General features: G+C 50.1%; 14 protein-coding genes across 14 annotated transcripts; 6 read left to right on the top strand and 8 right to left on the bottom strand.

Moving 5' to 3' along the window:
* Positions 1-3109: 3109 nt before the first annotated feature.
* Positions 3110-5013, bottom strand: VC83_08271 (uncharacterized protein). The gene is made up of 2 exons (XM_024471826.1): positions 3957-5013; positions 3110-3908 (listed from the first exon to the last, which is right to left on the bottom strand). Exons 1-2 carry the CDS (start codon positions 4546-4548, stop codon positions 3358-3360), a joined length of 1143 nt encoding a protein of 380 aa, XP_024320733.1. The 5' UTR covers positions 4549-5013; the 3' UTR covers positions 3110-3357.
* A 15263-nt stretch (positions 5014-20276) lies between these two features.
* On the top strand, positions 20277-21076 carry VC83_08270 (uncharacterized protein; the record flags this gene model as incomplete). Its single annotated transcript, XM_024471825.1, has 3 exons — positions 20277-20316; positions 20395-20531; positions 20585-21076. 3 exons carry the CDS (start codon positions 20277-20279, stop codon positions 21074-21076), a joined length of 669 nt encoding a protein of 222 aa, XP_024320732.1.
* A 10621-nt stretch (positions 21077-31697) lies between these two features.
* VC83_08269 (uncharacterized protein) lies at positions 31698-32622 on the top strand (the record flags this gene model as incomplete). Its single annotated transcript, XM_024471824.1, has 3 exons — positions 31698-32076; positions 32253-32365; positions 32590-32622. 3 exons carry the CDS (start codon positions 31698-31700, stop codon positions 32620-32622), a joined length of 525 nt encoding a protein of 174 aa, XP_024320755.1.
* Positions 32623-34759: 2137 nt separating this feature from the next.
* On the bottom strand, positions 34760-35668 carry VC83_08268 (uncharacterized protein; the record flags this gene model as incomplete). Its single annotated transcript, XM_024471823.1, has 2 exons — positions 34760-35161; positions 35576-35668. The coding sequence occupies 2 exons, from the start codon at positions 35666-35668 to the stop codon at positions 34760-34762; spliced, it is 495 nt and encodes a 164-aa protein (XP_024320756.1).
* A 3010-nt stretch (positions 35669-38678) lies between these two features.
* Positions 38679-41199, bottom strand: VC83_08267 (uncharacterized protein). Its single transcript, XM_024471822.1, has 2 exons — positions 40768-41199; positions 38679-40711 (listed from the first exon to the last, which is right to left on the bottom strand). Exons 1-2 carry the CDS (start codon positions 40987-40989, stop codon positions 39080-39082), a joined length of 1854 nt encoding a protein of 617 aa, XP_024320759.1. The 5' UTR covers positions 40990-41199; the 3' UTR covers positions 38679-39079.
* Positions 41200-45100: 3901 nt separating this feature from the next.
* Positions 45101-45888, bottom strand: VC83_08266 (uncharacterized protein; the record flags this gene model as incomplete). Its single annotated transcript, XM_024471821.1, has 2 exons — positions 45101-45111; positions 45165-45888. The coding sequence occupies 2 exons, from the start codon at positions 45886-45888 to the stop codon at positions 45101-45103; spliced, it is 735 nt and encodes a 244-aa protein (XP_024320760.1).
* Positions 45889-45928: 40 nt separating this feature from the next.
* On the top strand, positions 45929-46497 carry VC83_08265 (uncharacterized protein; the record flags this gene model as incomplete). The annotated part of the gene is made up of 2 exons (XM_024471820.1): positions 45929-45990; positions 46107-46497. The coding sequence occupies 2 exons, from the start codon at positions 45929-45931 to the stop codon at positions 46495-46497; spliced, it is 453 nt and encodes a 150-aa protein (XP_024320757.1).
* Positions 46498-47815: 1318 nt separating this feature from the next.
* VC83_09673 (uncharacterized protein) lies at positions 47816-48814 on the bottom strand. The gene is made up of 2 exons (XM_024473086.1): positions 48259-48814; positions 47816-48209 (listed from the first exon to the last, which is right to left on the bottom strand). The coding sequence occupies exons 1-2, from the start codon at positions 48604-48606 to the stop codon at positions 48024-48026; spliced, it is 534 nt and encodes a 177-aa protein (XP_024328854.1). The 5' UTR covers positions 48607-48814; the 3' UTR covers positions 47816-48023.
* Positions 48815-54188: 5374 nt separating this feature from the next.
* Positions 54189-55417, top strand: VC83_08264 (uncharacterized protein). Its single transcript, XM_024471819.1, has 2 exons — positions 54189-54479; positions 54535-55417. Exons 1-2 carry the CDS (start codon positions 54201-54203, stop codon positions 54775-54777), a joined length of 522 nt encoding a protein of 173 aa, XP_024320758.1. The 5' UTR covers positions 54189-54200; the 3' UTR covers positions 54778-55417.
* A 655-nt stretch (positions 55418-56072) lies between these two features.
* On the top strand, positions 56073-56921 carry VC83_08263 (uncharacterized protein; the record flags this gene model as incomplete). Its single annotated transcript, XM_024471818.1, has 1 exon — positions 56073-56921. The coding sequence occupies one exon, from the start codon at positions 56073-56075 to the stop codon at positions 56919-56921; it is 849 nt and encodes a 282-aa protein (XP_024320763.1).
* Positions 56922-58280: 1359 nt separating this feature from the next.
* On the bottom strand, positions 58281-59170 carry VC83_08262 (uncharacterized protein). Its single transcript, XM_024471817.1, has 4 exons — positions 58847-59170; positions 58525-58799; positions 58393-58471; positions 58281-58343 (listed from the first exon to the last, which is right to left on the bottom strand). The coding sequence occupies exons 1-2, from the start codon at positions 59032-59034 to the stop codon at positions 58625-58627; spliced, it is 363 nt and encodes a 120-aa protein (XP_024320734.1). The 5' UTR covers positions 59035-59170; the 3' UTR covers positions 58281-58343; positions 58393-58471; positions 58525-58624.
* A 195-nt stretch (positions 59171-59365) lies between these two features.
* Positions 59366-60667, top strand: VC83_08261 (uncharacterized protein). The gene has a single exon (XM_024471816.1). The coding sequence runs from the start codon at positions 59556-59558 to the stop codon at positions 60558-60560; it is 1005 nt and encodes a 334-aa protein (XP_024320761.1). The 5' UTR covers positions 59366-59555; the 3' UTR covers positions 60561-60667.
* Positions 60668-60879: 212 nt separating this feature from the next.
* Positions 60880-62358, bottom strand: VC83_08260 (uncharacterized protein; the record flags this gene model as incomplete). The annotated part of the gene is made up of 2 exons (XM_024471815.1): positions 60880-61492; positions 61787-62358. 2 exons carry the CDS (start codon positions 62356-62358, stop codon positions 60880-60882), a joined length of 1185 nt encoding a protein of 394 aa, XP_024320762.1.
* On the bottom strand, positions 62359-63067 carry VC83_08259 (uncharacterized protein; the record flags this gene model as incomplete). The annotated part of the gene is made up of 1 exon (XM_024471814.1): positions 62359-63067. One exon carries the CDS (start codon positions 63065-63067, stop codon positions 62711-62713), a length of 357 nt encoding a protein of 118 aa, XP_024320778.1. The 3' UTR covers positions 62359-62710.
* Between the last annotated feature and the right edge of the window lie 5074 nt (positions 63068-68141).

Raw genomic sequence — 68141 nt, 5'->3', positions numbered from 1 at the left:
AGCCTAGCACTTGACTTCCCACGTGATTGGAACTAATAGTTTGGACTGAACTGAACTGATATAAATTTTGCTAAACTGAACTGAACTGAACTGTTGAAACCTTAAACTGGACTGAACTGGACTGAACTGGACTGAACTGGACTGAACTGGACTGGACTGGACTGGTTAAACTGATAAACTGATAAACTATTGGCCACACTGATCATGGTCTCGGGCGTAGGTCATCTCGTCGAGGTAGGTTACGTTACGTTGGTGGTTGTGGACTGTGTTCCATCTACGAAGCTGAAGTGCGTCGAGTAAGATGCATTGTGCAGCTTGCACACGTGGTGATCCTCACTCTGGTATTCACCATGCTTAACCCAGATTTCGGGAACCTAGTAAATGGCCTTGTTGCTGTTGTGAATCTGTGCGTAGGTTATGGGGAGCTTAGAAAATTCAGTTGCGATTAGAGACGAGCCGGGGCTGTCGCCGGCACGAAGGCAAATAGCCGAAGATTGGTACGCTAGACCTATAGACATCTGTAGTCAGTAATTGCCTTTAATGAAACGAAAAATCCCTAAATTAATTGGCTTTTTCTGCATTAAGTATTGCTGCTATTTTGCGGTATAGAGGAAAGGGCCGTTAAATACATACTATTAACAGTGAAGGTTATTAACTGTGTCTTAAATACCATGGTGTATGGGGATCAACCATTCCACGTCTTCCCATCTCAAACCTTTATCTCGATTTGCGGCGGTTGCTATTGTTGGCATTCCATGGTCTGCGACGGCATTAACTCACGAACGTTCCTGGTACAGTATGGAGTTTGATGACCGGCGAGAAGTTTGCCGCGGATGGGTTGGAGATAATCTGAGGGGTAAAAGTGGAGCGTGAGAATAAAGTGGGGTGCATGGGGAAGCGGGGAAGCGGTAAACCTCTTTTGGGTTGCCGGTGTCAGTTTCCCCGCTCGCCGATCCTAGCGCCGATCTTTTTGATAATCCTTGAGTCCTTCTGTGACCCCCTAGTCTTCCGGATATCAACAACCGCAACCCGAGTAACGTAGTTTGTGTTCCGCAAAGTCCGAGGAGCGTCTGTTATCTAGTTCGGGGAGCGAATATCTGGACTTTCTACTGCATTAAGATTCAAAAGAATTACCAAACAATTACCATTACATCCCTACTTCGAAGAAAACACGTGAGAATATAGATTCACTCTCGACAGTAATACTAGAATTTTCTTACCCTATTACATAAGTCATCCTATAACACTCGTATGTAGAACTATAACATCTATGGGCAACTATAAGGTTAGTAGGAGATGTTAGTGGGAGGGAGATCGGCAAGAGGGTTAATACTGTATAATTTATTTGATGTAACGTGCATGTATAACGAAAGTGCCAAACAAGCGAAAGTGCCAAAATATCGCGACTACCCCATAAGAATTGCGATAAATCCACCACAACAATATAAATTAATTAAAACTACTCAGAGTCCTCTTCCTCAGACCTGTCTATTACAATCTGACAAGTGCGCGCATTGTGTCCAGTCTCACCACACTTGCCACAGCGACGTGCATGGGTTTCTTCCCTTGGCTTCCGACCACTACTTGCCCTTATTTCTTGCTCTACTTGCTGCACAACGTCCCTCTCGTCCTGTAGCTCCTGTGCTACCTGTTGACTAAGTGATCCTCCTTGCTGTAGTCGTGTTTTTTTAGCTCTCCGGCGCTTGCTTAGCACTTCATTTGCCTGTCACAGGTTTTGGTTCTCTGCTTTTAACAATGCTAATTGATGCATTATTTGCGATGCATCCTTTGTAAACTGGTCAACAGCTGCATAGATTGAGGTTGGAGAGCTATTTTGATGATGCGCAATTCGGTTTTTAATGAAAGTAGACTGTGATACAGCTTCAGTTGGGTTATTTGGTGTCTGAGAAACCCATGGTTGAGCGGTGTTTGGGTGAGAGGTTGGAGGTGTTGGCGTCTTAAACCTAAGGTCAAGTGTAGATATTACACTCTCAGGGCTAAATGGAAGAAGCCCAGCACCTCGGAACCCTCCCTGAATATTGCTTTCTGTCATTGCAATGTTAAATGCAGCGTGGAAGGTAGGAAAGAAGTCATCCTTAGTAATGTGAATAATATGAGCCCGCATCATATCTTCAATTTGCCGACCGTAAGCTCTCTTTAATGGGCCAAAACAGCCAACATCAAGTGGTTGGAGTATATGGGAAGAGTGAGCAGGCATACAAAGTGTAATAATGTTGTGTTCTTTGCAGTACTCCTCAAACTTGTCTGAGTGGTGGCTCTCATGACCATCAAGGACTAACAAGCGATAACCACCAACACTCCGGGGCTTTGTGTGCTTCTCAAAATGCTGAATCCAATCCATACCTCTCTCGTTTGTAGTCCAGCCATTTGCAGTAACAGCGATTACCCAATCTGCTGGAAATCCACTATTCTCATACCAAGATGCAAGGTGGTTTTTACCTGCCACAATGACAAATGGCGGCACTGCCCAACCTTGAGAACTAACGCCTTGGATTACTGTAACCCATTCCCGATTGCCAGGCTGCACCTTTTTTGCCTTTGCCCGCCCATCTGAGCTCGTTACTACCGTTGCGCTTGAGATGACGCCCATCATAAACCCAGTCTCATCAAAGTTGTAGATATCTGCATTGTTGATGCCATACTTTAGAATTGTGTTCCATACAAGCTCAAACCAGCCACGAATGACTTCTGGATCTTCGCACTTAGCCTCTGGTAGTCGTATTTTCGCTGGAAGCGTGTCCGGAGCTCTACATGGCGCTTAACAAAGTTTGAAGCCCAACATGACCCGATGCGTGGTGCGTCGCGTGTTGCAAGTAGTCGATTTGCCATATCTTCAACAATAGACAACTGAGGAGGGAACCCTTTAGCAGCTAAGTCAAGTATATACTGAACAAGAACTGATTCCTCTAGGTTACTTAATTTCCGTAAGTTGGCTTGGATATCGCGTCGTGAAGGTACACCTTGTAAACGGTGACGTAGCTTGCGGTGGTCTACGGAATAGATCCTAGCTGCAACTTGAAGGCGCAAATTTGGGTCGCTTTGCATAGCTTGGATAGCTAGCACTAATTTGCTTTCATCATTTTTATGGCGCATGTTTTGTTGTGGAGGAATTTAACATTTAGTTGGGGGGGTTGGTCACCGCATGATTTTGGCACTTTCGCTTGTTTGGCACTTTCGTTATACATGCACGTTACCTTTACATACAATTTATGTCATAATACCTCTAAATTATAGTCACCGCGAAATGCACTATACTAACACCCACATAGGCCAAGCAACAGTGGGTTCCTAGCCTTATTAACAATACTGAAATGGAGCCCCTAATGAAAGCTTTAATTAGGATATCCGGATCGTCCTCGTAACGTGGACTCCGTCCACGTCCCGCGCAGCCCCGATAATGCTCTCCTGGGAGCTATTGTCCACAACGTCCTCCATCCGCCTCACGCCCCCCACGCTCACATTTGCCACATACCTCCCCGCTCTATGCGCGTCCCCCGGCGCGCCCTGCTCGCCCCGCCCCATCGGCGTCATCAAGACCCCGCCGTCGTCGCCATCGGCCTTGGGCCGCGAGCCCGACCCCATCTGACCATATTCCGCCAAGTTGTTGTTAGCAGCCTTTCGGTCGCGCGAGTGGTGGATCTTGTTGCGCACGAGGAAGGCAAAGGCCGGGATGCAGTTCACGCAGATGGCGATGCAGCCCTCGATGGTGGCCCAGAAGGCTAGCCACGAGATGTTGATCTGCGAGCTCTTGTTGGCGTGCAGCGTGAAGGCGCGGATGAAGGCCACGATGATGGTGGTAAAGCCGGCGCAGAAGGAAATGCCAGTGCCGATTTTTTGGAGGAGGTTCATCTGTAGGTTCCAGATAAGGGAGATGGGGATCGACATGACTAGGGATGAGGGTTAGTGGGTGCGGACTGAAGAGGGTGAAGGCATACTTAGGAGGTCGGTGGTCACGTCGCTGGCCATGCAAAAGTAGAGAGACCACGATCGCAGCTGCGCAAACTCTTTGGTGGCACACTTCCCCACGATGTTGTAGTTATGCATTGGCCCGCAGGAAACAAGCCCCGAGACGACGGCAATGATATATACGACCACGGTGAATATGAGAACCCCGTACCAAAACCTTGCGTAGATCGACCTCACGCGCTCTATCAGCCTCCTGAACATGAGCAGCAGGCTGATCTTGACGCACCACAGCGTCGTCAAAAACATGATGTTGGTGGCGAGGACGCTCCGCAGCATCTTCGTGTACTGCTGCGCGAAGTCTGGCGGCCGCTGCATCTTGCCATCCATGATGCCCTGGAACATGTAGATCTTGGGGAAAATGGAGAAGTTGAGGCCCGAGTAGGCGAGGTAGAAGATGAGCGCCGCCCAGCAGAAGTAGTCGTCGAGGCCAAAGCCGTGGCCAGCCTTCCAGCGCACGAGGATGCGGGTGAGGACAAAGGCGATGGCAACGACCATGCACGCGATGATGGCGCTCGTGTTCGTCGCGCGAGTGATATAGCCGCCGCTCATGGCGGCCACCATGGTTGGGACGACAGAGCTGGGGCTCTCCCTGCTGTGCCGTCAACGGGTCGCTGTGAAGGAAGGCGTTGGGCGGGACAATGCTCGAGTTTCCCATGGGATGTTTGTGGGATGACGGAGGGGGTAAAAGCAGTGATGGACGCTCAGAACTTTGTGTCCAACAGTCCAAGGGCATATCTATCCCTATACGTTGAAGTCGTATAGTAGGGGTGGCAAAACCCAAGCGACCAGCCTCGTGCGGGAGGCGGCATTCGGGTAGGGGCTATATCAGAATGGGGCGATGATGGCGAACGATATCACAGACACTCCTACGGAGTAACGTACTTGACAAGCGAGTCGTATTTGCATGCGAGTCGTATCGCAACACACCAAATCTGCACTTTACAGGTTAATAACTCAACAAATTAATTATTTAAAACCTCTAAAACTACCCTAATTAGGAACCTGCTTTAATGGGCATGTACGGGCAGTATGTGTGAGTGATCTACACATACTACATGCTGGTGGCGCACGAATTTGCAGGTCTGCTAGCTCACCTGTAACCCTACCCTCAACTACTATATTTGCTGTTTGTGCCCGCTCTAGGCCTTCCTGAACCGTTAAAACACCTCCCCTAGCTATATACGACCTCCTTACGGCTCTCTTCTTCTTTTGCCTCTCATTTGCGGCCCGTAGCTGCTTGTTTTCGTCCGCAAGAAGGACCGCATTATGCATAGCCATTTGGCACCCTTTTACTAGCTGCTGGAATGCCTGCTCTGTAGGGCTTGAGAAGCCTGCTGTACGGCGCTGAACAGATTCCTTAATTGCAGTAGCCTGACGGTCCAATTGACTAACATTATGGGGTGTTTCAGGTACCCAACGGTCCTGGGTAGTGTCTAGGTGAAGTAGAGGTGGGGTTGGTGTCCGTAATTGAGTATTCAGCTTTGAGAGCACCCGTTCTGGGTCGTATGGGTGTATGCCAGTGGCTGCAAAGCCACTACGGATCACATTAGCTGTTATAGAGTCTTTGCGGGCTGCAAGGTAGGCTGTAAGGAAGTCAGGTTTGTCAATATGACTAACTCCAACCCGCATATACCCCTCGATTTGTTTTCCATATAACCGTTTCATAACTGCAAAGCAGCTAACGTCAAGTGGTTGCAAAAGATGTGACGAGTGTGGAGGCATACAGAGTGTGATAATTGAGTGCTCCTTGCAAAACAGGTCAAATTCAGGAGTGGAATGACTTCCATGTCCGTCAAGAATCAAGAGCCTGTAAACACCCTTTGTACGGTCCTTTGTGTGCTTCTGGAAGACGTCCGTAAGCCAGGTAAGGCCTAAAGAGTCGTCCGTCCACCCGTTATTACTAACTGCAATGGTCCAATCTCGAGGCAAGGTATCCGTACACCAACTTGATATATGGACCTTTCCCTCAAATATAACCATTGGTGGCACACTCCACCCGCTTGCTGCAATTGACTCAATAACGGTAACCCATTCACGGTTCCCTGGCTGCACACAAACGGGCTTATGAACCCGCTCAGAACCCGTAATCACTTTTGCGGTTGTAATCACTCCCATTTGAAATCCCGTCTCGTCAAAGTTATAGATGTCATCTTCCTGAATCCCATATTTGGCAATTGTGTTCTGTAAAAGTCGAAACCAATCCCGAATAACGATAGGATCTTCACATTTTGCCCGTTGATAATCGTATTTACGGGTGTACTTTGATTGGAGGAAAGGGTGGCGCTTTACAAAGTTGTAAACCCATCGTTGGCCAACTGTAAGAGGGGTAGAGTAGACCACGTCAGACCGTTTTTGGAGTAATAGATTTGCCATTTGCCATACAGATTCAGATCTAAGGGGTAGACCTCGTTTCTCCATAGATAATATCCATTCGACAAGTGTTGACTCCTCTGTGTTGCTAAGTTTTTTATTTGCGGTTGTAAATCATGTCAAGCAACGCGTCCGTTAACGCGGTCGCGGACAGTTGTGTATGGCACATCGTAGGTTGTACAAGCCGCTTTAAGGTTGCTAAAATAGCCTTGATGGAAGGCCTGAATAGCTAAATCAATTCGGCCTTCAATCTGACTAGCCGGAGTGTTCTGTGGTTGAGCCATTATAGTCATTAGTGTCCGTAAAGTGCAGATTTGGTGTGTTGCGATACGACTCGCATGCAAATACGACTCGCTTGTCAAGTACGTTAGATTGTAAGCGGTTACATAAGCAAACCCCAGCAAACTGCTCTAGCAACACTAGAATCATAAAACAGGCCAAATTGATAAAGAGAGTGATTTATAGTAGAGTAAGATTCATAATAGTAGAAATGAATCACTTAATAAGAAGTGATTCATAGTAAGAATACCCCTATTTCTACTTGCCTTATTCCTCTTTGTGCCTTTCCTTTCTTCTTATAATATCAACTTCTTCAACTCTTACTTCAACTATTACTAATTATAATCTCAGTCACGAGGTATGCCAGGCGGGGTTTGGCGCCTGCCCGATCGGGGAAGGTGCATGCACGGGCCTGCCGCCGCTTTCAACTTCTATAAGGAGGGCCGCTCCTCCCCCTCGACTTCTGTCCCTCTCCACCGTCGCTCCTTCCCTCCCAACATTCTCGCACCTGCTGCGCTCATTCGTGCGATGCTTGGTCCCTTCCACCCCCTTTCACACTGCATGGCCCCGCCCAACGTATCCCCCTGCTCGGCCTCGCCACAGCTGAAAACCCGCAGTGGCACATGAACGCCTTCGCAGAGCTACAACCGATTTACGCCCTTCGATGGCTGCGCCGTCCATGCCACCGAGCTATTCACGATGGCAACGAGCCCTCTGAGCATCGACGTCTGGCCGTCAGAGCTGTCAAGATGCGAGATTGAGCGTTCAGATCGCAGCTCTTGTGCCCTTCTTCGTCGCCGCACACATCTATACCCTCTTGCGACTGTGGCATGCGCAATCCGCCTTGAGAGTGTCTTGCGCTACGACCTAGCCAATCGCAAAAATGCCTCACAGTGACATGGCTGGCCCTTGCGTAGACCGCTACGCGGCACAGCGGTGCCATTTGCTTTCAGTCTAGGCCGATCTTGGAGAGAAGGGCCGAATTCTGTTTGCGAGCCTAGCTTCTTGGTGTCATACTGACATTCGTTGCACTCAGTTTGCTATCAAACTCAAGAGCAAACTTAGAAATCTCCTCCTCATCTACAAGTCACTATACATATTTTGGCTTGTCACACCAATGTAAGGACACAGGGCACCCAGCTCACAGTAATAGCATATGAGAGTGCGAGTCGGAGGCTAAACGGATGCTATCCTATAGGTCTACTACGAGGGATACAAAAAAGATGAAGGGAAAAAAGATGAAGGGAAAAAAGATGAAGGGAAAAAAGATGAAGGGGGCGATTCGGAGGGTCCTCGGTGTGCATTCGTGATGACCCTGGAATCGAGGGAGAACGAGTGTTCCGAAGAGGCGGCAATTGAACTGTCTCGGGGTGTTTCGTGTACGAGGCGTTCGTTGCTCCGTAACTTCTACTGTGGGTATGGGGGCGTCCACCGGCGGTGTGGACGGGATTCTGGTCTGGGATGCCGACAGGATAACTAGTAGATCCTTGACCTCCTGTATCTGTGCTTTGAGGTGGTCCATTCGACTCGGGATATCTTCGGATGGCACAGCGGTCGTAGCTGCAGCGGTGGTTTGTCTGGTAGTCATTCTGGGCAGTTGACCGTCGTTGTCTTGGGGTATGTTTGATGTCGGCTTTTTCGACATATTGCCTCGGGTGTGTATCGGTACTGATACGAAAGAGCTTGACTTCCGGTAGCTCGTAGCTATCAACGCTCTTGTAAGGATGCCAAAGCCCTCAGTGATGGAAAGCATCGGAGTCGGGCAGGTTACGGTCATGTGGGGAGCATTAGGGTAGGTTATCCGAGTCGGACCAGTTTCGGGTACTTAAGGAAATTGACTCAACAGGGGTTCCTCTCTTCATCTTTTTTGTATCCTTCATAGTAGACCTATAGGATAGCATCCGTTTAGCCTCCGACTCGCACTCTCATATGCTATTACTGTGAGCTGGGTGCCCTGTGTCATTACATTATACAAAAAAGATCACGCCTGCCGGGGACGGCCGTACTTAAATAATATCCCACACCGGAACGACTCAGGAGAACTACCGTTACACCATCGACTGCGACTCGGTGATGTTTCGGAGGAGAGACCTGACGACTTCAAATAGCCGTGATTCCAGAGATCTCATGGACAGCCAGTGGATCAGGGTTTGATTCTTCAGAACAAGCTGGTAAAGTCGCCGACGCGTTGGCGCCAAATAGGATACGAGATCCTTAAGAACCCCCTCATAGCACAGAGGAAATTGTGGACAAGAGCGTTGATAGCTACGAGCTACCGGAAGTCAAGCTCTTTCGTATCAGTACCGATACACACCCGAGGCAATATGTCGAAAAAGCCGACATCAAACATACCCCAAGACAACGACGGTCAACTGCCCAGAATGACTACCAGACAAACCACCGCTGCAGCTACGACCGCTGTGCCATCCGAAGATATCCCGAGTCGAATGGACCACCTCAAAGCACAGATACAGGAGGTCAAGGATCTACTAGTTATCCTGTCGGCATCCCAGACCAGAATCCCGTCCACACCGCCGGTGGACGCCCCCATACCCACAGTAGAAGTTACGGAGCAACGAACGCCTCGTACACGAAACACCCCGAGACAGTTCAATTGCCGCCTCTTCGGAACACTCGTTCTCCCTCGATTCCAGGGTCATCACGAATGCACACCGAGGACCCTCCGAATCGCTATAAGAAATCAACCATCTCTGAGAAAATCCTTCCTCTCAGCGATGGGGTAGAACATATCTTCTTACAATGGAGCGCTTCGATTCGGGATCGACTCGTAGTCAATGAGGACCACTACCTTACCGACGTCTCGAGAAGAGCGTTGATATGGGGAACTACGACCGGCCTGGCGAAGACCTACCTAGAGCCCCAATACCTGTCCGCTACGCATGGGTTCCGCAGTGCTGAGGAGATGATGGATCTACTAGGTTCATACTACCTCACAGGCAATGAGATGGAACAGGCCAGGAACCTCTTCGACGACCTGCAAATGGGAGAGAAAGGGCATGCTAGCGAAACCTTCCCAGAGTTCAAGGCTCGTTTCCAAAGTGCAGCTATCACAGGACAAGTCTCTGAGTCGGAATGGTTTCGGTACATGTGGAACAAGTTAACTCCTCAATTCCGCAGCCGCGTCGCGATCATCAAAAACCAATGGAAGGGAGAATACCAGACCATGGTATGAGAACTTACCGCTTTCGACCAGGAACGGCGCCGGAACAACGAATTGAATCCTCTACCCACTCTCGCAAGGACGTCCACACGTACCACGGATACGGCAAAGGCGTCATCAGCGTCGAAGCCGACTCGAGCCACATCCGCTCTGTTCACCCGAACCGTGTTCCTCCCCAAGCCAGCCATACCGGAACGTCTGAGAACCGCAGTCCCTGCGCCCTCAGGAAACTGTTTCAAGTGTGGCAAGCCTGGCCATTTCCAGGACAAATACCCCCTTAACGCCACTATCAAGGAAATGGACCGTAATGACCCCGAGGCAGAAGAACAATGGGAAGAAGCTGTGGAACTTCAATGGGATGCGTCCCTCGAAGAAAACGACAAGGCCTAGGAGAAGGCTCCTTCCTAGGTATACGCAAATGTGACCTGCGAGGACTAGACTTACGAGAACTCCTGGGAGGTACCCAGTTCTTAGTTGACACGACCCTGAGTATGAATGGACTCGGGGTGCAAACGAAGTCCCTAGCAGACACAGGAGCAAATGGCTACCTCGTCATTAACAAGCCTTTCGCAATACGACTGTCGAAAGCGCTTCAGAGCCCCATACAGAAACTACCCTACTCTGTACCCATACGTGGATTTCAGCGCAAAATCCAAGGCCACGTATCGGAGTATATTCGGTTACACTTAACAGTCGAAGGACGCTGGATATATAACTGCCCCTTTGTACTCCTGGACCTCGGAGCACAAGATGTGATAATTGGGAAGAAGCTTTTCAGCCGCTTCCGAATACTACTCGACTCTGCAAAGAGCTGGTTAGCATGGCCAAAGGAGTACCTGCTGACTCCTAGCTGGAGCAAGGAGATCACCTTGCCCTACCACTCACGCGAAACGTCCATTAAACATCCTGCATATCAGTTGGATGCGAATCGCTGGGATTTCGCAATCCACCGCGAAGACAGACGCCGCGCAGGCGGACGGTCGATGGAAATGAAAGTGATAACTTCTGACTACGAAGAGATCACCGATACGCCATCGAACCCACTACGAAACCAGGAGGTTTCTCCCCCACCCAAATGGAAACCTCCACCGCAGAAAACCCTAGTACATAGGTTTACGCCCATGCATATATGCGAAATCAGTGCAAATGCTTTCCACCACGAGATGATGCGAAACGACACCGAGTTTTTTCAGACTAGCATCTACGAAATCGATCAGATCATTCATGAAAAGGAGTTGGTAGAGGACGAAGAAACGCTCCGCCTCATCCAGCAGAAGCTTCCGCATATGCACCGGAGGTACACCGATGTCTTTTCGAAGTTGGAATCAGATTGAATCCCCCCCCACCGCATATATGACCACAAGATACAGCTCGAAGCCCCTTTACCAAACGCTTTCTCCCCGTTATATCGACAGGGCACCGAAGAGCTTAAGGCTACCAAGCAATACCTGCTGGAAAACCTGGAAAAGGGATTCATCGTCAACAGCAACAGCCCCTTCGCGTCCCCTATCCTATTCGTAAAGAAAGCGGATGGCAAATTAAGATTTTGCATCGATTACCGGAAGTTAAATGGTCTCACCCGGAACGATCCCTACCCCATCCCGCGTATCGATGAACTACTAGGACGGGTGTCGAAAGCAAAAATCTTCACGAAGCTAGATATCAGACAAGCCTTCCATCGTATATGGATGCACCCCGACTCGGAAGAGTACACGACCTTTCGGACTCGCTATGGATCCTATAAGTGCAAAGTGCTGCCATTTGGACTAACGAACGGTCCCGCAACCTATCAGCGGTATATGAATGACGTCCTGATGCAATACTTAGACGACTTCTGTACCGCATACTTAGACGACATCCTAATCTATTCAGAGGACCCTACGGAACACACAGACCATGTGCATAAGGTCCTACAGCGTCTCCGAGAAGCTGGACTCCAAGCTGATTTGAACAAATGCGAGTTCAACGTCACCAGGACAAAATACTTGGGTTATGTTCTCACTACCTCCGGTGTCAAAGTGGACCCTGACAAAATCGAACCCCTTCGTAACTGGATCCGACCGACCACTGTTACGGGTGTTAAGTCCTACCTGGGATTCTGTGGCTTCTATAGACAATTCATTCGTAATTTTGGCAAAATAGCAAAGCCCCTCACCACCATCACTAGTCCCTCGGAGCCGTTCCGGTGGACAGACGAATGTGAGGATGTGTTCGAGGAATTGCGACGACAACTTTTAGCGGTACAGGCACTTCACCACTTCAACCCCGAATTGCCTACAAAGCTGGAGACCGACTCCTCTGATGGAGTGGTAGCTGGTGTCCTGTCTCAAGAACACCCTGACAAGCGATGGTACCCCATAAGCTTTTACAGTCATGTCCTATCTGGACATGAGATCAATTGGGAGATCCACGACAAGGAACTATTCGCAATAGTAAAGGCCTTCGGAAAATGGAGGCCCGAGTTGGCTTCGGTGCGCCACCGAGTCGACGTGTACACTGACCACCGTTCGCTGGAATATTTCATGTCTACCAAGGTTCTCACCGCGAAGCAGGTTCGATGGATGGAGCTACTCTCCGACTTCAACTTCTGCATTACGTACACTGCGGGCAAAAATAACCAGAAGGCTGATATTCTGAGCCGAAGAGACCAGGACTTGGTAACGCAGCAGAAAGTCAAACTTGATAGTAGGGCGAGGGTATTGTTAGGTCCAAGCCGCCTACACCCCCGAATCAGCACCGAACTCGCCGAGAGCTACATAGCATCCATTAATTCAATGGACACCGCCAAGCCCCAGGTGCCCTTCAATTTAATAGAGGCGCTATGTGCGGACAATCGGAAGTCGTTCACCGAGACTCGCGCGAAACAACCCCTACCGGACGGATTCGCGATGAACGACCAGCTCCTCCTATACAAAGGCCGCCTATGTGTGAATCGCCACACTGACCTATGTACGAAACTGATCCGGGAAGCGCACGATCAAGTGTCGTCAGCACACCCAAGTGGCAGGAAAACCTACCAATTGCTCACCCCAAAGTATCATTGGGTCGGGATGGAAGCGGACTGTTTGCAGTATGTACGAAACTGCGTGACATGCCGGCTTTCTCACACCAATGTCACTAAGCAACAAGGATTTCTACACCCACTACCCGTACCCGAATACCCTATGCAACACCTCACCATGGACTTCAAGGAGTTCCCAAGGGACAAGCATGGATACGATAGCATCTTAGTGTTTATGGACTGACTCAGAAAGAGTTCAGTGACAATACCTTGCTACAAAACCACAACTGCCCGGCAGATGGCGCAATTGTTCATCGAATGGATATACCGATTCGGACACACTCCGGAGTCAATTGTAAGCGACCACGGACCCCAATTCGTATCATCCTTTTGGCAAGAGTTCTGTCGAATTATCGGCATTAAGGTTAATCTGTCGACTGCCTATCATAAGCAGACCAACGGGCAGACGGAAATCATGAACTGATACATCGATCAGAGACTGAGGCCTTTCATATCCCATTATCAGGATAACTGGAGCGAACTCATCCCCATAATGGACCGCGTGCAAATGACACTCCCCCACGCATCCATTGGCATGACCCCCTACCGACTCAAGTACGGAACCGATCCGCATACGAGTTGGGATTGGAACACTCCGAGAAGCACCAACCCCCGGGAGACCCTAAACCGAGAGGAAGCCAAGGCGGTGGCAGACCGAATGCATACCGCATGGATCCACGCAAAGGAAAACATGGCAAAGGCACAAGAGGAAATGTCTAAGCACGCGAATTGACGCCGAAGGGCCATCGACTGGGACATAGGAGATAGAGTGTACCTATCGACCAAAAATTTGAAAAACTCTCGTCCTAGCCGCAAGCTGGGCCAACAATGGGTCAGACCATATACGGTGGTGGAACGGATTGGGCATGCATTTCGATTGGAACTACCTACCGGTTCGCAAATACACGATGTGTTCTCACCAGACGTACTCATGAAGGATCCGAATAATCCCCTACCTGGTCAGGATCCGCCTGAGCCTAGCAGCGAAGTGATAGATGGCGTAGAGGAATGGGAAGTGGAAAAGATCCTCGCCGTAAGGTTCCACCGGAAGCAACTACAATACAGGGTTAGTTGGGTAGGATACGATCTGGACCCGGAGTGGTACCCAGCGTCAAACTTCATGAACTCTCCCCAGAAACTCAGAGAGTTTCATACGGAATACCCAGATTTACCAGGTCCACCTCAAGAACTACTCGGAGGGGTTACGGCGTGGAAGGCGGGCGAAGAACAAAACTACGATCACGGGAAGGAAGACAAAGCGGAAGAAACAGAGTCGTCACTATCTACGACTCTAAACTAAAATACCCTCTGAGCCAGGGCGCACTCACCACCGTAACTCTTGCAGGAGTCATGTCATACTGACATTCGTTGCACTCAGTTTGCTATCAAACTCAAGAGCAAACTTGGAAATCTCCTCCTCAAACCTACAAGTCACTATACATATTTTGGCTTATCACACCAACAACAAGAGCAATACTACTCAACGATTGCTACAACCATCTATGATTCATTACACGTCATCACTCCTTAGTTACTGGGCCGATATTACCACATAGCATATCTCTACAACCCTCTATGATTCATTACATGACATCACACACCTGATTGCTGCGTTGTGGAATAGTCTAAGCTACGACCCTTTGGCTCTGTTTTCTAAGACAGTGTGTTGTCTTAGTAAATTCATCCCTTCCTTGGGTGGCTAGATTCTCACATCTGGTGCACCCACCATTACAAGTCACCCTTCCCAAACGTCTCACCGGCGTCGCAACAAGCGGCTACCACCGAGAGAGACGAAGGGTCGAAGCGACCCCACGCAAAGAGTCAGGTCCGAGTCCCCTCCGACACAGGGCCTCCTCCCTCCTACGCCCCATCCTCCTCCGCCCCATACTGGGCCCCAAACCCATCCCCCTCACCCTCACCACCCTCACCACCCCCCTTCTTCCTCCCCCCAGCATGGTCCGGAGCCGTCGCAGCGACAGCGACGGCAGGAAGCCTGCCCACGGCAGCCACCACTTCCCCCAAAAGAGCCGGCACGCTCCCCTGCTCCGTCCGAAGACGGCGCAGTGACGACCGGATTTGCTAAACCGAATCAGCACTGAAACCACACAGGACAGGGGGATACTGACGGCCAGACCCGCCTCGAGGGCGGCACGCGTTGCGCGGAGCTCCTCGTAGGAGTCGCGCTCGGCGGCCGAGTGAAACTTTGGAACGCTTTGGGCGGCCACAAGGGCCACCCGTGTTTGCCTCTGCGGCAGCGGCTTCGACGGCGGCGGGATCCCAGGGATCTGCTGCTTCGGCGGCAGCAGGGACACGGTATTCCTCGTCGAGGAACCAGGGAAGCTATGCAAATTGTTAGCAAAAGCCAACAGAGACAGAACAGCACAAGGGAACTCACCAGAACGCAAGTGGAGTGCTGCGCCGTGCAGTACTCGCACTTGGACGAGGCGGGGGACCAGACACAATCGTGGTCCTTGACGCCACGAGCTTTGGCCTGAAGGCAGCGCAGGCAAAGGACACGGAACACGCCCGACAAAGCTCCCGCGGGAGTCGGAATCGGCATTGAAAAAAAAAAAAAAAAGGGTTGGAATTCTGCGCAGAATCCTGTCAGCCCAGCACACGTTATCACCCCCGTGCCAACGCGCTCCCATCACCTACTCGTTGTTGTGGATGGAAGTATCCTATCCAATTCATTAGTGTACCGTTGGACAATCCACGAGAAGGGGTCACTTACAGTTCTCGGAGGAGTGGTCGCTGGCGTTGTTGTTGGAGATGAAAGAAGAAGCGGACATGGCTGCGCACTCATAGTCTGGCTTACAACAATGAATTCCAAATCGGGTTAGCGTGAACACTTCTCCTTTCATACATAGGACAGTCTTATCCGAACGCTTCGCGGAGGCGATTTGGAGTCCACTCGGACCGCCAGGAATGCACCCCCGAGCGAACAAAGCAAAGTATAACTCGAACGCTTCGCGGATGCGATTCAGAATGCACTCGGACCACCACCAATGTACCCCAGAGCGAACAAAGTAAACTCTGATTCCGCACAATAAACGGAGTCGGTATGGCACAGCTCTAGCCTGACATACAACGCACCTTCCCGACATGGCACATAAACAGGGTTGTTACAGATGCCATTACAAACAGAATAGAACGCATCTTCTCACGGATACCATTCGGAGATGTTGCGGAAATAATTCTCACGTGTTTCGCGGACAAAACACTCTCTTAAGAGGGGGGTAGTGTAAGGATGCCAAAGCCCTCAGTGATGGAAAGCATCGGAGTCGGGCAGGTTACGGTCACGTGGGGAGCATTAGGGTAGGTTATCCGAGTCGGACCCGTTTCGGGTACTTAAGGAAATTGACTCAACGGGGGTTCCTCTCTTCATCTTTTTTGTATCCTTCGTAGTAGACCTATAGGATAGCATCCGTTTAGCCTCCGACTCGCACTCTCATATGCTATTACTGTGAGCTGGGTGCCCTGTGTCATTACAGCTCTTGTCCACAATTTCCTCTGTGCTATGAGGGGGTTCTTAAGGATCTCGTATCCTATTTGGCGCCAACGCGTCGGCGACTTTACCAGCTTGTTCTGAAGAATCAAACCCTGATCCACTGGCTGTCCATGAGATCTCTGGAATCACGGCTATTTGAAGTCGTCAGGTCTCTCCTCCGAAACATCACCGAGTCGCAGTCGATGGTGTAACGGTAGTTCTCCTGAGTCGTTCCGGTGTGGGATATTATTTAAGTACGGCCGTCCCCGGCAGGCGTGATCTTTTTTGTATAATGTAATGACACAGGGCACCCAGCTCACAGTAATAGCATATGAGAGTGCGAGTCGGAGGCTAAACGGATGCTATCCTATAGGTCTACTACGAAGGATACAAAAAAGATGATGGGGAACCCCCGTCAGTCGATTTTCTCAAGTATCTGAAACCCATCCGACTCGGTTCCGACTCGGTTAGGCCACCCAAATGATCACACGTGACCCCGCGGCTACCCGGAGTCTACTCCCTAGAATGAGAGACGAGAAGGCATCCTTACAGGCCGTCCCCGGCAGGCGTGATATTTTTTGTATAATGTAAGGAGACAGGGCACCCAGCTCACAGTAATAGCATATGAGAGTGCGAGTTGGAGGCTAAACGGATGCTATCCTATAGGTCTACTACGAAGGATACAAAAAAGATGATCGGGGAACCCCATGAGTTGATTGTCTCAAGTACCCGAAACCCATCCGACTCGGTTCCGACTCGGTTAGCCCACCCAAATGATCACACGTGACGCTCCAGCTACCCAGAGTCTACTCCCTAGAATGAGAGACGAGAAGGCATCCTTACACCTGCTCTCATTTACAATAATGAGAGCATTTGGCTCATGAATCCATATGAAGTTTGCCAGGGATAATGATAGCTTCTGCAAGTGCAGCACCACTTGCATTTACTGCCTCAATTACAGTAACAGAGAGCCGATTCTCAGGATTATCAACAGTCCACTGCTTTACACCGATTGGTACAATAACAGCTGTAGACTTATAACACCCAATCATATAGCCTGTGTCATCAACATTCCATAAATTATATGGCTTAATGTTATGTTTTGTAATAAGGGCGTTATATGTGAGAAAGAATTCCTCAAACACCTCTTTCTTTTGTGCTTGCTTCCGATGTGTATTTAACGTCTTCGTGTGAATTGTATGAAATTCGGGGTGTGCTTTTAGAAAGCGTTGTAGCCACCGTTGTGATGGTATTGTACGATCAGGTCGTAAGTCTGCAACTGCCCGTAGTATCATAGATCGGTTGGCAGGGACCCCGCGCTCAAGTTGGTCGTATATGAATTGACAGACCGCAGTCTCTTTCGATTGAGATAAGACTCGATTGCTACCTCCGTGGGGTAATTGAGGAGACGTAGTACTCGTAATACGACGTCGGAGTGTCTCACGGTTGACATTGAATTCATTTGCAACCCAAGCAATTGTATATGTACTTGGTTGTTTTAAGAAGAACTGTTGGGCCTCATTAAGGCGAGCAATCATAGTAGGATCATTATTTTGAGGCATTGTAGATACTACGTTATGAAGAATACTATTATTTTCTCTATATATCAAAATAGCGGTGTACGCACATCTTGCTGTCGCACGCACAACTTGCTGTCGCCACCTACGAGCGAAGCGAGTGGGTGGAACACCGAGTATGGAACGAACCTTTGTGGCAAACGCACAGGCCCAACAATTACCCTACTCGACAGACATTGTGGAACGAGGAAACTTCAGGGCAAATGTACAGACCCAACGATTACCCTACTCAACCGCAGACATTGTGGCACGAGGAAACTTCAGGGCAAATGTACAGACCCAACGATTACCCTACTCAACCGCAGACATTGTGGCACGAGGAAGCTTCGGGGCAAATATACAGACCCAACTATTACCCTACTCAGCAGCAGACATTATGGAACGAGGAAACTTTAGGGCAAATTTATAGACCCAACGATTACCCTACTCAGCAGACATTGTGGAACGAGGAAACTTCACCGCCAACTCCACTGATACCCCAAACTCTTCCGATTTTCGACTTGCCAAAAGCAAAATGGAGAGTTTTGACTTCTGATGAATGGAAAAAACAATATCATGAAGACAACCCGTTAGTAAAGCAAACGGAAATAGGACGTAAGACAGAGCTAGGATCAAGTCTACTTCACTTCGCTAACTTCTATTATAGGCAAGTTTGGGGTTTATAGAAGGTATGACTTTAATGCCGAGTCTCGACATCGCTAAATATTTGTAACGGGTGCCGCCGTTACAGTACATGTGGTATATAAAGCGTGTTACGCGTATTCCGGGCGAGCCGGAATACTGTAGTCTTTTTGGCTCAGTGGGATGTAGCGCGGGCGTAACCGTACATCATTACAATATTTCCCAGCACTATATCGAAAATACTGAGGAACAATCTTCGGCATAGAAGCGGAAGCCTTCCTTTAGCCAAGCCTGCTAAACGCAAATCTTGCAATATTGGACGAGCACTAAAACGGAGAAGGGGGGTTGACAGTTTACCGTCTCCTGCTTCTCCAAAATCATGAGTTCAGAAGAGGTCGAGGTGAATATCCATAGTGCGGCACCGTTGTCCGGTCTGGGGCTGGGGGACTCAACCGCTAACACGGGATGAGGCTCGGGATGCCCTCAATACGGTGCTGTTGTTCTCTCGCCAGGAGTCGGCGAGCATCATGGATGAGACAGACTATGCATGTATCTTAAATTTACTGGACAGGCTACAATAATTGCCATCTATCAAGTCTGCCTTGCACTTTCTGCAGTTACATTGTCGATAACTACGGCGCAACTGGACCTTACGTCGTGGTAATGCGTCGTATGGGCATTACAATGCAATACCACTCATGCACGTTGGCTTTAACCCTTTGCCCAGCCTGATGCACCTTCGACCATGTGTTCCTTCCCTTCCACTTTGAATATAACTACGGCAAATATCCTTACCTGCCTGACAGTATCACAATTCAACAATATGTCTCTTTCCGAAACCGAGTTGTGGCTTCAGTGGCTCTACTGTCCCTTCATCTGATGGGACACCGCCGGATAGGCAGATCCCACTTCCTTTGACACCTCCAGCAACCAGTGATCCCAGTCGATCGAGTGAGTGCGATGGAGCCGGTCACAGCCCGCCTTGCGTACCAGCCACTGCCCCCACACACAAGACTGTGGCGTTTATCTAGGTTTTCCGTCAGTATGGCTGAAAACGACGGTTCAAAGCCAGCTCTTTATTCAGCATTCGAAAACGTTATCGGAGATTGAAGCCCTGCGACAGCAGGGAAGCACAGCACCGCGAGGCAATTCGCAACGACGCGAACAAGAATCTGAACGACTTCGTCGCGAAGGACGGGGAACGAGAACAAGCAGCACAACAATGGGAACAAGAAGCACAACAAACTCGGGAACAAGAAGCACGGCAACAGGAACGTGAAGCAGAGCGACAGCGCTACGAACGGAGGATCGGAAAAACAACGTGACAAGGCGACTCGTGGTCTTAAAGTGTTGGCGACAGTACAGCTTGGCATTGCATGGCAATAAAGTTGTTGTCTATTCATACCTCCCGGTTCCAGCAGACCGCCGTAGGTAAACCTATACCGCAAGTTGCCGTGCAACTGAGGTCAGATTCCAGAGATGCTCACAATTACAGAGTGGTTGGATATAGGGCGCTGTTCAACATGCAGATAACCTCATCTTCCAAACTAATCCTTATTCAGCATAGTGCCCGCGCTTAGTTCCCGTCGATTTCCACCCCACCAACACCCGTCGCCTCCTACCCTGCACCTCTGACTCTTTTGCCCATCTTTGGCCATTTGAAACCCCGCTGTAATATAAGTTCACGTCTTGACCCTCGTCTTTCCAGTCGATATGGCCCCTCGTGAAGCAAAGCCAAACGTCCAAAGGGTTGGTCAGCAACCCTCGGTGCCAAAAGACTATGGCAAGTCATCTTTCGTCCTTGTAACGTACTCCAACTGATCATTGATAGGAAAGAGACCTCAAGGTATCGACAAAGGACGACCACATCGCAAGAGTGCGCGCCTAAAAAATCTAGAACGCCGCCAGGAACGAACCATACCCGGGGACACAAATACGCATCGAGCTCTATTTCCAAGAGTGAAAGAGGTATGTCCCTCTTCTTCTACGACACCTGCACAGCTAACTCAAGGTCACCACAGAACCCCTCGGAACCTCTAAAAGCTGAGAATCGAAAACGAAGACGACCGCAAGAATCCGAAAGTCCACTAAGTGGCGCACTATCCAATTCTGTTCGAAAACGACCGCGAACATCTGTTACAAGCTCATTTATCGGGGATAAATCTAGTCAAGTGGTGGCCTGCAAGTACAACATTAATCCGATTGATTATTGGAGAAGAAAAGGTCGCTGGCCTGAGGAATATTCCAAACAAGACGACCAGACTAGGAAAGGTATAAACAAAGATTTTGAAGACAGGCGGTACGAGACCTATCGGATACCAGAAGCGAACATGAATCACCTGCTTGCAAGGAGGAAGTCGTCATCTTCTCTTCGAGGTAAACAATCGGAAGCCAGCTCTACCACACCTAGCGATCAGAACCCGAGAGAAGCCAAAAGTACCACCTACGCCCGCCCTGTAAAGGATTTCTTGGCGAGTAGGGCAGTGGGAAGTCACGGGAAGGAATATACGTAGAATCCTGGTCTATTGATACGAAGACTGAACGCTGACCTTCCTCCGAAGGTCCGCGTTCCTACTATATAGTTCTACGTGTCCTGTCCGGACCGACATGCCTCCGTCTTGGCACTGAAGGGCACGTGAGTATTGCCCGCACGTGATTCGGTTCGTGACAATATCCCCCCCTTTGAGGCTCAAGCCCCTTTGAGCCCCCGATCCCGAGATTTGCTCGGCCCGTATTGTAAAGTGTGGTGGTGGCCGCTTATTGAGCGAGGCACGCTTGGTAAGCGGAGCCCACCCGCCTACACGTTGTTGTTGTTGTTTTGGCTTGCTGTGGTGAATTTCCCACTTCTGGCTTCGCTTCTCCTTTTGTTTTGATACAACACAACCTCTTCCACACCACAACGCTGCACCCTCGCAGCTCCTCTGTTTTTGGTACGTGGACTCCTTGAGTCTTCTTGAACCTTTTCTAATTCAAACAGCTTCACAGTACACACTCTCTTGCACTTCGCTGCCGCCACCATGCCTCCCCGCAAAGGTGACAACAAGGACCCAGCCGGGCTCACTCCCGCTGGCCCCTCCAAGCCAGGTGGAAAGACCACCGCCCCCAAGAAGACTCGCCCCCGCAAGCCCACTGCCAAGGCCAAGGAGAAGGGTAAAGCTGTCCTTCCATCTGTCGAGGGCAATGATGAGCTCGTTCCCCGTCGTCCCGCGCCTGAGGCGACCCCGCGCCAGACACGCTCGGCCACCGTCGCAAGTGAGGATGGTGCCCCAAGCCAAGCAGGAGCTGCTCGTCGCCTGATTGCCTTCCCCGCTATGGGCACGCCACAGCGCTTCAACCGCCCCGCGAACCCTTCCATTCTTGGTGGGGAGTTCAGCCCCTCGCGTGCCCCCTGCAAGAAGCCCGTCATCCCAATGTGTCTACGCTGCTCCAAGAACGTCTTCAAGTTCAAGACGGAGCTGAAATGCACCCGTGCGAACAGCATGGCCCGATGCCAGTATTGCTCGGATCAACACTGTCGCTGCTTGCCCGTGAGTCCTCCGCATATCCCCCGCATCGCTTGATTGTCCTCAGCCTAATCTGTTTTAGATCCCCAAGTTTGCGATCAAGAGATTCAATCGCATGATGGTTGCGCACGCGCAATTCATGGCTTCCTGGAACGTGGATGAGATGGTTATCCCTGTCATCAAGGCCCGCTCCCAAATCCTCAAGGCCCGCCAGGCCAAGTACACCCAGTTCGTCGAGCGTGGCAAGAATCTCCTTCGTCGCCGCCGCGCCTTCAGTGCGGACAGTAAGCCCGAGAAGATCGACGTCGGCCTCGCCCTCCTTTCTGTTGCTGACAACATCAAGGCACTTCAGCGTGTCGCGCGCTTCAAGGCTGACATGTATCAGGCAAAGGTACGCGTCGCTCCCGTTTCCCTTCCTGTTCTCCAACTAACCTCTCTTAGCACCAGCACAATCCCGCTGTCGCCACCTGCGAGGAGTACGAGAGCTCCGATAGCGAGGTGGAGTCAGAGGCTTTCCCTGGCAAAGATGACAACGACCTAGAGCTGGAGGCCAAGCTGGCCTGTCAGCCAGAGCCCTCCCCCACTCGCTCCCACATCTCCAACGACGACTTCTCCGGCGTTGAAGATGGTGACGTCGCCGCCTGATAACGCTTGCGCCACATTAGATAGTTGAGCTCCGGTTCTAGAATAGCGAATTGATGCCCTATGTGGCTTTTCTACTCTTGTGTTTACTATCCGTGACCTGTGCGTGAGCTTACTGCCTCTTGTGGTGTGGTTCTAGCAATGACACATGGAAGGTTGGGTGAATCCCCATGTCCCATGGCAACTAGCCTATAGGCCTGCTTTCCAATGATCTCTACGATCTTGAAGGGCCCTACGAACTGTTCCGCGAGCTTTCTGTTTGGCCTCCGCAGCTTGATGTTCTTTGTGGAAAGGAGGACTTGGTCCCCCATGCTATATTCCTTTGGCTTCCTTTTGAGATTATAGTGCTTCGTCTGCGACTGCGTCGCTCGGAGCCAATGGTGCGCCAGCACTTCCCTTTCCTCCTGGAGCTTCTGTATTCTTTCAAACGGCTCGAGTGCGTCCCCCTTTTGAGGGGCGTCCGCGACACTCACGTCTGGCATATGAGGATCAAAGCCTTTTAATGCCCGGAAAGGTGTTGTTTGAATTGTCGAATGGAAGGAGTTATTATATAAGAACTGGGTGATGGGTAGGAGTACTACCCACTCATCCTGGGAGCTTGTGCAATACGACCGAAGGTAGTGTTCGATTGTTTGATTCTGGCGCTCAGTTTGTCCATCCGTCTGCGGGTGGAAAGCGGTGCTCAAACGCTGGCGAATCTTTAAGAAATAACAGAGGCAAGACCAGTAGCTACTTGTGAATACAGATCCCCTATCGGAGACAATTCCCTTTGGAATCCTGAACTCTGTGATAACGTAGCGGAGGATAAGCGTTGCCAAATCATTGGCATTCACCGTCTTATTCGTTGCGATATATAAGGCGTACTTTGTGTATCGATCCACAACTACAAGTATGGAATCGTACGCCTTCTTCGTCAACGGGTGAAGGCTTGGTGGGAGGCCTGTTATAAAGTCCATGGAGATCTCTTCTCCTGGGCCGTTTGGTTGTGGAAGCGGCTGCAACTCGCCGTATGGGCGGTGACGCTTCACTACCATTTTCTGGCAGATTTGACAGGTCTTAACGTATTCCTTTACGTCCTCCCTCATTTTGGGCCACTTATACTTCCGAGTAAGCAGTTCTGTGGTCTTCGCCACGCCAAAGTGACCTGCTAATGGGTCATCATGATGGATTCGGAGGAGCTCTTCAATGAGGGCTGGGTCTCGAGGAAAGGGGATGATGCCTTCCCTCGAAAGGACTCCGCTTTCCTGATGAAGAGCCCACTCTCTCTCTACGCCTTCCGTCTGTGGACGCTTCTTTGTCATTCGCAACGCTCGATCCTTCAAGAATGGGTCACCACTTTGGACTTGAACGATGAGCTTGCGAAGATCAAGGGATGGCTCCTCGTACGGTGCTTCTGTAGCTGCCTCTCGCATCACGCGACAGCGAGGCAGGAAAGCTTGCGTATCCTCTGCGTGCCCCTCGCGGGGGTGCAGCTTTAACTTGTCCACTTCGTGGAGGATATCTTGGGTTACCGTTCGCTCGCCCGCTTTTGCGAAGACGGCGCGGATTCGAGTACTCTTTTGCGACGCATCGCCCTCGCTGTTCTCTACAGCTTCACTATAACCACGGGACAGCTTTTGCTGGAGCGTGGGTAACAACCCATCAAATGCTTGATGTTGCGTTTCGACGTAGTCCGGTCTGCGACTCGGACCGTCCACGGGGTTGGTGCGGCCAGGCCTATGTTCAATCTGAAAATCGAAACCTGCTAGGAACTCGATCCAGTGGGCCTGCCGATTATTGATTGATACTTTCTTCATGAAGTAAATCAGATTATTATGATCCGTCCGTAACGTGCATGTATAACGAAAGTGCCAAACAAGCGAAAGTGCCAAAATATCGCGACTACCCCATAAGAATTGCGATAAATCCACCACAACAATATAAATTAATTAAAACTACTCAGAGTCCTCTTCCTCAGACCTGTCTATTACAATCTGACAAGTGCGCGCATTGTGTCCAGTCTCACCACACTTGCCACAGCGACGTGCATGGGTTTCTTCCCTTGGCTTCCGACCACTACTTGCCCTTATTTCTTGCTCTACTTGCTGCACAACGTCCCTCTCGTCCTGTAGCTCCTGTGCTACCTGTTGACTAAGTGATCCTCCTTGCTGTAGTCGTGTTTTTTTAGCTCTCCGGCGCTTGCTTAGCACTTCATTTGCCTGTCACAGGTTTTGGTTCTCTGCTTTTAACAATGCTAATTGATGCATTATTTGCGATGCACCCTTTGTAAACTGGTCAACAGCTGCATAGATTGAGGTTGGAGAGCTATTTTGATGATGCGCAATTCGGTTTTTAATGAAAGTAGACTGTGATACAGCTTCAGTTGGGTTATTTGGTGTCTGAGAAACCCATGGTTGAGCGGTGTTTGGGTGAGAGGTTGGAGGTGTTGGCGTCTTAAACCTAAGGTCAAGTGTAGATATTACACTCTCAGGGCTAAATGGAAGAAGCCCAGCACCTCGGAACCCTCCCTGAATATTGCTTTCTGTCATTGCAATGTTAAATGCAGCGTGGAAGGTAGGAAAGAAGTCATCCTTAGTAATGTGAATAATATGAGCCCGCATCATATCTTCAATTTGCCGACCGTAAGCTCTCTTTAATGGGCCAAAACAGCCAACATCAAGTGGTTGGAGTATATGGGAAGAGTGAGCAGGCATACAAAGCGTAATAATGTTGTGTTCTTTGCAGTACTCCTCAAACTTGTCTGAGTGGTGGCTCTCATGACCATCAAGGACTAACAAGCGATAACCACCAACACTCCGGGGCTTTGTGTGCTTCTCAAAATGCTGAATCCAATCCATACCTCTCTCGTTTGTAGTCCAGCCATTTGCAGTAACAGCGATTACCCAATCTGCTGGAAATCCACTATTCTCATACCAAGATGCAAGGTGGTTTTTACCTGCCACAATGACAAATGGCGGCACTGCCCAACCTTGAGAACTAACGCCTTGGATTACTGTAACCCATTCCCGATTGCCAGGCTGCACCTTTTTTGCCTTTGCCCGCCCATCTGAGCTCGTTACTACCGTTGCGCTTGAGATGACGCCCATCATAAACCCAGTCTCATCAAAGTTGTAGATATCTGCATTGTTAATGCCATACTTTAGAATTGTGTTCCATACAAGCTCAAACCAGCCACGAATGACTTCTGGATCTTCGCACTTAGCCTCTGGTAGTCGTATTTTCGCTGGAAGCGTGTCCGGAGCTCTACATGGCGCTTAACAAAGTTTGAAGCCCAACATGACCCGACGCGTGGTGCGTCGCGTGTTGCAAGTAGTCGATTTGCCATATCTTCAACAATAGACAACTGAGGAGGGAACCCTTTAGCAGCTAAGTCAAGTATATACTGAACAAGAACTGATTCCTCTAGGTTACTTAATTTCCGTAAGTTGGCTTGGATATCGCGTCGTGAAGGTACACCTTGTAAACGGTGACGTAGCTTGCGGTGGTCTACGGAATAGATCCTAGCTGCAACTTGAAGGCGCAAATTTGGGTCGCTTTGCATAGCTTGGATAGCTAGCACTAATTTGCTTTCATCATTTTTATGGCGCATGTTTTGTTGTGGAGGAATTTAACATTTAGTTGGGGGGGTTGGTCACCGCATGATTTTGGCACTTTCGCTTGTTTGGCACTTTCGTTATACATGCACGTTACTATAATGGGAAAATTGCTATCTTGACAGTAGTGACGCCAATGCTTAAAGGCCGCGATGATCGCGAGAAGCTCAATATCATGGGTGTCATACCTGATCTCTGCATCCTTCAATTTCCTCGAATAGAAGGCAATGGGGTGCCACCGTGTGACCCCCGCTACGTCGGTATATGGCTGCGTAAGAATTCCCGCAATCGCCATTCCTGAGCCGTCGGTCTCCAACCTTATCGGCTGAGCTGGGTCGAAGTGGCGGAGGAGAGGGGCGGACGTGAAAGCATCTTTCAACGTCTGAAAAGCCCCCGCTGCCTCAACGTTCCAGAGGAACGGGCCTACCTTCTTCCCTTTCTCACTCCCCTTAAGGAGTTCTGTGAGCGGTTGCGCAATACGCGAATAGTCCGCGATGAACCTCCGGTAGAAGTTCGCAAAGCCTAAGAAGACCTGTAGGTCTCGGAAGGTTGTTGGCACTGGCCAGTCTGTGATTGTCTCGACCCGCGATAGGTCCATTGAGACCCCCTTCGTAGACACAATGAAGCCTAGAAACTTAACCTCTTTTGTTGAGAATTTGCACTTCTTTAGATTGCAGTAGATCTTAAACTTCCGTAGGCGTTCGAGAACAGTGCGGACGTGTTGCGGATGCCCTTCCTTGCGCTTCGAATAGATCAAGACGTCGTCAAGGTAGACAATGCACATCACGTCTACAAGGCCTGCGAGCGCTTCATTGATATACGCCTGGAATGATGCGGGGGCGTTGCACAGCCCAAACGGCATCACTAAATATTCGAACAGGCCGTACCTTGTTCGGAAGGCAGTTTTCCACTCGTCCCCCTTTCGGATTCTCATACGCTGGTACGCATCCTTTGCGTCAAGCTTTGTGAACACTGCGGCCCCGCTTAGGCGGTCGAGTATTTCCGAAATAAGAGGGATTGGGTGTCGATTCTTCACTGTCATGGCATTAAGCCCTCGATAATTGACACATAGGCGCTTCGAGCCATCTGGCTTTGGGACGAAAAGGATGGGCGCTCCAGCTGGGCTCGTCGAGTGATGGATCCAGCCCCTCTGAAGCGAATCCTCAATGTAACCCCTAAGCGTCGCCAACTCCTTTTCTGAGAGGCTGTAGATTGGTCCCCACGGGGGTTGCTTCCCCTCCTCAATATCGATGGCATGCTCTGCCCTCTTTGAGTATTCTGGGAGCGACACTGCCCCTTCATCGTCAAAGACATCCTCAAAAGATTGGTATTCCCTTGGAACTGTTGGTGTAGGTTGGGGTTCCTGGGGGTCGTCCATTCGGTGTAGCATTGCTACATACACTGGTCCGCCTTGCCCCCGCAGCTCTTCCGCTTCCTCGTTTGAGAGATATTGGATGTTGTCAGTAGGGAATCTCCACGTCCCCTGCGTCCAATTAATCACTGGGTTTTCGCAGAGAAGCCATGGATACCCTAACATGAGGTCGTATTCCTCCATAACTGTAGACGCAAAGAGGTGTTCTCTTTCTTGCATCTTGCCCCCATCGTCCTTGATGCGGAGGGTGAGCTGAGACTTCCCGAAGAGAGGTATTTCCTGGCTTCCTACACCCCTTGCTGTGGTGTAGCTTGGTTCCCACACTCCCCCGAGCTCTTTTGCCACTAAGTGGGATATGAGGTTGGCGGTTGTGCCGCTGTCAACGAGCGCGCGAAGGGGTCACCACGCTTCCACTCCTCGTACGTCGACGAGAATCGACAGGCTGTTCTTCCCCTGGGTAACCGCTCCATCCATCGGGATTTGGATAGAGGGCCCTAGTTTTTTGCTTGCAGGATGCCTTTTAGCTGGCTCCCCTGCTGTACCGCTCGAATGCGCTGCGCAACCTCACCGTTCCTTAAGAAACACTGAGCGGTGCGGTGTCCCTCCTTTCCACAATGGAAACAGAGGTTGTTGTCCCTTCGCCGCTTCTCTTCCTCATCTGAGAGACGCGAGCGCTTCACTCCTGCTCTTTCTCCGCTTCGACTTCCCTGGTGGGGGTGCGAACCCCTCTTGTAAGGATTCTCCCCCCTCTTTTCTTCCTTGTGGTCCTTCTGACCCCCCTTTTCCTGGCCCTTTGGTAGGTTGGCTTGTTCAAACCGGGAGGCGAGCGCTATAAGGGCGCTTCGCGTCCGCGGAATCTCAGGATAAGTGATTATCCTCAAGCGTAGATCGGGCCGGAGCTTTGCGAGGAAGTGCTGAACTCGATGTTCTTCACTGTATGCCTTCAACTCCCCCTCTAACGTCTCGAGGTAGGTCGCAAAGGTTTGCGCAGATTGTCCGGGTCGCTGGCGCGCCTCCTCGTATTTGATCGCTGTTGAGAGGCCCCAATTAACTGGATCCTCAACGAGGTCAAGAAGGAACTTCTTGAACCCCTTCCAAGTCTTCTGGAAGTCAGGTTCCTTCTCGTGTCGAAGCCATGCGTCTCGAGGTTCGCCCTCGAGCCACGTTGCCGCCAAGTCACAGCGGAGCTCGTCTGATTTATTTAGACTTGGCTCTAACCGAAAGCTTAACTCGCAGCTTGTGACGAATTCCGAGTGCTCTCTGACCGTTCTTCTCTTGTATGGCGCGATCTGCCGGGGTCTTATGCTCTTCGGCAGTCCCCCGTAAGAGACGGAGCTGGATGATGCGACACTTTGGTCGTCGACGGGGAGGCCTGGCGGTAGAACTTCCGCAACGTCCCCGTCTTCCAACCGCTTCCTTAGCCGCTCAATTCGCTCGGCCGCCTCCTTGAGCTGGAGCTTTGCAAGGAGTTCTTCCTCGATGGCCTGGGCAGTTGCTAGCTGGGCCTCGATCCCTTGCTGACTTTCAGCTGGCGGCAGAGACGCTGCTTCGCGACTGCCACTCCCTTCGGTGTCTGCGGTCTGAGTGCGGGTGCGTGGCGGCATGGGTTCGGCTTCTCTTTTGACTTCCCTCACTGGGCTACTCTTCCTAATCGTAGGAATGGTGGAGCGTTCAGAATGTAAAGGACTTCTTGGCGAGTAGGGCAGTGGGAAGTCACGGGAAGGAATATACGTAGAATCCTGGTCTATTGATACGAAGACTGAACGCTGACCTTCCTCCGAAGGTCCGCGTTCCTACTATGGCGCCAAGCATCTTAAATGTCTAAATGAAACTGTCAATGAAGGCTGGAATAGTGCTATAACATTTTACGGTCCGCGTCCACAACCTGATTATTCTGTGGGGTTTGGACGATCTGCGTTCACAGACGATCAACTCAAAAAGCTTACGCCTTTCGCTGGCGAGGTCACAGATACCTTTACCTCCTATTTCATGGGCACCTGGCAGATGTACTTCCCGTTTCTAACGTGCGAAGTAAAATGTGGTACCGCGGCACTTGATGTAGCTGACCGACAGAATGCTCATAGCATGACGATGGCAGTGAGGGGTATCGTCGAACTTTTTAGACTAGTGAAGCGCGAAGAGGAGCTCCACTGGGAAATTCTCGCCTTCTCACTCTCCCATGACCATCGCACGGTGAGAATCTACGGCCACTATCCTATAATAAGCTGAGACAAGACAACCTTCTACCGTCACCCAATCCATACGTTCGACTTTACATCGCTGGATGGCAAAGAGAAATGGACTGCATACAGGTTCACTAAAAATGTCTACGACATATGGATGCCGACTCATTTCAAAAGAATCTGCTCGGTTATTGATGATTTACCGCCCGATTTAGATTTTGAGGTGTCGCAGCAATCCGGCCTAGGGGGTTCTGGACTTTCACAGGGGTTGCAAAGCCACCATCTCTCTCGCGAATCAAGTTATGGTGCTGCATCTCTACAAGAGGAAGCTGAAAGCCAGCCAAGCCGTACTCCATCACGAGATATCACTCCAGACACGACCCTGTCTCAAGGGATCGAGAGAGCCTTCAAAAAGCCTAAGAAAAGAGGTCGGGCAGTAGAGTTACATTAGTAATGCCGCTATCCCATTGAGGACATGAAGATGCATTATTGGGCTGATCCACAAGCAACGTCTCTTATCACATGCGTCAAGGCGTTCAAGAAGTTTCCGAGGAACAGGGTCTTGGGGAAGTTATGCGACACAATGATACCAGGGATTGATTTGATGTATAATAGCTATTGTTTCTGAATGACGTCCAGTTTGAACCTGAAGCCAATTTGTGCCTGATGTGCTTCCATACTCACTTCCGGGAGAATTTCTCAAGAGCGTTGATGGGAAGGGTACTGACTAAACCGTTTAACTCCATGGAAAGTGGCACAGGAAGGTTGCAGCGGCGAGGGTCCTGAAGAGGATGGCCACGGTGATGGCAGAGGGTGAGGGAGCGATGGAAGGGCTAGAATGCCGGTGGGGAGACATGGCTGCCGTGGGTTGAGGTGGTGGTGGTGGGAGGCAGCGACAGCGACGTCATCCTAGGTCGCCCGCCGAACCGTAGACTCAGATCGAGCAGATTGAGGTGTTTGACCTGGCACAAGACTGTATTATAGTAGAATAGGCTTGCACCTGTATCGATATAAGAGATTTGACTCACCAGACTGTTTACAGCTGCGATGGCACACTGCGAATAGCTTCAATTGCGCGTTGACGCGTGTCACATAGCCCTGTAATAGCCCTGCTAGGTGGCGTAATTGGCATAATTAGCGTCGATAATCCCATAAATTGATGCCGAGAAGTGGTTGCCCGGATTGGTTTCGATTACGACTCTTCACTGTGAGCATTCCAGTTGGATGTTCACTGCAAGCAAGAATGTTTAGAGTCCTAAGGGATGAAAAGTTCCATTTGCTTGCTATCTGGTGGTCTAGTCATGATGATAAGGAAGGATAAACTCGAGGGAACTTCGACTTTTAAATATCAAGGTTATAAAATGAACGGTTTCGGCCATGTTGTTCCAGTTATGGTACCAGGCAACAACCAGCAACTTGGATATCTGTCTGCCATCCGCTCTGCCCCTGGTGCTGATCAGGGGCCGTCAATCCATGGATCCACCAATCCTGACCTTTTTCGTTGCTTAATAGACCAATTTTGCAACTCTGACCTGACCATATGCACGACGTGACCAATTCAGGGGTCCCCTGCCCGTAATCCCTGCTCTGATCCCGTGACTCTGACGCTTGCCGTAACAGGCAATATAAACCCTGTTCTCACCTAAAAACAAGACCAACGGACCAAAATCAAGTCCTGTGTCCTGGTACGTCGTTACTCTGGCTCTCTATTTTGTCTCGCCTTTGACTTACCAGTTGTTGCCCGTAGCTGTCGCCTGCTGATTCGCTAGCCTCCGCCCTCATTGTGGCATTCAGACTTTCTCTCTCGTCGCTGGCCCTCGGAAGCACTGCCAGATTTTGACATGTCGGCCGAGAGCTTGGATGAGGGCTTGGGAAGGGTGGACCTGCTAGACTGGCTCCGAGAGGACATCGAGCCTCTCAATTTCCATCCAATCGAGGAGGAGGAGGGTCACGGTCACAGCGACGACAAGGAGAAGGACGAGGAGGAGGATAACAATGATGCTGTCGCTGTTGCTGTGGTGGCAGCATGCTTGCATTATCAACACAAGCGTCTGCGCCAGCAGGCTGCTCGTCGAGTACTGCCATATGAATATTTGCACCACCAGTTTTCTTTGGACATTAATATGCCCGCCGTACGTGCACGAGTTTGGCTCCGGTTTTCAGTTGACTTGGAGAAATCTCCTGGCGAAGCCATTATCAGGCAGATCCAGAGACAGCTCTGTGCGTGCTGTGCGCCCGTCTCTCATCGCCTGGGCGGTGGGCCCCTCTCACTGACATCTTTGGCCGGTCGGAGAGTTGGCTCTGCACTGTCTTTAACGACGTGTGCTGCTGGCTGGCAGAGGTGTTTGGTCCGGTCTTGCGCTGGCATCACCAGCTAACAAGATACTCGCGGCTAGCGGAGTTCTCAGCGGGTGTGAGACGGATTGGAGGGGTGGACGGTGTCTGGGGCTTTGTGGATGGCACCTTTCGAGGCCATTGCCGTCCAGTTGGCCAAGATGCTCAGAGGGAGGTATACTCTGGGCATAAACGGGAAAATGGCTTGAACTATCAAGCTATTGTTACACCTGATGGGCTGGTTTCATCGCTCGTTGGCCCCTTTCCTGGTCCAACGAATGACTGGGTTATGTGGCGGAAGTCTGACTGCGAAGCAGCTATTCGCAAGATATATCTTGCTCTCTCTCTCTCTCTCTCCCCTTCTCTCTCTCTATTTAAGCTATACTAACATATCTACAGGTTATGGAGGGGAATTCCCTCCTTTATGTCTAGGGCGACCCAGCATACTCTGCCGCATATGGCATCTCCTGTCCCTTTGAGCATCCGGAAGGCCGGAGGATGCTTGACGATGACAAGCAGCAGTTTAACACTGCTTTGTCAAGTGTCCGGATAGAGGTTGAGAGAGCGTTTGGCAAAACGCAGGTCCTTTGGACGCATACTGCATTTGTATGGGCTGGTTGGTCTCTAGTGGCAGCTGTCTTTGTGTCAGCAATCTTGCTGACCAATTGTCACACCTGTCTTCGTGGACAAAGACGGCGGAATCAGTTTTTGGTGCTCCCTCCAGAGTTCACAAGTATTTGGATTTGTCTAAATACTCTATCTAAGGTATGTACATTCTCTCTCTCTCTCTTTTGTGCTCGTAAGAATCATAAGATCTTATGATCTTGTACCTAATACTCCCTGTTGAGAGACCAATCTCTCGACCCCTCCACCTCCTCCATCCTATCCTTTTCCTTATAAGAAGTTCAAGCATTGTACTAACATTTGTACTTACTGTGCTAACTTCTCGTTCTAGGTCTCCAAGCAGTTTCTCAACAATGGCATCAACCCCCTCTCCGCTTCCGCCACCACCTCTGACTCTATGGCCTTGGGCTGTATACGAGTCCACAAACCAACTGAAATCCGACTCGAATTGGCTCTCTTTTTCCTTTCCCTTTCCTTTCGCAGCTTGGAACCGGCGGCTTGTAATGGTGGGTGCACCAGATGTGAGAATCTAGCCACCCAAGGAAGGGGTGATTTTTCAAAGACAACACACTGTCTTAGGAAAAAGAGCCAAAGGGTCGTAGCTTATACTATTCCACAACGCAGCAATCAGGTGTATGATATAGTGGAGTGGTTTAGACAAGTTGTAACAAATGTTGAGTCTGAGAACTCAGGGATAAGTCAGAGGTTAGCACCTCACTGACTTTTCAGAAACAAGGAGTAACAAGATCAATGCTTGGAAGCTTGGAAAAGACGTGGAAGTATGTGATAGTCGATTTACTGTATTGTCTGCTTGCCCTTTCTTAAGGAAAGGGCAATCCTATTTATGCTAAAGGAGTGTAGTTCTCTCATTTTCCAAGACTTTCCATGACTAATCAGGCTTGGTAACTGTAGTCGACGTAAGAGAATCCCATAGAACCATCTTCTAGCTTCCTAGCCAATAGGAAGTGAAAGGAGGTCCAAGGTCAGAGTACCCCTATAGACAGATTATCATAACTTAACCAATCTTGTGGGTAACTAAGGAGTGATGACGTGTAATGAATCATAGAGGGTTGTAACTATGTGGTCATATCGGCCCAGTAACTAAGGAGCAATGACGTGTAATGAATCATAGAGGGTTGTAGCAATCGTTGAGTAGTATTGCTCTTTGTCATACTGACATTCGTTGCACTCAGTTTGCTATCAAACTCAAGAGCAAACTTAGAAATCTCCTCCTCAAACCTACAAGTCACCATACATATCTTGGCTTATCACACCAACAACAGAAGCAATACTACTCAACGATTGCTGCAAACTCTTCTACTACATCTGTTTATGCTACATACATCACGGCATATCATTTGGACACTCATTGAACAAGTTATTAAGAAAATCTCCTCCTTAAGGGGGTGGGCCAATACTACCACATGGCATATCTCTACCAACTAGAGGCCTAGGAACATGAACGATAGCTCTAAAAGCTCCTACGAACCTCTATGATTCATTACACGTCATCGCTCCTTAGTTACCCACAAGATTGGTTAAGTTATGACATAATTTATCTATAGGTACTCTGACCTTGGACCTCCTTTTCACTTCCTATAGGCTAGGAACCCAATGGGATTCTCTTACGTTCACTACATGATTAGCAAGCTAGTTGTGGGTCGCACTTGATTTCTAATACATTTACCAAGCCTGGTTAGTCATGGAAAGTCATGGAAAATGAGAGAACTACACTCCTTTGGCATAAATAGGATTGCCCTTTCCTTAAGAAAGGGCAAGCAGACAATACAGTAAATCGACTATCACATACTTCCACGTCTTTTCCAAGCTTCCAAGCATTCATCTTGTTACTCCTTGTTTCTGAAAAGTCAGTGAGGTGTTAACCTCTGACTTACCCCTGAGTTCCCAGACTCAACATTTGTTGCAACTTGTCTGAACCACTTCACTACATCACACTCTTGTTGTTGGTGTGACAAGCCAAAATATGTATAGTGACTTGTAGGTTTGAGGAGGAGATTTCTAAGTTTGCTCTTGAGTTTGATAGCAAACTGAGTGCAACGAATGTCAGTATGACACAGCTGGCAGCACGACTTGGTGTCCTGCTCAGTGTGACGCTTGAGGCAGTGTCTGTTTCGTCGTCGTTGTCGTCGACGGAATCTGGATCCGGATCCGTTTCCTGCCCGTCTGCCAGTCTGGGCGACGGCGCCTGCCCATCAGCAAGGGCATCTTTTTTGGTCCAGGTCTGGAACCTGGACTCTCGACATGCCTGCGAGTGCTCAGTCTCGGCTTCGGCGGCGCCCTGGGCAGCCTTTCGGGCAGCGTCTCTTCTCGTCCGCTTGTCTTGGACCTGGATTGTAAGGACACAGGGCACCCAGCTCACAGTAATAGCAAATGAGAGTGCGAGTCGGAGGCTAAACGGATGCTATCCTATAGGTCTACTATAAAGGATACAAAAAAGATGAATGGGGAACCCCGTTGAGTCTGTTTCCTTGAGTACCCGAAACGGGCCCGACTCGGTTATCCCAACCCTAGCCCTGATCCTTCCACCACAACAGGTCAGCATCGACCCTGAACCCTACACCCTTACCATCCACCACTATAGTGTAACTCGCTATGTGCTCCTCTACTGCTTCGAAACCACACCGAGTCGGATTCCATGCTTGTAGTGACCGTAACAGTTCTGAGACAGGTTCTTCGAGTATCTAGGTACGGAGGCATCCTTACAGGTTCTTCGAGTATCTAGGTACGGAGGCATCCTTACATGGATCCATTCGTCAATGGCATCAGACATAGAGTCTGTCTTGTCTTGCTCGCCGCTACCGTGGTTTAGGAGGTATTCCTTCTGCTTGATCATGAGGACCTTGACCACCCGCCAGAGCGTTGTGTGTGTCTTCTCAGACACAAACATAAACGCTCTAGCAACAACGTTCCAGAAAGCTGTGTTGCTGGCCTTGCCAAAAAGCTCTTTGTGGCCAAGAGCAATTGGATAACCGTCAGCTTCTCCTTGTCGGTGAGATGTGGCTGGGCAAGGGGCCAGGCTCGAGGGAGTTTTGGGAGCTGGGAATTGGAGACAGCGAGGGCTGCGGTCGCATAGTCCTCAGCCGCCATAGACAAGGATGCCGGCGAGAATTGGGCGCGGCCCATAGGACCAGGTATGGGCAAGGGGGGCCATGGCGACGGCGACGGCGACTGGGTCGCTGTCTTGATGGATGGGATTGGGGCTGGGGTTGCCCAAGTGATGCTCATGGAGCGTTGATGATTATTCTCAGTATTCTGAGAATCATTTAGATTGGGGGGGTGGGTATCCATAGTCGTATATTGTACAATATTATCACATTTATCACGAATAGTACCACGAATGGTATCACAACATGAGGTTCACAATTGCTATGACTAATCTACGCTATACTATATACAGAATTGCACACCTCTGACAAGTAATGGCCAGAGGTGTGCAGTCGGACGTCCAAATGGGCTGCCAAGCCTGTGGCCTAGACAAAGGTCGGTCGGTACCAAGCCCCTTTTGGATTTGGTCAACGCTAAAGTGGTCAGGTCAGAGTTGCAAAATTGGTCTAATCCCCCGTGCACCGCGTAGACGTCATTTCCTCGTTGACCATCTCTTTCCCCACTACATGGCCCTTAAAACAGCAGATCCAAGACACATATTAAGCTCGGCACCCTAGTTTTTGTCACCCCCCCGTTCTCGTCACCCCACCTCGACGCATCTGTCTAGAACACGACTCTTCCTACTCAACAACATGTCTCAAAACGCTACCCGAGAGTTTGCCATACAATCAGCTATCAAGGATTTCGAATCTGGTGTTTATTCTACCCAATCAGCTGCTGCAAAGGCGTATAATATCCCATGGACGACCCTCGCCTCGAGACTCAAAGGCTCTACAAACACATGCGTTGGCCATGAACAACAGCAGAGACTGACGCCAGGGCAAGAGGAATTTCTTGCCGATTGGATCCTCGAGGAAGACTCACGTGGATATCCTCCGTCTCATGCACGAGCGCGAGAAATGGCCGCCCGCATTCTGCATATGAACAGCGAGACGGAGCCACTTGGCAAGAAATAGGTGTCTAGCTTTCTACAACGGAATCCACGCGTTGCTTCTGTTATAGGCAGGAGAATTGAAGCTTCTCGCATTGAGGGAACGAGTTCTGAGCAATTACGCACATTCTTCGACCACTTCCACCGTATTCAAGAGCAGCGTCAAGTCCAGCCTCAGAATATTTGGAATATGGATGAGCAAGGTATTGCTCTTGGCCTTTGTACGAATACACAAGTCCTTGCAAGCTCTAAAAAGTCACGTACTTACGTGAAAGCTCCGCAGGATTGTGAGTGGGTCTCAATTATTGAGTCAATCTCAGCTATAGGCCAGAAGACATGCTGCCTTGTCATTTTCAAAGGGAAGGACCTACAAACAACGTGGTATACAGCAGATAACGTGCCAGATTGGTTATATACGACGTCAGAAAACGGATGGACATCGAATCGGATTGGGGTTACTTGGCTAGAAAAGATTTTTCTACCAGAAACGAAGCCGATTGATGGTGGATACCGGATACTTGTCCTTGATGGCCACGGCAGCCATGTCAGTGTAGAATTCCTTTGGGTCTGTAAACAGCATCAAGTTGAGCTTATCTTTCTACCTGCACACTCTTCACATGTTTTGCAACCGCTTGATCTCTCATGCTTCTCGCCTGTCAAGGGCAAATACTGCCAGATGATTACGGAGCTCTCAGCACTCGATGACTCTGCCCCAGTTAAGAAAGCTCGCTTTATTGCAGCCTACCACTATGCACGAGAGGAGGGCCTTACAGAGCGTGTTATCCGGGGCGGCTGGCGTGCTGCTGGTATCTATCCTTGGAATCCAGCTAAGGCTATCAACTCCTCACAAGTCAAGAACCAGCTAAAGAGTCCTCCACGTCGGAAACGTGCCCGTTCTCTGGATTACGACGTTACTCGGACCCCACAGAAGCCACAGCATCTTTTCGAAGCAGTCCGGAGCATTACCAAGGCTGCAAAAATACCACGGATGCAAAGGCTTGTGATCCAGAAAGCAGGCGAGGCAATTGGGAGGTTGAATGCAATCCAAGCAGGGCATGAGGCAACAATTCAATGGCAGAAGGCTGAGATAGAGAGTCTGCAGGCAAAGAAGCCACGGAAGAGAATAACTGTTGATCCAAATTCACGCTTTGCAAATATAGAAAGTATTAAGAAGGCATTGGACGAAGCAGCTGCTTTGGAGGCACAAAGAAAAGGAAAGGTTACAGAATTTGCAGCCCAAAAAGCTACAGAGATTAGATCAAATATGACTCTAGAATCTATGACATTTGAGTGGCAATTAGAGTGATATTCGTTGTATTTATTTAGCTATCATAATGAAAGGTGTTGATTCCGGAAGGGTGACGAGAACGGGGGGGTGACGAAAACTAGGGTGCCGAGCTTAACTTGATGGCTCGTCCAGATCCAGACGAAGATTCAGAGCTGAATATTTTGAACACCTCAGAGGTTGACAAGGTCTAGCATCCATCATACACTTCTCCCATTTCCTTCAAACGTAGCATTGCTGATAGCCTCTCAGGCGGTTAAGTCTGGGTCCGCTGGCTACGGAACGAGAACACTACCCGATACTTTGAAAACCACCCAGTCGCTCGTGACGCAATCGTGACAGCAGTCCGAGAAGTAACGCACTCGACGGCGCTTGCCACTCCCACCGCGACATCTTCTAATTCACATACATCTATCGGCCAGGCTCTGACTTCTCTCTCGTCACCGTCTATCGCGCACGAGGAGTCTGATCCAAGAGACCAGATTTCTACCCCTAAAATACTGTATTCTACTGTGAGGCTCCTGTCCCGTCAGATTAATTGATTGAATTATTACACTATTTCTACGGGCCTACGTACAGTATTTGTAGAGCTTCAGGGGCGCCCCCAAAGCCCTGATCAGCTGGAAGCTCTCAAGAGCTCAGCTGGCCTGAGAACTGGTGGCTTCGTATAGCCCACACCACCAGCCAACCCGGGAAGTCGGACGATCCCGCTCGGAAATTGGTGAGACACCACCAAAATCCTCGGGAAGCGTCCGGTTCCCCTCAACACATATGTAGTCCACAGCGGGTTCCATCACGTCAACGGGGAGGAGGAACCTGAAGATAAATACATGGCGTACCATAGCCTATGAGAGGCTAGTGGTTCGCATTGTTTCCAAACCAATTAAGCTGTTCCTATCATTCTTTGGTGCCTTGCAGCATTCCTAACAGTATTCCTCATCTGTACCATCTGGTGCATCCTCAATTCGAAGTCCAGCTAGAGCTGCCTGCACATTCTCTGCGCTTCCGCCCATGGGAGCAAGATTTGCGTATTCTTCCAGCTGCCGGACACAAACTCCCTTGTTCATGGCCTTCGCAGCCTGCAATGGTGTCTGGTTGTTCTTGTCCGCGATATCAACATTCGCGCCGTTTTTCAGTAACCAGTCCAAACTCTGGGTGGCAGGACTGTTAACCGCGATACGCAGTGGCGTTTGGCCCGAATTGTTTTGGGCGTTTATATCCGCTCCGCCTTTGAGCAGTCTAATCATAACTTTTTTAGATTGGACCATAGCCGCAAAATGCATTGCCGTCATACCATTCTTGTCTTTCGCATTGACGTTGGCTCCTTGGTTGAGTATGAGGTCAGCGAATGGTAGTGAGTCAGTCATGGCCGCTAACATCAGAGGCGTGCGGTCATCCTTGTCTGTCCCGTTCACGTCGATGCCAGGTTCATTGATAAGTGTGAATCCAAACATGAAGTCCTTCCTCCAGTTCAAGCAGAAATATAACGGAGAGTGTTGATCGCGGTTGGGCTTGTTCACGTTTGCACCAAATGCAATCAGGGCCTTGAATGCGTCGAACTGGTTTCGATCAATAGTCTCGATGAGCGGAGTATATCCTTTTCTAGGCTCGATTGCATCAAGGTCGGCTCCCTGGTCCCATTGGATCTGAATTTCCTCGACGTCACCTTTCAAGGCTGCACGATCCAGTGCGGTATACCCATTTTTGTCACGCTCATGTGCCTTAACGGCGCACTGAGGATCAAGTAGAGTCTTTGCTATTTTCTGTTTCATGCGTAAGCAGTCTCCAGTGTCCATATACGAGTGGGTGAGGGCTTTTATTTCATCCAATTTATCCCACTCCTCCAGGCCGATTTTCGACATTCCTTGTGGGACGTTGAGTCGGAAGTAGCGGCCGTCAATGCCATACATCGCCGGATTCCCATCCAGGCGTTGATGGATCTTTTCACAGCTCGTTAGGATCTTAACACAATACTCTGCAACGGCCAATTTGAAAGACGACTTTGGGGCCGTTATTTTGATGAATTTCCGGGCGAAATCGTCCTTCCCTTTGTCCTCTTTGTCTCTTAGTTGCGCTGGATCTTCTAGACCCGTGCCTATACTGACCAGACATCCGATTGGTCTATTAGGCCAGATTCGATTTGCTTCGTTGACTGCCTCTTCCGCAGGATTGTTCCAGCCAGTCCCACCGTCTCCATATTTAATGCGGTCGATAGTGATAGGCTCAAAGATAGTTGGGGCTGCGGATGTAGCGCGGGCAGCCTCCCAAATTTTAGCTTCGAAAGGGTCAGAAGTCTTGGTGCCGTATGTGCGCATACGGACTGCGGTGGCGCCAGTACCCTGGAGAGACGTGGAGACAACAAAGGTCTTTGTGTTATGCTCGTCTTCATCTTTGAGAATTGACTCTGCATCCAGGCGGACAGATGGGCAGGTGATGACGTCTTTGATAGATTTTACAAGAATCCTATGGTCGAAAGCCGCTTCTGGATTCTCCGATTTGGAGGTGAAGATCTCTTTGGACATCTGCTCATAGAATGTGATTGCATCGCCGACATTCTGGTAAGCGGTCAGCTGGAGTACTGATGATAGAGACTATGGGAAGGGGTTCGTACCATCTTCATTCTGCCCAACATCAGAGCGATCATCCCCCCAGTGCTAGTGCCACAGATCAAGTCAAAAAAGTCGCATGGGCGAAGACTTTTGATTTCCTCTGGGCCAGTCTCTCTCTCTCGCCTAGCCTGCCCCATAAGTTCCTTCAAGATGTAAAGAGACGAGATGCCGCGCACCCCGCCTCCATCGAGGCAGAGTATGCGCAGGGGCCTCTTCGAGTCCATGCCCACGTCGTAAGCTTTTCGAAGGATTACTATAGCGGTAGATTTCGATATGTTTCGTCGAATAATCAATCCTAATCCAAGTGGTGATTCGTAGGCTGACCGAAATTTCTTTCTAATATACTCTCGTCGGCATTTGCGAGTTACCGGTGGTAGAGCAGCATATGCCCTAATAACAGGTATACAGCTACGCTCAAATATAGCGCAGACTATCACATCGCTACGTATCTTATATGCGCGGTAAGAAAGCCAGCAGGTTTCGATCATCGATAATAGTGACGTAAAATCTGGGAGGCACTCTAGGAACAGACAGGGTTGGAAATCGATCGACCAATCGATTTGATCGATTCGACTAGAAGATCGATTTGATTGATTTGATCGTCGATCGATTTCCAACCTTGGGATCAGAGCTATAATTTCTGTGGGAAGCGTTTGGAAGGACATTGTAAACGGAATAGCATAACGTATTTGTATAACGAGTGGCGCATGTCAACGAGTGGCGCACTTTCCCCACATTTTCTACCCTTTACCTTTAACATCATTTGAATATTCTTTACGAGAGTCCCGATTGATCCTTGCGATCGAAGCTTTAAAAAAAGATACTAAGCTTTCTGTACGAAGTGCAGCGAATATATACAATATCCCTGAGACTACCCTCCGTCACTGACGCGACGGCAAGAATGTTACGGCTTAGCCCACCATTAGCGTCAGACAAGGGATTGGATGAGAAGCTGTGTTGGAAATCGGGCCGGAGGCCGGAGAAAAATCTGTGTTTGTGGTTCTAGAAACCAGAGAATCTCCACCATGGGCCCGAGCTGTCCCATGGCTCTCACCGAACTAGGGGACTCAACCATGGTTCTCACAATTCTGGTGAAACTCTGCAGCGGAAGGGGCGGCTTACTCGGAAGCCTCGGGGGGTTACTGGGAGTTATGTAGAGCCTATAAAAAGTATGCGTAGTTCCATTAGAATAGCAAAAAAAAACAATTGCATCGTTTTTACCCTGTTCTACATACTGTAATCCAGCATATGAGAACCAGAGCCACGTGACTTCGATCCTGGGGGGATCCAGGATCGTATAAGGAGCATCTAGGTATCATCTAGGGATCGTCTGGGTAGCAGACAGGATCCATTTGGCACGACGCCACTATATAAGCAGATAGTATTTCTTAGTATAGGAGCTTCGTGCCAACTCAATATAGTATTCTTTATATACTGTAACGTGTTTTACGAAAGCCTTTGTGTCTGATCCCCTGCCTCCTCTGATAAGTAAACTTTATGCAACGAAACCTCTGTGACTATTACCCTGGGTAGTAGCCAGCGTTACAAAGAAGTCACGATGTGATATGTCTGCCAACTTAAGGAAACTTACTGATCTAGAAGAGTCTGTGATTCTTTGATGCATAGGGACAGACGTTACACAAGTAATTATCACATACGACCATAGACTCAAGAGACCTGGGCATCCCATCCACTCTCTATACATAACCTTAAGATTGGTAGATCAGTAGTTGGGTGGGTGACCGCCGGTGCCTTATACATACAAAATCACTTGGGGTTGTAGAGCAAGCTCTATGGTCAGATATCATAATTACTACTTCTATAAAGCAAGTAACATTAGGGCTTGCAGCAAGAGAAGCTTCTACAGGTGCACAGGTTGGGATATCATGTCAATGCAAAGGGCAATGTAGTACAAAGAGGTGCCGGTGTTATAAGGAGGCTAAGGAGTGTAGTATACACTGCCATAATGATGACCATAACTGTGGCAACTTATCAGGTCTAGCTACCCGTACAGAAATAGCTTTAGTTGAGAGGCCTCGTAGGAAGCGGGTGTTACGATGGTCACGGAGGTCAAGAAGCCAGTCCGGAGAATAATAAGCTAGATTGAATCTAAAGAGAGAAGAAGAAGAGGAAGGAAGGAAGGTGAGGCTATTCCTCGTAATATACAGTTGTCCGCTTAGCGGTTGTAGCCTTGGTGGCTAAGGCTGCACCCGTAACAACCATAACAACCATAACAACCGTAACAACTGTAATAACCGTAATAACCGTAAGCTATAATCGTAACAGCAGGCATGCGAAGACACAGTAGGGAATATTACATAGTTCAGTTGGTCAATTACTCCTATTTATCGTTGGGCCAGCTTACAAGCTGGCTGGCCCAACCAGAAGTCAAAAAATTCACGGTTGGGCCGGCCAGCTCATGAGCGAGTATAACTCACGGTTGGGCCGGAACATATCTATCGCCAAACGGAACCCATCTCTTGTGTATGCAAATACCCGCTAGCCCTAAGATACAATGCAATGACTTCCTCCATCACCTTGCCTCAAACTCTTTAATTCATTCAGAGTGTATTGTATCTTCCTTCTTGTCATACTGACATTCGTTGCACTCAGTTTGCTATCAAACTCAAGAGCAAACTTGGAAATCTCCTCCTCAAACCTACAAGTCACTATACATATTTTGGCTTATCACACCAACAACAAGAGCAATACTACTCAACGATTGCTACAACCATCTATGATTCATTACACGTCATCGCTCCTTAGTTACTGGGCCAATATTACCACATAGCATATCTCTACAACCCTCTATGATTCATTACATGACATCACTCATACTACCACATGACATATCTCTACCAACTAGAGGCCTAGGAGCATGAACGATAGCTCTAAAAGCTCCTACGAACCTCTATGATTCATTACACGTCATCGCTCCTTAGTTACCCACAAGATTGGTTAAGTTATGACATATTTTGTCTATAGGGGTACTCTGACCTTGGACCTCCTTTCACTTCCTATAGCCTAGGAACCTAGGAGATGGTTCTATGGGATTCTCTTACGTCGACTACAGTTACCAAGCCTGGTAAGTCATGTAAAGTCTTGGAAAATGAGAGAACTACACTCCTTTAGCATAAATAGGATTGCCCTTTCCTTAAGAAAGGGCAAGCAGACAATACAGTAAATCGACTATCACATACTTCCACGTCTTTTCCAAGCTTCCAAGCATTGATCTTGTTACTCCTTGTTTCTGAAAAGTCAGTGAGGTGCTAACCTCTGACTTATCCCTGAGTTCTCAGACTCAACATTTGTTACAACTTGTCTAAACCACTCCACTACATCATACACCTGATTGCTGCGTTGTGGAATAGTCTAAACTACAACTCTTTGGCTCTGTTTCCTAAGACAGTGTGTTGTCTTAGTAAAATCATCCCTTCCTTGGGTGGCTAGATTCTCACATCTGGTGCACCCACCATTACAAGAATTCCTGGGAGAAGTGTAATGGTGGGTGCACCAGATGTGAGAATCTAGCCACCCAAGGAAGGGATGATTTTACTAAGACAACACACTGTCTTAGGAAACAGAGCCAAAGAGTTGTAGTTTAGACTATTCCACAACGCAGCAATCAGGTGTATGATGTAGTGGAGTGGTTTAGACAAGTTGTAACAAATGTTGAGTCTGAGAACTCAGGGATAAGTCAGAGGTTAGCACCTCACTGACTTTTCAGAAACAAGGAGTAACAAGATCAATGCTTGGAAGCTTGGAAAAGACGTGGAAGTATGTGATAGTCGATTTACTGTATTGTCTGCTTGCCCTTTCTTAAGGAAAGGGCAATCCTATTTATGCTAAAGGAGTGTAGTTCTCTCATTTTCCAAGACTTTCCATGACTAACCAGGCTTGGTAACTGTAGTCGACGTAAGAGAATCCCATAGAACCATCTCCTAGGTTCCTAGGCTATAGGAAGTGAAAGGAGGTCCAAGGTCAGAGTACCCCTATAGACAAAATATGTCATAACTTAACCAATCTTGTGGGTAACTAAGGAGCGATGACGTGTAATGAATCATTGAGGTTCGTAGGAGCTTTTAGAGCTATCGTTCATGCTCCTAGGCCTCTAGTTGGTAGAGATATGTCATGTGGTAGTATGAGTGATGTCATGTAATGAATCATAGAGGGTTGTAGAGATATGCTATGTGGTAATATCGGCCCAGTAACTAAGGAGCAATGACATGTAATGAATCATAGAGGGTTGTAGCAATCGTTGAATAGTATTGCTCTTGTTGTTGGTGTGACAAGCCAAAATATGTATAGTGACTTGTAGGTTTGAGGAGGAGATTTCTAAGTTTGCTCTTGAGTTTGATAGCAAACTGAGTGCAACGAATGTCAGTATGACAATTCTCACTCATTGGACGGCCCTTCCATTTTACAAAATATTCAATTTTCCCTCTTAGTTCTCGCTTCTTGAGTAATTCCACACCGAAGTTCCCTTGATAGCTCGCCTCAAAATTGTCAACGAGATCCGAACTAATGTCGTCCTGTTCCTGCCACATATTTTTATCATCACCAAAGCCTTCCCACTTCACGAGGTACCAAACCACATTACGTACTGTCAACTTGGCAAGAAGCGCTTCAACGTCGCAGATCTCATCTGTATCGCTTTCCACTCCTTGGCTGCCACAATGCAGTTGCAGTGTTGTATGCTCTTTGTTCCTAGTTGATAGTATGTCTCTGTGAGGACCCGTGGTGAAGTCGGCAGTTGCTGCTAGAGATGATGTGGAAGGAAGGGCATCTCGAAGCTGTGGATCAAGCAAGTCCATTAAAAACCCTGATGAGCATATTCCCTTGCCTTTCTTGTACTTCGACATCTGCGAGTGGTTCTGCAGCTTTGTGGAGTAGCGCACTTGCAACGTCACTTTGGTCCTTCCTGGGAAGAACTTTGCAATTTCGTCCGATGATAATTTGTCTTTCTCTTTCAGCTGTATCAACAGGCCATCGTCGTCTTCTGAATATGTCGATTGCATACCAGGTCTGTTTGCAATTCGTTCTCGCAAAGGCGGTCGCTTTATCTGCTTCTGCAGAGCTGGCCGCGACCTCTTTGCATGGGATGTGCAAACCCGTGAATTCATTGATCCTCCAACTGATTCCCCGCTAGATGTGCGATTTGATATGTGGAGACCAATTGATGGCCTGAACGAATCTGGAAGATCTTGCAGCTTGAACTCTAGGTTGTAAGTCGTCTCCCGTCCAATCCTCACACACGTGAGAAAGCCCTGAAGAGGATATTTTTGGTAGTCCGCGCCTAGAGTTGAGTCCGCATCGTCTGGTGAACTCTGAGAAACTGTAGAACCTCGAGTATTGCAGGTCTCACCTTTGACCAGGAACGGCGCCGGAACAACGAATTGAATCCGCTACCCGCTCTCACAAGGACGTCCACACGTACCACGGATACGGCAAAGGCGTCGTCAGCGTCGAAGCCGACTCGAGCCACATCCGCTCTGTTCACCCGAACCGCGTTCCTCCCCAAGCCAGCCATACCAGAACGTCTGAGAACCGCAGTCCCTGCGCCCTCAGGAAACTGTTTCAAGTGTGGCAAGCCCGGCCATTTCCAGGACAAATGCCCCCTTAATGCTACTATCAAGGAAATGGACCGTAACGACCCCGAGGCAGAAGAACAATGGGAAGAAGCCATGGAACTTCAATCGGATGCGTCCCTCGAGGAAAACGACGAGGCCTAGGAGAAGGCTCCTTCCTAGGTCTACGCAAATGTGACCTGCGAGGACTAGACTTACGAGAACTCCTGGGAGGTACCCAGTTCTTAGTTGACACGACCCTGAGTATGAATGGACTCGGGGTGCAAACGAAGTCCCTAGCAGACACAGGAGCAAACGGCTACCTCGTCATTAACAAGCCTATCGCAATACGACTGTCGTAAGCGCTTCAGAGCCCCATACAGAAACTACCCTACTCTGTACCCATACGTGGATTTCAGCGCAAAATCTAAGGCCACGTATCGGAGTATATTCGGTTACACTTAACAGTCGAAGGACGCTGGATATATAACTGCCCCTTTGTACTCCTGGACCTCGGAGCACAAGATGTAATAATTGGGAAGAAGCTTTTCAGCCGCTTCCGAATACTACTCGACTCTGCAAAGAGCTGGTTAGCATGGCCAAAGGAGTACCTGCTGACTCCTAGCTGGAGCAAGGAGATCACCTTGCCCTACCACTCACGCGAAACGTCCATTAAACATCCTGCATATCAGTCGGATGCGAATCGCTGGGATTTCGCAATCCACCGCGAAGACAGACGCCGCGCAGGCGGACGGTCGATGGAAATGAAAGTGATAACTTCTGACTACGAAGAGATCACCGATACGCCATCGAACCCACTACGAAACCAGGAAGTTTCTCCCCCACCCAAATGGAAACCTCCACCACGAGATGATGCGAAACGACACCGAGTTTTTTCAGACTAGCATCTACGAAATCGATCAGATCATTCATGAAAAGGAGTTGGTAGAGGACGAAGAAACGCTCCGCCTCATCCAGCAGAAGCTTCCGCATATGCACCGGAGGTACACCGATGTCTTTTCGAAGTTGGAATCAGATTGAATCCCCCCCCACCGCATATATGACCACAAGATACAGCTCGAAGCCCCTTTACCAAACGCTTTCTCCCCGTTATATCGACAGGGCACCGAAGAGCTTAAGGTGACCAAGCAATACCTGTTAGAGAACCTAGAGAAAGGCTTCATCGTCAACAGCAACAGCCCCTTCGCGTCCCCTATCCTATTCATAAAGAAAGCGGATGGCAAATTAAGATTTTGCATCGATTACCGGAAGTTAAATGGCCTCACCCGGAACGATCCCTACCCCATCCCGCATATCGACGAACTACTAGGACGGGTGTCGAAAGCAAAAATCTTCACAAAGCTAGATATCAGACAAGCCTTCCATCGCATACGGATGCACCCCGATTCGGAAGAGTACACGACCTTTCGGACTCGCTATGGATCCTATAAGTGCAAAGTACTGCCATTTGGACTGACGAACGGTCCCGCAACCTATCAGCGATATATGAATGACGTCCTGATGCAATACTTAGACGACTTCTGTACTGCATACTTAGACGACATCCTAATCTATTCAGAGGACCCTACGGAACACATAGAGCATGTGCATAAGGTCCTACAGCGTCTCCGAGAAGCTGGACTCCAAGCCGATTGGATACTCATAGCCATCGGGGAGTATGTCATGATCGATCAGATGCTGCTGAAATGCACGATCATATGGTCCTGTGCTCGTCGTGCTTGTCGTATTCGGGGTAGCGCTGCTCTTGGATGGTGAATCCGAGCCCCACTTTGTTGGCGACTGCGAACCTCTCTTCCGACGCCAAGACTCAACGGTCTAGAACTCATGTCGTCTTCCGGGCCTGTTGGTATCCGGTACTACTCTGTGTCAGTATGAGTGTGCAATCGCACAAGGATGCCCGCATACTCCTCGCAGATCTCTCAGATCCGGGCCGCCGTGTCTTGCGAAACGCTGTGGGACGGCCAGCTGGTGGTGGGAATTCGATCCACGCCTTCGAAGTTTTCGAGTATGTGCTGAGCTGCAACAGTCTTTTGCGTTCCTCCCGTTCAATTCTCGTAGTGCGTTTCGTGTGAGAGGGATCCTCGATAGGGAGTCCCAAAATCCCGCAGGTGGGAATGCTGGATAGTTGAGTTTCTGCTTTTTGGGTGGGTGATCCAGGTCGTCCTCTGCCGTTTGAATAAGAAGCGATGAGATTCGACCCTTTTTCGGGTGCACAGTAATCGGCCGGTTGGATGGACTTTGCGGCAGAACCATTCTTGGGTGCTTGCCATGTTGACAGTAATGTGCGAGGTTGTCGTTTTATCCTTCGCCGCGGAGGTACTCGTACAGAGAACATTACGCGGTTTGGAGGCAGACGAACGGATAAACGATTGCAGCTACTTTCCTTGAAGCTTCTCATAATAGCAACGTTAGCTTCCACGCTTCCTCGGACGTTCGGGCCATCTCAATCATAATATGCGAGCATAGGTAAATTCAGTTCCCGAACGGTTTGCGCATTTCTTCTTATCACTATCTCTGCCATCTTTTAGACTCATGCTCATTTTTAATACCACTTACTTAATCAGCACCTTTGTTTTATCACGTGAAACAGGACGGTGTCAATCTTCACGCGAGTCGGAGCTTCCAGGTGTCCCCATCGTCCCCATCTTCTCTAGGCGCCAATCATGGGCCACTGCGGCCCATGTAGAGATCCGACGAACGAACGGACATTTACCCTTCATGACTACTTCAATCCAATCACTTTGAAGTATGAGCTCCACGCTGCTGGTGGGATACTAGTTGCGAGCCCAAATGTCGAAAATAAGGCGAGCCCGCGTCGTCAAGGGGTGAGCCTGGCTTCGTCCAATCTCTCTTAAAAGTCGGCCATGGGCCGACTTTTCGTCCATCAGACATATCTGATCTAGGTGGACTGGGGAATGAGTCCGTTTCTGTTGAACAAAATCCGTAGGAACCGTAGCAGTAGGTAGAGAATATAAACCGAGAAATATGGTCACGAAGCAGAGGGGCCTGAAGTGATAATTTAGTAATGCATATTCTTATAATTGAAGCTATTCTAACTACTATAATATACTGTTACGGGCTCTATTCCTGTGCCTACTCGCGGCTCGGATTCTGCAATCCTCCTGGTTTCGGTCCGTTCCCTAGAGCTTCAGAATCGAAGCTTTAGAACCGGAAGATCCAGTATCCGGAGGATCACGAAGCTGGCTGACACAGCTTCGGTATCAGGGCCCTGATCCCTGCTTCCGGGCCGAGGATTCAACAGTTTCTATTGTATCAAGCATGCCTTCTGGAGAAGGCACGCCAACTGCTCAAGCTCACCCATACCGGCAACAGGAGCCTATGTATCTGGGAAGGTCTGGAAAGGGAAGCCCTAGCAAGGAATCAGAGCCAAGTATGAGCATCGGTGCAATCGATAACAGCTTGTCATGGCCCTGGAAACATCCAGATGCATGGCGAAGCTTTCCGTACGGGTGGCTCTTCCTGCCTGTATCACTTATTGGGCAACCCTTTTCACAAAAAACCCGGGCACTTTCTACCTCTACTTACGTCGAAGCTATGGTAGACCGAGACTCAACTTGCTCCACATATGTAACAAGGATCCAAAGGACGCGCTCACCCAATTTCCTAGAAAGGTGCTTGCAGATAAGGAGACAATCTGTTACTTTAAAGCATTTCAGCCGGGATGTCAGCGAGATGCTCTTCATGGACTCAACGCATATCTACGTATTGATCAGTTAAAAGATAGAGGACGCTTTACGCGCTCCACATATTGTGGGCCTTGTTCAAGGGGAAGACGGCTCTTCTTATATGAATTAAATGTCTAATTTTCGGTTATGTGGACACTATGGCGATCCCATTCTCATTCAACATTTAACACTCCATGATTTAATGAAGATGCTCAATCACTACTTGTTACCAGAGAGGGACTGGTCATCTTGCTTGCCCACATACCGTGTGTCAACAGGTGCGTTGCTTAGGTCGAGGAAGCCCTTTTTGGTGCGCGAGTTCGTGAAAGGGCGCAGGATCGAACGCGAGGCGCTTCAATGGAGCCTTTGAAAATTTGAAAGCGGGAGGCTGGCCCTTTATACCATTCTCCTGGCTTCCGCACCCATATTTTGAGATGGCGACCACCTCGACCGCCTGCCCGGCTCACCCAGCTCACCTGCCTGAATCCAATGTCGCGGTGCAACGCGTCGTTAAAAACTCACCCACTTTCGAGTGGTCGAGGTGGTCGAGGTGGTCGCCATCTCAAAATAAGGGTAAGGGCGGCGAGGCTCATCCACTAGGCCGAATGGTACCGATTTAGCTATGTCCAGAGGATTGCTTGAGATCGGTGGATTAGTAGTTGGGTGGGTGACCGCCAGCAAATACCCACTGTTGTATGGTTTTTGCCTATTTATTTTTGCCATTTGCGGGGAGAGGGCATAGTTTGGGTTACGGGGAAGGTTGATATAAATCTCGCCCTGTGCCAGCCCTCTACTCTTACATACCTAGGCACATGAATCCACATCCCCTACTACCTTTTTGTCGCAAAACGAACCACCTCCCTCCAACCCCCCATCCACGCCCAGATCCCCGCACCCCCTATCCCGCCCTTTTCCACCCTAGCGCGCGCGGACCCCCCCCCCCAATCCGCCCGCTCAACCTACAGCCACCCGAGATCGGCCCGCGCGCCTGGCAGGCGGCAGCATCGGCGTGTCACCACAACACCGCACAGCAGCACAAGGACACAAGCACAGCGGACGGCGCTTCTACCCCCGCTGCCGTGCTCGGGTACAGCAGTTTGTTGTCTCGGCAATTTAGCTGCTGTGCGAGGATGGCGGCCCGGGGGGCGGGGATGGCGGCTAGGAAAGAGCTTGTGGTGAGGTAAGGGGTTGGGGTTGTGAGAGGTTGTATCCGGATCGCTGGAATAATTTGGTGGTTGTTATATTTCGCCGACGGTGAGAGAGCCGGAGGGGTGGAATTTATATTCCGCCGAGGGGCGGGGGCGACTTTTGAGGGGTTTTTTTTATTTCGCCGAGTGGTGGAGGATGAGGGGGTGTTTCAAACTGCTCGCCTTTGTGGGAGATGCATGCAACTGCCCGCTCGTCGCAACGCGGTACGTGCCTTACGCTCCCACTTGCTTACCGCCCGTCAGAGAAAAATAGCCGGTGCTGGTCTCCATAGGCAGGCAAATCCCAAAAACCTCTCCCTCCCCACCGCGGTGCTGTCCAGTCTCGCCCACCCGTTCCCACAACCGAGTTCTCGGGTCTCAGGGCCCAATGATCGGGCCTAAAGAGAGCGGTCGGGGCGGACGTGATCGTACACATATGTAGTACACCGCATCAGTCCGATCTAGACACTCACTCACTCAGATGTCAGATATCAGACGTCAGATGTCAGATGTCAGATGTCAGATGTCAGATCTCAGATCTTTCGAATATAACCTCCTGTCTCGGGGGAATGTGGATTCTGGGGTCGTTATGGAATTGTTGAGATTACCACTTCAATAATGCTTTGCTGTATCGACTTTGCGGTGTGTGTTACGAGTCAGTGGGGGGGGATGTGAGAAGGAGCGGCCCGCGGGATGTGGGGGGCGTGGAGGTATGGGGGGGCGTGGAGGTATAAGGGGGGGGACACGTGTGTGGTTTTGGAGTTGTGAGTCGGTGAGGTGGGAGATGTGTTTTGGAGATGCGATGAGGCACGGGTGAATGCTGGACTGGACGGCGGGTTTTTTTCCATGTGTTCTTTCTTCACGCGGGACGGTCGGGCATTTTGAAGGAGATTGAAGTGAAGATACTGTAGAGGACCGGGAGGCTCGGGTCGCGACGTTATGATCCCGCTTACAGGCATGGCATATATTGGAATCTTGCACGGTCGGTCTGCTCGGCAATGGGCAGGACCGGGTGATACATTATGCGGTGTGGGGGGTTTATTTTGGCTTTGATCTCGGATCCTCTGTGAGAGAGAGAGAGTGTGTGTGTATGCGTGTGTTCCAGAAAGCGGCAGCTTCCCCGGCTTCCCCGGCTTCCCCGCAGTTTTAGAATGTTTGAAATTTGAAATTTGAAATTTCCGAAAACAAATTCCAAGGGCTTTTTGGGAGCGGTGGGGTGGTGGGGCGGTGGGGTGGATGTTTGTACTGGTCGTACTGCGGTAAACTCGTCACTTCAGTATTTGTACGGCCGGGGACAGGAAGTACGGCTTAGTGAATGGGCGACGGTGAAGCATAACGATGCGAAACAGACGACCTGTCAGATCCAGTATGCATCCGGTGTGTGATGGTAAGTAGTGATTGGCATGATGGCATGATTGGCATGATTGGCAGTGCATAGGGTCTACAGCACGATGGGATGCGCAGACCCGACGATGTCTTTCGTATTCCGATCGTATCATATCACACTACAGGCGAGTACCAACCAGCAGCAGCAGTAGCCGCTTGTCAGACCGGACCGGACAGATACAGGCAGGTGCCACGTCTCTGATTCGGGAGTGCCGGCGGCGGTGTGTCGTCTCTGGGATTGGGGTGATATGGGTGATATCGGTGATATGGGTGATATGGGTGATATGGGTGATATGGGTGAGTGATTGCCCGCCGCGCAATTCCAGTATAAGGCGGTAATAACGGCAACTTGTATAGTGCCTATAACGAGATCGGGATAAATGGACGTGGCAGAGTCCGGGGTGCAGCAGCTTTATCATCTACTCGACATATTAGACATATAGTATGGCACTCTATACATGCACCAAAGTATACAGATCGCAACCACCGACTCACCCACGGCAAATGGCAAGAAGGAGATTACCAACACCCCATTCAACCTCGGCTTCCTCTTCCTCCCTAGTCCATCCTTTTACCCTTCCCTCCACCCATCAAACCGCCCCAGATTGACAGCAGGGGACATGGTTCCCACCGTCCCGAAACAGCAGCCCCATAGAAGCAAAAAGACCTCAAATCTCGCCAACTCCACAGCGCCCCATCTGTTTGCTCCCCCTTTTAACTTTGGAATTGCAGATGGAAATGTCTCGTTGTCCTGTCGTTGTTGTTGTTTTGTTGTTGTTTTGTCTAGGAAGATGTATTACTCTCCGCAGTGCTTGTGCTCACCGTGCAGTACATGCGTCGTTCGTGCTGTACAGTACAATACATATCGGGGCATACATATCCTATTACCCAGTATGTTCATACCTATTACACAGTATGTTCATACATATCCTATTACCCAGTACGTCCAAACATCTCCTGATACCCAGTACGTCCAGACATCTCCTAATATAAGTTACGTTCATACATATTTCACATGTCCTCATATGACACAACACGACACATACCGCCGGATCTCTTCCGTTCCCAGCCAAAACCACTCACCTCACCCCAACATCAACCATCACGGCAACAAACATCCCCCTCCCCGAAAGCTCGGAGATGGAGATCATGCCAGCCCAGCCACCCAGCTGTTGGGCTTGGTCGTCTGTCGTAGTTGTACTCACTTTCCATACCGTCCTATCGTATGTAATGTCTCGCCCCGTTTCCAGATCCAGTGTAACACCGCCGTACCCCCTACCTCGCAAGTCTCATCCTTACAAACCTATAGTAATGTCGGCGCCCAGCGGCAGGGGTGGCCTGGCCTACCTTGTCACCTCCAGCCCAGCCATGGGTGCCTGCTTCTGGCCTTCCGGGCCAGCGTCGTCGTCCGCCCGCCGCGCTTTGTTGTCCGATGCGGCCGACGGATGGATGCGTGCATGGTGCGTTGGGCTGGTGCCGCGCCCTGTGCGGCACGTACTTGCAGCAGTGATACAGCACTGTAGAGGCGGAGGGAAGTGAGGGGGGTGTGTGCTCTGTGCTGGGTGGGGGTGGGTTGGGTTGTGATAAAATGGGTGGTGCGCCCAGGTCTGGCGGGTTTCTGTCTTTTTTTTTTTTTTACTTTTTCTCTAGAATAATAAATACCGACGATCGCTGTCATACAAAGATACTGAGATTTCCTCTATTTGTTTTGATCTTTGTCAAGAATACTACGACTTTATACCACCTGTTGTTAAACAAGAATCACAAGCTTCACATCACATCACCAGCTACACAGTTATCACAACTCTGCCTCACCAGCAGCACCAAACACCAGCAGCCATCCCATCTCCACCGACCCGGCCAAACCGTACGTCTCCCCTAATCCCCTCACCTAACTCTCCCAACTAACACACTCTCTCCAGTCTCTCCACCACCACACACCACCAACCATCACAATGCCACAAACACACACCGCCCGCTCCTCTCCCTTCCCCCAACAACCTCAACCCACCTCTCTCGCACACCCCACCCCCCGCCGCGGCCTGAGCCTACTCACAGACGTCGCCCAGCGCCTGGATACACACACGCCGACGGCAGATTACAAGACAAGAGAGGGGGAGTGGCATGCGCCGCCTGCGCCGCCGCCTAGTCCCGTTAGCTGGTAGACGACATACCGCAGGGAGGAGAGGAGATGCAGCAACATCATCGTTTTCGGAAAGCGAATAGCGTCTAATATCATTATCAATCATCGGCATTTCATATCATCTAGGACTCAATCAGCGGGACGGATGGCAAAACGGCGTGGGGGCAAAAAAGTGGGCATTGCTTTTTCGTGTGCAGGCGTTTTTTTACTGGGCCTTCATCCATTCATTCACTCAATCAATCTTTTGGGAGAGATTTTTTTTTTTCTTTTGTTTGAGGAAAGGGAGGGCTATCATGCCTTGGATTTGCAGGTGGGGGGAATACATATTTTATCTGGGATGGGGAAGGGGGTTTGTGTATATTATTGTTTTAGATGGATAGGGAGGACTGCTGTGCGGTTTTAATCAATGGAGATGGAATATCGACGAGACTATATCCGTTCCTAGTGTTTTCGGAATGAAACGTTAGAAGAATCGCAGTCTCTCGACTTGGGGGTGGGGGTTTCAAAGCAGGCTCACCGCCGTAACTAATCATCTTTGACTCGCACCTCTACAGTAATCTAGAAAGAGCAACACCTTTCTTCTGCCATCACACTCCCAATCATCCACCAAGGTTACCCACATGCCACTCTCCTCCCCCACCCCCACACGCCCCATTCCAAACACGTGCAACACGTGCAACCCCCCACGTGCAACCCCCCACGTGCAACCCCCCACACCCGCCTCACCTCGGCCCCGACCCACCGCCCCTTGCCGCCCGAGAAACGCCGAGCGCCGGTGCTAGAGTTGGAGCCTAGGGATGGGAGGAGAAGCCGATATTAGGGGCCGCGTGTGCGGGATCATGTGCGGATGGGGGATGGGAGGGTGGGAGTTAGGGGGTAGGGGGTAGGGGGTAGGGGGTTGGTGGCTAGGACAGTGGATGCGGAAGTGGTGGATAGTGATGGGTATGTGGCAGGGTACCGTACAAGGCGTCACGACCAGTATCACGTGCAGAAGGATTCAGTCGCATTGCCATAAATGGCCGTTTAATTTACTTCATACGCAAAATTTGGTCTAGGAACAGCATTATATTAAGAATAGTTACGGTACTATCATTGCTTAGCTTTGCAGAGGAATAGGGAAATAAAGCTATCGCGAGTAATATCGAGTTCCAAAGAGCTATCCGTTTTCACGTGTCCACTCACCAATCCGTTTCAGCCAGATATTAGTCAACTTCCGGACTCGCAATCCTTTTGAGCTATTAAAGATAGGGAGCCGGGTTGAATACCCTAGGCAAGGGAACTATCTGCGATATGTCAAGTGCGACCCGACCATAGAAGATGGACAGAGCAATCAGATGCGATCGCCCCCTACAATACGTAGTACCATCGGAGTCAAAGCCAATCAACGACACGTACCTCCACCGCTTCCTCGTTCTCGCCTTAATCAAGCTTCTCAAGCATTTCCGTCCGCGCAATGGCGGTATTATTTTCCTCACTAATAATATTTGTGTTAAATACGGTCCTCTAACGAGCCTTTCGGAAGCGTCTACCATGCAGTTCATTCGTCAGCATACATCTATTCCGGTGCCGAGAATTATCTGCTCTTTCACGCACAAAGGCCGGGCATATATCGTTATGGAGAGGATCCATGGAGATATGATAGGGCGTGGATGGACATCTCGAGCAGATGAGTCTAAGGCAAAGATACTATCTCAACTTAAAGATATGGTCGCAGACATGCGCAAGATAGCTCCTCCAAACTTGGCGGTTAGTAATGTTGATGGTGGAATACTATACGATAGTAGAATCTACGGTCCGATGCGGTTTGGACCTTTCAAAAATATTCGGGATTTTCACAAACACCTGCGAGGAGGACTGGAAACCCATGTGGACAACCCTGACGATGTTAGCTCGCTCATAGCATGGCAGGATAGGCCCTTTCCTGCACCTGTCTTTACACACGGTGACCTGAGCAGCTTGAACATTCTCGCACGCGGAGATGAGGTGGTTGGAATCATTGATTGGGAGACCGCCGGCTTGTATCCGGTCTACTGGGAGTATACTACAGCATCGCATGTCAATCCGCAAAACTTATTTTGGAAAGAAGAGGTCGATAGGTTTCTAGAACCGATGCCTAAAGAATTAGCTATGGAGGAAATTCGCCAAAAATACTTTGGGGATGTATAACTAACGTATTTCACTTGCGAGCTGGTCACCCAAGCGAGCTGGTCACTGAATTTCTCACCCAAAATCAGGAAATTTGCAAGACAATAACTCAACAACAGCTTGATAATACATATTAAAAATACCTTTTTAGCCTTTTCTACTTAGTTAAATTCTTATCCAGTTATATAGGAATAATCTATGTTATAGTAGTTCTTAAGATATTAAGTATAAGCACTAAGATTTAGACTAGGTCTTAACATCTACTGGTCTAATTGCTCTAAAGCTAGAATAAAGAAATCTACATGTATAGACCAAGCTGTACACACAGTTTTAGAATATATTATCAAGTTGTTGTTGAGTTATTATCTTGCAATTTCCTGATTTTGGGTGAGAAATTCAGTGACCAGCTCGCTTGGGTGACCAGCTCGCATGTGAAATAGTTAACAGTTCTTTACTGCGCTGTTCTCTGTCACCTACCGTAACTCTTATTGCACTGTACATATCGCAGTACTATCTTTGAGGAGGTCTGCTCTAATGAAACTTGAAGGAGATGATGGGGACGATTAATACAACACTTCGTTGAGCTTCGATTACTATTCCTAACTTCCCGCTGTGGCTATTAACATTAATACCCTCCAGCCTCTCGCATACACCTCCCAGCTCATTGCAGAGTAAACGTAGCATCCCCCCTAAAATCCTTACTTGAGCTTCCCACCAACACCTGGAAGTCTCCCGGCTCAACAACATACTTCATCTTAATATCCCATAACCCCAGATCCTGCACCTTCAACGGGCACCTGGACAGTAATCCGCGCCGTCGTGGGTGGACTTGTTGGTCACGTCGACGGAGACGGTGACGGTGTCCTTGGCGTTCACCTTCATCTTGGAGAGCTTGACAGGGCCGTACTCGAACGTAGAGTAGCTTTGCCGTAGCCGAATTCGTAAAGGGGGAGGGGGTTGTTGAGGACATACTGGTGGGTGCCGTCCTCGTATTCCTTGCCGATATCGACGGGACGACCGGAGTTGAGGTAATCGTAGTAGACCGGGGTGGTGCCTACATCATATAAGAAGCCAGCGGAGAGCTTTCCGAATGGGTTCTCATTGCCGAAAAGGATGTCAGCGAGGGAGTTTCCACCCTCCTCGGATTGGTACTCCGAGATCCAAGCCTCATTGATGGGTTTTCCGGAGGAGAAGACGACGACGGTGGGCTTGCCAGTCGATGATGGCCTTGACGAGGTGGGGCATGGCACCGACGAGGTTAAGGTTCGAGACGTCGACGTGCTCGCCGGTAGTGGCGTTGAGGCCTTGCCAGAGCTGGTTCTGGTCGCGGGACCAGGTGCCGACAACTACGACAGCGACATCGGCGGCGGTGGCGGCAGCGACGGCGTCGGCGAAACCGGATTGGTCGGAGCCAGCGCTCGCAGCCTTGGGTGAATGTGGTGGCTGGGATGTGTTAGGGGGGTCGATTTTCTAGGATTGTCGGGGGACTTACAGCCAGAGCTGGCGGCTTTGATGCCGTCGTAGGGGCTGACTCCGGTGAGGTAGCTTCCGTTTACTACGTAGTCGCCGTACTGCATATTATTAGCAAAATATTCTAGTGTTGGATATTGGAAAGAAAACTCACGTTGATATAACCATGTTCCATTGGCCCGATGACAGCAACGTTGGCGGTCTTTGACAGGGGAAGGATGTTGTGGTTCTCATGCAACACAATCGACTCGGTATCAATCTGGCGAGCAAGAGCAACACTCTCCTTGGTGTGGATGATGCTTCGGGGTCTCCGTTGCTGGGTCGCCGAGGTATGGGTTCTCGAAAAGGCCACAGGTGAACTTCGCCTGGGAATCTGGATGAAGCTGTAGGATCCACCGCCCATCTCGACATCGTTTCCTGCGGGAAGAGCTTGTGATGGTTAGAATGGAACTTTCTCAGTACGAAAGTTTACTTACTAGTTGACAATGGCCTCCATATCGACAGGGTTAGACTTGCACATCTTGAACTGGTCGCAGAGGCGATCGGTTCCACTCGCATCACTCATGGTGAAGTACTTGTAGCCCCACTCGTTCCTCAAGATCTCGGTCAAGACGTGGTAGTTGGCAACTCTGGCGACACCGTCGTACGAGTTGCACGAAGTCATGATGGAGTAAACATCGGCATCGATGATTTGGCGCTTGAATGATGGAAGATAGGTGGTCCTGTGCTCTCTCTCTGTAGCTTGTATACTGGCTATATGTATATATAGGGCTTCGCACCCATAGTTTACTCAATCAAGTCGTCAAACTCCAATTATTTGTTCAACAATCTATCTGACGGGACGGCTGTAAATTTAAGGCACGTGATTGGCTGTTTTTAAGAGTGGGCTGAAGATGCATCCAGATTCCTTGGCTTTTGGGGACCTCGGCTCCCCAAACTAGCTACCCCACACTTTTAATGCTTGTCGTGCCAACTTCCAAGATCCAAGAACACAATGATAAGTAGTCACTGATCCTTTTAATTGAAGCTATCTCTCTTTGAACTGCACATCTTACTATCCAAGTCAAGAGATTTACTACGGCGAAGCAATTGATCTGCCCGACTCGAATTGGATATAAAGCAACCTGTAACCACGTCACTCCAATATCTATAAACTTCAACCTCCAAACACCACCAACCGCAACCATGTCTTCTTCAAGAGATATCATCGTCTACCACTACTCCTACTCTCCCTACGCTCGTCGTATAGTCTGGTACCTCAACCTCCGCAACATCCCCTTCTCCGAATGCGTCCAGCCACCCATCATGCCGCGCCCCGACGTCGAGGCCCTGGGCGTCGCCTACCGCCGCATCCCCATCGTCGCCATCGGCCGGGACATCTACAACGACACGCGCCTCATCCTCTCCAAGCTCGACGAGCTATTCCCCCCCTCCTCAGCACACCCAGCGCTCTCCCCCACCACCCCCGAGCACCGCGCCCTCGCTGCACTGTTCTCCACCTCCACCACGGACGGCGGTCTCTTTGGCCGTGCGGCGCTGCTGATTCCTACTTCCCTCCCTCTATTCAAGGACCCTAAATTCACTGCCGACCGCGCCGCTATGAGCGGCCGTCCCTGGTCCGCCGCTTTCCTCGAGCGCGCCCGTCCAGAATCCCTAGTCGAAGTCCGCGCCGCCATCGCCTTCCTAGAGAACGGACTCCTCGCCGACGGGCGGAAGTGGCTCCTCAACACCCCCCAGGTCTCGAGCGTTGATCTCGAGGCCATATGGCCTCTCCACTGGGTGTTCGGTATGCCCGGCGCCATTCCCGCTGAGGTGGCGAGCAAGGAGACATTTCCTAAAGTGTTTGCGTGGGTGGAGCGTTTCAATGCCGCGGTGGGGGCTGCGCGGAAGGCGAATGGGAATGCGAAGGCACTTAAGGGTTTCGAGGCCGCGGAGAAGATTTGGGGGAGTGAGTGGGCGGAGGGGCTGAGGGGAGTGGATGAGAGGGATCCGGTGGGGTTGAAGGCGGGGCAGGAGGTGCTGGTGCATCCTACTGATTCGGGGGTTACGCATAAGGATCAGGGGACGTTGGTGGGGTTGGATGGGGAGGAGATTGTGATTGAGGTTAAGACGCAGAAGGGGACGGTAAGGGTGCATGCGCCCAGGCATGGGTTTAGGGTACTGGCGGCGCAGGAGGAGAATAAGTTGTAGAATGTGTGGGTTGGATGTGTTTGGAAGTTTATAGCCGGGTGTAGCAAGTACAGTATCTCATCTCAACAAGTATAAAATTGAGCTTGAATGCCATCAGGTTTATGCAACAAACTCTATAACCCTCCATCCTGCCGTGAAACTCCAATACTACCATTACGCATAAACGACCCCACTACGTACCAACCTCCTAATTCCTTAATCCAATACCATACCACTCAACTCCATAACCCTCTATCCTACCGATAAACTCTACAATGGTGCCAAAATGCCCCCCAAAAACAAATTATACACGAACAATACCCAGCCCAACGCCCCACCCTCAATTCACACTCATATCCATAACCTCCTCAATAGGAGGAGCTGCCTTAGCATTCCTCTCCAGAGCCGCAACCAGCTCAGCCCCCCCCGCAAAAACAAGTTGATAATAGAGATCGATCCCCCACCTATTCCTCTTCTCCTTTCTGTTCATCAACTCCTCCGAAAGGCCATACGGGGATCCCGTCCAGAGATCCATTATCTGCATCTCCAGCTCACCTATAGCGATTGCCTTCTCGGATCTGTAATTCTCCGTCAGATCTCGCGGGTCGATGCCGATAAATGTCGGGATTCCCTGCCATGAGACATCGATACCTGCCTGCGCCGTCGGGAACAGTATCGCTTTGGCCGTCTTGAAGTGCAAGTTTTCGAAGCGCTGGCGCTTGAGCTCGTAGCTGATGACCGTCATTTCCTCCGGGAAGTTCTTGTAGCGGATGTTGAACTCGATGAGGGAGTACATGACGTTCTGGAGGGAATCCATGGCGCGGTCCTCGGTGATGATGCGGGAGGAGTAATCTTTGTACTTGTCGCCCTTGAGGTAGCCCCAATAGTTTGAAGCTCTGGCGAAATCCCGGTATGATTTTGCCGCTGAGATTCTGTTGTCATACCATGGGCCCCTACATAATGTTAGATACTATTCCACGGAGTAATGAAGCCCAGACAAATCATAAGTCCCAAGATAGAAAAAAGAAAAACAAGTGGAAGGGATTATAAAGGTCAAGGTACTAACAGAGGAGAGCCAAGACCAAGCAAATCGTAAATCTCAGGACAGTAATGAAACAAACATGCAAAATATGAAAAAACCACAAAGATAACAAAATACCAAAGCCAAACAAACTGCCAAACCAAAACAACCCTAAAAAATCCCTCGGACCCAAATCAGGTGACGAAATATAAAAATGGGAACTTACCCCGAAAACATCAACACCCCCTCCCCATCCATCTCCTTCAACACCTCCAACCCCTTACAAATCTGTCTCCTCCAACACTCCCTCTCGGACGGATTCGCCATATCCATCCCCCACCCCTTCCTCGTCCCCTGCCCTGGCATCGCAACCCACTTATCCTCCGTATCCTTCTTCCCTATCCACGTCGCCAGACAGCACACCACGACCAACTTCTTTGATGCAGCGGGAACAACGGGCTCGGCAGGCCCAGCAGCCTGCGCCGCATTAGCAGCGCCCAACTTGGCGAACATCTCGCGAAACTGCGTCTCTAGGTCCGGCAGGGGGGCAGAGGGGGGAGGCGGCAGGTTAGCCAGTAAGTGCGGATCCAAGCCCGGCATCTGGGTTAGGCCGGCAGGAAACACGTCGGGTATTCCGCCTGGTTGGTAGAGGAGATTCTGGAGCTGCGCTACGAGGTTTAGGTTTACTCCCTGGGGGGTGGGGATAGGCGCCGTGTTAAACATTCCGACTTGTCCGGCGGAGAGGTCGTGAAGCCGTGCTCCAACTTCTGGGACCGCTTTCTGGCGGGGAGGCGCCATGTTAGATATTCCACCTTGTCCGGCGGCGAGGTCCTGAAGTGACACTACTACTTCTGGGCCACTTTCCCGTGGCTTGAGGGAGGAGCTGTAGCAGATAGTCTGCTTGGTCCGGGCTCGGTGGTCAAGGCCGCAAGAGCTGCTTTTTCCCACTTTCTCACGTTAACCGTTCTCTTATAGACCCTTAGTGCAGCGACTGTAGTTGGGGGTTCAAGGCACTTACAGCCTCAGTCGTAACAGCCGCAGCGGCCGCAGCGGGTTCGGTCAGTAGATATCCCAGCCTATCTTCAACACTCTCTTCCGGAACGAGGGGCGCAACCGACTCTCCTCCGTAGGGTGGCAGAGCCAGCGACTCTTAGGTGTAGGCTCCTCCGTAGGCCTGCTGAGCCAGAAAATCTCCTCCGTAGGCCTTCTGAGCCAACTCCTCCCCTCCGTAGGGCTCCTGGGCCAACTCCTCTCTAACACCTTGTTCAATCCTCCATGCTCTCGCGTCACGCGCAGCTTGTAGTTCCGCTTCGATCTCCGGGCCAAGATAGGGACCGATACGTGCGACGTCGAAGTTAGGATCAACAAAGCCGGTTCTGAAGCTGGGTGGGCTGCGGCCGAGGTATGATGATGGGCTGGATGGGCTGGTTGTGTTGAATGCGTTGTTGTCGAAGTTGGGGGGGTTGTCGCTATGGTCTGTTTTACTGCCTCTGTCACGGTTGGGCATTGTGGGGTGTTGGTTTTTTTGGGGGGTGGGGGGTGGCGTGAGGTGCGGTGGGGAGAGGATGAGATAATAGGGGTTGGGGATATGGTGATGTGACGTGGGGTCTGAGAAGTGTGGGATGGATGTTGGGAGCTATAGAGTTGAGCGATGGCTTGGGTGGGTGTGAATGGGGGGTGGCCATCTTGGGAATTTACTCTCGATAAGAATGTAATAATTTAATAGGGAAGGCGCGAAGGAGGGGGATTGAGAAGGTGCGAGTTGAGTTGAGTTGTTGTGGAAGGAGCGATGGGCGCGAGGTTATCATACGATGTAAACAAACCCTTTCAGCTTCATTTATCACATATTGTAATTCAGACTCGGAGATAATCAGGCCTTATTGTTGGTGACTGATAACTACTCGGGTGGATAGAGTTCCTCAAAATGATAAATCCAGATTCTGATAGCCTGATGTCTAGTCGTAGTTAGAAATCTAAAGAAATGTAAAATAAAATAAAATATATTAATGTTGTTGTGAAAATTTCACCCCATGGTGAATCGAAACCGCGAACCTAATGGAACATAATTGTTTCGGGGAAAATGAATGGCATTGCATGGGGTAGTTCAGGGTTAGAAAATCAATTATAATCATGATTAACGTATTTCACGGCAGCAAAAACATAAATTGAAAGGCGTTAGGATATGAATCAATTACGATTGAATAGGGATTATTATATAAGGTGGTAGTAGCTGTAGTAATAGTCAATTCGCATGTATGTAAGGATGCCTCCTTACACGGGGTACCCTCGGACCCGTAAGACAACGCGGAATAGGCGACATAGTAGTATAGCAGCATAGATGTTCTAGGGTCGGGGTCGATTCGGGCGGCAGACGGGAGTGGATCTACCGGTACGCTAAGGCCTAGCCGAGTCGGACCCCATTTAGGTACATAAGGGGTAGGAAGCTATAAGCTCCCCTTTCATCTTTTTTGTATCCTTCGTAGTAGACCTATAGGATTGCACCGACTCATATCCGACTCGCACTCCCATATGCCACTTCTCGTGATACGGTGCCCTGCGTCCTTACATTATACAAAAAAGATCACGCCTGCCGGGGACGGCCGTACTCAAAGAATATCCCACAACCGGAACGACTCAGGAGAACTGTCGAAACACCACCGACCGCGACTCGGTGACATTTCGAAGTAGAGACCTGATGACTCCAAATAGCCGTGACCCCAGAGAACTCACGGACAGCCAGTGGATCAGGGTTTGATCCTGCAGAGCAAGCTGGTAAAGTCGCCGACGCGTTGGCGCCGAATAGGATACGAGATCCTAAAGAACCCCCTCAAGCACAGAGGCAATTGTGAACAAGAGTGTTGATAGCTACGAGCTACCGGAAGTCAAACTCTTCCGTATCGACTGCGACTCGATACACCCCCGAATCAAGATGTCGCGCAAGACGACACAAAACCCACCACCCGACAATGACGGTCAACCGCTACGAATGACAACTAGGCAAACCGCCACAGCGGGCACGACCGCAGGGCCATCCGAAAGCCCCCCGGATCGCATAGCGAACCTCGAGAACGAGATGCGGGAGCTCAAGGCGATGGTAGCCAGCCTCGTAGCTAGCCAGACCCGAATACCGTCTACGCCACCACCGGCTGCCGACGCCCCAGTGCGCACCATTGAGGCCGACGAAGACGAACAGCCTGCACCGACAATGCGAAACACGCCCGGCACCGTTCGACTGCCACCTGTCGACAATGCGCGCTCTCCTTCAATCCCGGGTCTACCCCGACAGTACACCGTGGACCCTCCGAACCGTTACAAGAAATCCACCATCTCTGAGAAGATTACGCCGCTCAGCGATGGGATAGAACATACCTTTATGCAATGGAGCGCGTCCATTCGGGACCGACTTGTAGTCAATGAGGACCACTACCCTACCGACGTCTCGAGAAGAGCGTTGATATGGGGAACTACGACCGGCCTAGCAAAGAAATATCTAGAACCCCAATACCTATCGGATACGCATGGCTTCCAGAGCGCAGACGAAATGATGGACCTATTAGGATCATATTACCTTACGGGTAATGAGACCGAACAGGCCCGGAACGAATTCGACGATATGCAGATGGGCGAAAAGGGTCACTTACACGAAACCTTCCCCGAGTTCAAAGCCCGCTTCCAAAGTGCGGCGATTACGGGACAAGTATCACAATCGGAGTGGTTTCGGTATATGTGGAACAAGCTCACACCGCAATTCCGCAGCCGCGTGGCGGTCGTGAAGGACCAATGGAAAGGCGATTACCTCACCATGGTCCGAGCCTTAACCGCCTTCGACCAAGAGCGACGCAGGAACGGCGAGTTGAGCTCCCAGTCCAAGAGCAGCGAGTCGAGCTTCCCAGGACGGGCCCGCCTCGGCTCATCCAGGTTCCCGCCTGTGGAGGCCGCCAAGACCCAACCACCGAAGACGACAAGAAGTCCGTTGGGTTCCTTCCAGAGGACTCCTTTCATACCCACCGCCCCCAAGCCGGACATAACAGGTCGCGTGCGGACCGCCGTGCCGGCTGCGTCTGGAAACTGTTTCAAATGCGGGAAGCCCGGTCATTTCCAGGACAGGTGCCCGCTCAACCCCACAGTCAAAGAGATTGACCGCGAAGCCCCTGAACCCGAAGAGCAGTGGGAGGAGGCAGTCGAACTCCAATCGGATGCGTCCCTGGAGGAAAACGACGAGGCCTAGGGAAAGGCTCCTTCCTAGGTCTACGCAAATGTGATCTGCGAGATCTCGACCTACAAGAACTCTTGGGCGGAACCCAGTTCTTAGTCGACACGACGCTGAGTCTGAACGGACTCGGTGTGCAAACGAAGGCTCTCGCAGACACAGGAGCAAACGGATACCTCGTCATCAACAAGCCCTTCGCGCTACGACTGTCGAAGGCGCTTCAGAGCCCCATACGGAAACTGCCCTACTCTGTACCCATACGTGGTTTTCAGCGAAAAATCCAAAGTCACGTATCGGAGTATATTCGGTTGCACTTAACAGTCGAAGGACGCCGAATATATAACTGCCCCTTTGTGCTCCTGGACCTCGGAGCGCAAGATGTGATAATTGGGAGGAAGCTTTTCAGCCGCTTCCGAATACTACTCGACTCTGCAAAGAGCCGGCTAGTATGGCCAAAGGAGTACCCGCCTACTCCTAGCTGGAGCAAGGAGATCACCTTGCCCTACCACTCGCGCGAAACGTCCATTCGACATCCTTCTCACCAGTCGGATGCGAATCGTAGGGATGCCGCAATCCACCACGAAGACAGACGCCGCGCAGGCGGACGCTCGATGGAAATGAAAGTGATAATTTCGGACTCCGGAATGACCACCGACACTGCCCGAGTACACCTCAGATCCCAGGGGTACCTTTCTTGCCACCGGCGAAGCCTGTACAAAGCTTCACGCCGGTGCACATCTGCGAGATCGGTGCAAACGCCTTCCACCACGAGATGATGCGAAGCGATGCCGAGTTCTTCCAGACCAGCCTTTACGAGATCGATCAGATCATTCGGGAAAAGAATCCGAAGAGGATGACGAGACGATATCACTCATCCAGGAGAAACTCCCGCCTGTGCACCGAAAGTACACGACGTCTTCTCAAAATCGGAATCTGATAAATTACCACCACACCGGGTATACGATCATAAGATACAGCTAGAGGCGCCGTTACCAAACGCTTTCTCCCCGCTCTACCGGCAAGGCACCAAAGAGCTTAAGGCTACCAAGCAATACCTGCTGGAGAACCTGGAGAAAGGCTTCATCGTCAATAGCAATAGCCCCTTTGCGTCCCCTATACTCTTCGTTAAGAAAGCGGACGGCAAACTGAGGTTCTGCATTGATTACCGCAAGCTGAACGGACTCACCCGCAACGATCCGTACCCTATACCGCGCATCGACGAACTACTTGGACGGGTGTCGAAAGCCAAGATTTTCACGAAACTAGATATCCGACAAGCCTTCCATCGCATACGAATGCACCCTGACTCCGAAGAGTATACTACCTTTCGGACTCGATATGGATCTTATAAGTGCAAGGTGCTGCCGTTCGGACTGACCAACGGCCCCGCAACGTACCAGCGCTACATGAACGACGTCCTCATGCAATACTTGGACGACTTCTGTACGGCTTACCTCGACGACATTCTCATATACTCCGAGGACCCTACGGAACATATAGAGCACGTACACAAAGTCCTACAGCGCCTTCGTGAGGCAGGGCTACAAGCCGACCTCAAGAAGTGCGAGTTCAATGTTACCCGAACTAAGTACCTGGTTACATACTGACCACTTCCGGTGTCGAGGCGGACCCCGACAAGATCGAACCCTTCGAAACTGGATTCGACCGACCACCGTTACCGGTGTGAAATCCTATCTAGGCTTCTGTGGGTTCTACGCCAGTTCATACGCAATTTCGGGAAGATCGCGAAGCCCCTGACTACCATCACGAGCCCCTCGGAGCCGTTCCTATGGACTGAGGAATGTGAGAACGCCTTTGAAGAATTACGGCGGCAGCTACTAGCGGTGCAGGCACTACACCACTTCAACCCCGAATTGCCTACGAAGCTAGAGACCGACTCTTCAGACGGAGTCGTCGCCGGCGTGCTATCACAAGAGCACCCGGACCAGCTCTGGTACCCAGTGAGCTTCTACAGCCACGTCCTTACCGGCCATGAGATCAACTGGGAAATCCATGACAAGGAACTCTTCGCCATCGTGAAAGCGTTCGCGAAATGGAGACCTGAGTTGGCCTCTGTTACGCAGCGAGTCGAGGTGTATACGGACCACCGCTCGCTCGAATACTTCATGACGACGAAGGTTCTCACCGCGAAGCAGGTGCGATGGATGGAACTACTATCCGACTTCAACTTCCACATTACGTATACGGCAGGTAAGAATAACCTGAAGGCTGATATTCTGAGCCGAAGAGACCAAGACCTCGTAATGCAACAGAAAGTCAAGTTGGATAGTCGTGCGAGGGTGTTGCTTGGCCCTGCCCGCCTACACCCCCGTATCAGTGCCGAGTTGGCCGACAGTTATGTAGCATCGAT

This window comes from Pseudogymnoascus destructans, assembly GCF_001641265.1.
Source record: "Pseudogymnoascus destructans isolate 20631-21 unplaced genomic scaffold scaffold_24, whole genome shotgun sequence".
In the NCBI taxonomy this organism is placed as follows: domain Eukaryota; kingdom Fungi; phylum Ascomycota; class Leotiomycetes; order Thelebolales; family Thelebolaceae; genus Pseudogymnoascus; species Pseudogymnoascus destructans.
This window is presented reverse-complemented; position numbering and strand designations above follow the sequence as displayed.

Excerpts from the sequence above, each read along its gene's own strand:
- VC83_08261 (XM_024471816.1), top strand. The coding sequence starts at position 59,556 with ATGTCTTCTTCAAGAGATATCATCGTCTACCACTACTCCTACTCTCCC.
- VC83_08267 (XM_024471822.1), bottom strand. The coding sequence starts at position 40,989 with ATGGACTCGAAGAGGCCCCTGCGCATACTCTGCCTCGATGGAGGCGGG. Across the intron at positions 40,712-40,767 it reads TGTTGGGCAGAATGAAGATG|AATGTCGGCGATGCAATCAC; the intron begins GTACGAACCCCT and ends ACCGCTTACCAG.
- VC83_09673 (XM_024473086.1), bottom strand. The coding sequence starts at position 48,606 with ATGGTTCTGCCGCAAAGTCCATCCAACCGGCCGATTACTGTGCACCCG. Across the intron at positions 48,210-48,258 it reads ATCTGAGAGATCTGCGAGGA|TACCGGATACCAACAGGCCC; the intron begins GTATGCGGGCAT and ends GACACAGAGTAG.
- VC83_08262 (XM_024471817.1), bottom strand. The coding sequence starts at position 59,034 with ATGACTTCGTGCAACTCGTACGACGGTGTCGCCAGAGTTGCCAACTAC. Across the intron at positions 58,800-58,846 it reads ATGGAGGCCATTGTCAACTA|CTCTTCCCGCAGGAAACGAT; the intron begins GTAAGTAAACTT and ends AACCATCACAAG.
- VC83_08264 (XM_024471819.1), top strand. The coding sequence starts at position 54,201 with ATGGGTGGTGCGCCCAGGTCTGGCGGGTTTCTGTCTTTTTTTTTTTTT. Across the intron at positions 54,480-54,534 it reads TCCACCGACCCGGCCAAACC|TCTCTCCACCACCACACACC; the intron begins GTACGTCTCCCC and ends CACTCTCTCCAG.
- VC83_08271 (XM_024471826.1), bottom strand. The coding sequence starts at position 4,548 with ATGGTGGCCGCCATGAGCGGCGGCTATATCACTCGCGCGACGAACACG. Across the intron at positions 3,909-3,956 it reads CGTGACCACCGACCTCCTAA|TCATGTCGATCCCCATCTCC; the intron begins GTATGCCTTCAC and ends CCTCATCCCTAG.